At 45.1% G+C, this 60,948-nt stretch overlaps 1 protein-coding gene across 3 annotated transcripts; it reads left to right on the top strand.

Moving 5' to 3' along the window:
* The first annotated feature begins 25,569 nt into the window (after positions 1 to 25,569).
* Positions 25,570 to 44,709, top strand: LOC129857952 (protein diaphanous homolog 1). 3 transcript variants are annotated; one of them, XM_055926671.1, is made up of 11 exons: positions 25,570 to 25,744; positions 25,864 to 25,958; positions 26,140 to 26,241; positions 26,572 to 26,811; positions 27,098 to 27,227; positions 28,203 to 28,327; positions 28,578 to 28,742; positions 29,207 to 29,339; positions 32,841 to 32,930; positions 39,663 to 39,706; positions 42,612 to 42,733. In XM_055926671.1, the coding sequence occupies exons 2-11, from the start codon at positions 25,950 to 25,952 to the stop codon at positions 42,636 to 42,638; spliced, it is 1,065 nt and encodes a 354-aa protein (XP_055782646.1). In that variant the 5' UTR covers positions 25,570 to 25,744; positions 25,864 to 25,949; the 3' UTR covers positions 42,639 to 42,733. The 3 variants fall into 3 exon arrangements, with proteins under 3 accessions (XP_055782646.1, XP_055782645.1, XP_055782644.1); XM_055926670.1 differs by lacking the exon at positions 39,663 to 39,706 and adding an exon at positions 39,855 to 39,910; XM_055926669.1 differs by lacking the exon at positions 39,663 to 39,706 and having other exon boundaries at positions 25,575 to 25,744; positions 42,612 to 44,709.
* Positions 44,710 to 60,948: the final 16,239 nt, after the last annotated feature.

The following is a 60,948-nucleotide window of genomic DNA, read 5'->3' on the forward strand; positions in this document are numbered from 1 at the left end:
GATGTTGAAGTGTCCTGTAAATGCATCATAATGCAGAAACCCCACTGGCCCAACTCTCGAAATACATGGCTCTGGGAGGGAAGTAGTACAGCCGAGACGGACTTGTCAGTGTCAATTATGACTGCCGAAATCCGTCCTGTCCGTCTTCGTAACCTTAGTTCGCAGTCTTGATTTAATGACGCGTAGACGCTCTTTATTCCAAGCATTACATCTCATGTCCACCAGATGTATTAAAACTCTTTGCCTTCCGGCGGAAGTCATTCATCGTCAATTTTTATTGTGTTTATTTAACTTTTATTTTTTTATCAGGGAGTCATACTGGTCTCTTTTACAGATGAGCCTTGAATTACAGAAAATACACACGGCGATATAAATACAAAAAACAAGCCGAAAGAGCAACATGTTCCTAAACGGAGCAGTGCGGCGCGTTGTTGATGCGGCATTAGGCTGCGGTGCGTGCTGGGTAAATATTTTCAACCTGTGCGTTGCTTTACCGCGCGGTGCCACAAACGAAAGTGCTCACACGCTCGGACTAAATCAAATCAAATGTATTTATAAAAGCCCTTCTTACATCAGCTGATATCTCAAAGTGCGAATACAACAGGTTACACTGAAATGCTTACTTACGAGCCCCTAACCGACAGTGCAGTGTCAAAAATACGGATAAGAATAAGAGATAAAAGTAACAAGTAATTAATAAGCAGCAGTAAAAAGTAACAATATATACAGGGGGTTGCTGGTACAGAGTCAATGTACGAGGGCACCGGTTAGTCGAGGTAGTATGTACATGTAGGTAGGGTTAATTAAAGTGACTATGCATAGATGATGACAGAGAGTGCCAGTGGTGTGGAGGGGGTGGGGCAATGCAAATAGCCTGGGTAGCCATTTGACTAGATGTTCAGGAGTCTTATGGCTTGGGGGTAGAAGCTGTTTAGAAGCCTCTTGGACCTAGACTTGGCGCTCCGGTACCGCTTGCCCTAGTGTATGACTAGGGTGGCTGGAGTCTTTGACAATTTTCAGGGCCTTCCTCTGACACCACCTGGTATAGAGGTCCTGGATGGCAGGAATCTTGGCCCCAGTGATGTACTGTGCCGTTCGCACTAACCTCTGTAGTGCCTTGCGGTTAGAGGTCGAGCAGTTGCCATACCAGGCAGTGATGCAACCAGTCAGGATGCTCTCGATGGTGCAGCTGTAGAACCTTTTGAGGATCTGGCCCATGCCAAATCTTTTCAGTCTCCTGAGGGGGAATAAGTTTTGTCGTGCCCGCTTCACGACTGCATTGGTGTGCTTGGACCATGTTAGTTTGTTGATGTGGACAGCAAGGAACTTGAAGCTCTCAACCTGCTCCCCTGCAGCCCCGTCGATGAGAATGGGGGCGTGCTCGGTCCTCTTTTTCCTGTAGTCCACAATCATCTCCTTTGTCTTGATCACGTTGAGGGAGAGGTTGTTCTGGCACCACACGGCCAGGTCTCTGACCTCCTCCCTATAGGCTGTCTCGTTGTCGGTGATCAGGCCTACCACTGTTGTGTCATCGGCAAATTGAATGATGGTCTTGTTGTCGTGCCTGGCCGTGCAGTCATGAGTGAACAGGGAGTACAGGAGGGAGCTGAGCACGCACCCTTGAGGGGCCCCTGTATTGGGGATCTGTATTGAGGACGTGTTGTTACCTACCCTTACCACCCGGGGGCGGTCCGTCAGGAAGTCCAGGATGCAGTTGCAGAGGGGGGTGTTTAGTCCCAGGGTCCTTGGCTTATTGATGAGCTTTGAGGTCACTATGGTGTTGAACGCTGAGCTGTAGTCTATGAATAGCATTCTCACATAGGTGTTCCTTCTGTCCAGGTGTGAAAGGGCATTGTGGAGTGCAATAGAGACTACATCATCTGTGGATCTGTTGGGGCGGTATGCAAATTGGACTGTGTCTAGGGTTTCTGGGATGATGGTGTTGTGAGCCATGACCAGCCTTTCAAAGCACCTCATGGCTCCAGACGTGAGTGCTACGGGTCGGTAGTCGTTTTGAAAGGTTACCTTAGTGTTCTTGGGCACAGGCCCTATGGTGGTCTGCTTAAAATATGTTGGTATTAGACTCGGTCAGGGAGAGGTTGAACATGTCAGTGAAGACACTTGCTAGTTGGTCAGCGCATGCTCGCAGTACACATCCTGGTAATCCGTCTGGCCCTGCGACCTTGTTGACCTGTCTAAAGGTCTTACACACATCAGCTGCGGAGAGCGTGATCATACAGTCTTCAGGTACAGCTGGTGCTCTCGTGCATGTTTCAGTGTTATTTGCCTCGAAGCGAGCATAGAAGTAGTTTAGCTGGTCCGGTAGGCTCGTGTCACTGGGCAGCTCTCGGCTGTGCTTCCCTTTGTAGTCTGTAATGGTTTGCAGGCCCTGCCACATCCGACGAGCGTCAGAGCCGGTGTAGTACGACTCGATCATCCTGAACTATCATCTGACAGGGAAGTGAAGCCCGTGTTGAGATGAGCCGATCTGAACGAGCGCGAACGACCCCTTCGTTTAGTGAACTTACGGCGCTACCGAGAGGAACAATGGAGATTTTAAATAGCCTCTTCTTCCTCTGATGTTTCAGAGCGAGAGAGTGTGTCTGTGTGGGATGCGATGGTTATTCTGAGTGCGGTGGCAGGAGCGTCAGCGGGTGCGTTTGGGTTTAATTGTGGTGTGCATGGAAACGAGTGTAATTAGTAAGGGAGATCGGAATGGGATGGGCTAATGACCAGCATCCCTTCTATAGATCCTCTCTGGTGGTGTACTGCGCAGTCATACCGTACACAGCAGCACATTGTTCCACTACAACAAAGAAGGGAGCTATAAGCTCTCTGAGAAATGGCGAGAGAGGGAAGGAGCCAGTGAGAAGGGTGGAGGTAGGGAAAAGGAAGGAGAGAATTGGGAGCATTGGGAGCAAGAGCGAGAAAGGGAGGAAGCATTAGGGAGAGAGATTTTTTTTGAATTTGTACCAATGTACCTTTGCCTTAATTTCTTTTATTTTCTCTCTCCTTCCCCACTGTCTCTCGCTCCCCTTCCCTTTTCTCAGTCCATTACGGGCTGAATTGAAGTAAGGTCATAGTGTGTGTGAGTGCGCACTCGTGTTTGTGCGTGCGCTGTGTGTGAGGGTCATTAGTTGCCGGCGTGGGTGGGTAATGCGCTGTCTGCCTGCGCTGGCCGTCTGAATGTTAACAGATTATAACGGAGGAGAGAAAGTGAATTTGGTTTCTGAGGAAAATGGAACAAATTACACTTTTATAGCCCTCTGCCACCATCCCTCGCTCCTGCCATTAATCACTGTGGAGAGACCGAGGGACGGAAAGGAGGGGGGGGGGGGGTGGTGTCCTCGGCCAGGAAGGAGACGCGATGATGGCGTGATGGAGAAAGAAGGACTAGATGGAGAAGTGCAGGGGGATTCTCCGATTCAGGATGAGATGACCTGGTGACCTTTGCTGAGCTTTGACCTCCAGAGTGCTCATGGGATATGGAGAGGATACACTGATCCTAGATCTGGGCCTAATGGAAACTTAGGTGACTCCTGTTCTCTTCCTTGCAATAGCTCAATCGCTCTCTCCCGGCACTGCTCCCTACCTCTCTCTTTGGATCAAGGGCAAGGCTTTAAGGCTACAGAGAGAGAGCGGGAGACACACCCACGCCTTCACCCATCTGACCCTGAGCTTCTCTTCCACTTCTATGGGGAAATGGGGGATATATATATATTTCTTAACATTAGAGAATTGCGTTTTCCTTTCCCATCGCCTCCCACCTCCTCTCTTGCCCCCTCTGACTCGCTTTCTGTCCTCTCTTTCTCTCTGCCCGTTGACATTTGTGGTCAGCCATTCGAATTATAGTGTCCCGGCTGATTTCTGATTAGGATCCATCTCCCCCTCTCGTCCTCTCCTCCCCGAACACTCTCTCCCTTGCTCCCATCCCTCTTCTCTCCCTTCTCTCCTCCTTTAACTCTCTCACACACTTTTACTTCCCATATATCTGTCTGTCTCTGTCTGTCTCTGTCTGTCTCTGTCTGTCTCTGTCTGTCTCTGTCTGTCTCTGTCTGTCTCTGTCTGTCTCTGTCTGTCTCTGTCTGTCTGTCTGTCTTTTAAAGGTCAGTACTAACCTGCTCTTAGTAAAGTTTTCTGCTGCAATGTTCTCTTCTTTTAATTATCCTCTGTGGGCCCGGTGCACTAACCCTCTGGACGCGCACACCGTCTAGCTCTCACACGTTCTCTCTCACTCGCTTTCCCACCAACCCGCACACATTCTTACACACGCACACGTACTCACTCACAAGCGTACCTATACACTGAGTGTGCAAAACCATTAAGGACACCTTTCTAATATTGAATTGCACCCCCTTTACCCCTGAACAGACTCAGTTTGTCGGCGCGTGGACTCTACAAGCTGTCGAAAGCGTTCGATGGGGATGCCGGCCCATGGTTATGTCAAGTTGACTGGATGTCCTTTGGGTGGTGGACCATTCTTGATTCACACGGGAAACTGTTAAGCGTGAAAAGAAACGGCACCGTTGCAGTTCTTGACACTCAAACCGGTGCCACTTAAATCCTTTGTCTTGCACATTCACCCTCTGAATGGCACACGTACCACAATCCATGTCTCAATTGTCTCGAGGCTTCAAAATCCTTCATTGACCTCTATCCTCCCCTTCATCTACACTGATTTGAAGTGGCTTTATAAGGGATCATAGCTTTGACCTGGTCAGTCTGTCATGGAAAGAGCAGGTGTTCCTAATGTTTTGTACACTTCATCTACTTATTCCAAGGGATTTTGTCGGTCAATGTTAGTCGTCCATTGATGAGCTGATTGACCATACACCCTCAGTGTGTGTGTGCGTGTTGTCACCACCAGTTCAACTTATTCTGGTCTGGACAGGAGGACCAGGGAGGGGAGAGGAGAGTAGAAGACAGGGTTGTCATGGCAATTGGAATCCCTGGAGTCCTTTTTCTCTCTCTCAAGTATGTATTCTGGTCGCGTCTGTTGTTTCTCTCTTCTATTATCTCTTTCTCCCTCGCTCTCTCTCTCTCTTTCTTTCTCCCTGCCTCCCTCTTTGTCTTCCTTTCCCTCAGTCCTCTCTACTCTCCCTCTCCTTCCCGCCGGTCCCCACCCCTTGCCCAGTCACAGAGGGAGGGAGAGGCAGATAAAGGAATTCAAATTCCGTCACCGTGGCGACAGAACAGGGAAGAGAAATGTCACTCGTCTGAGGAAATGAGATGACCAGAGCTCTGTGTGTGTGTGTGTGTGTGTGTGTGTGTGTGTGTGTGTGTGTGTGTGTGTGTGTGTGTGTGTGTGTGTGTGTGTGTGTGTGTGTGTGTCAGAGGAAAGAGCAGGGTGACCGAGAGAGTGACATTCTGTTTCTCCGCTCTGCTTCGCTCCCCCACAGAGTAAATCATATATGTAGGGGTGTGTGTACGCGCATTTGGTTATTTGTTTATTTTTCATATCCAGACCAGAGCCATTTTCTCCCTGTCTATATTTTACTAGTCAATCATCTGTCTCCCTCTCCGTCTCCGCGCCTCCCTCGCTTCCGTGTCGAAAGGTAATCTCGTTCGGGGGCCACGCCAGCGAGAGAGGGGACAGAGGGAGGAGAGAAGAGGAAAAATAGTTTGAAATGAACCCGGGGAGGAGGGAGAAAAAGGCATTTGTATGTGTACCCAATTACCACTCGTCCCAGCCCAAAGTCACCTTCACCAGGAACCCTCGCTCTCTTTCTCAAAATAGCAACAACGTGTACTTCCAGCCTCTGTGTGTGTGTGTAGAGCTGGACTAGACTGAATAATATCATGGTCTCTCTTCGACCATCAGCTCTGGGCTTATTATGTTTGCGGCGCAGTGTGTGTCCGTGTGTCTGTCGCAGTGTGTGTCTGTCGCAGTGTGTCTTGTCGCAGTGTGAGTGTGTGGGTTCGGCTTTTCTGATTGCACTAGCTGATTGAGTCCTGCCCCCATAGGGTTAGGCCCTGGAGTTCTTACACTGATTGTCTGTGTTGATGTAAGAGAAAGAGGCGTGTGTGTGCGCTCGGTGGCAACTGTGTGTGTGTGTGTGTCATCTCAGTTTGTGTGTCCGAGAGGGGGTGGGGGTGTGTGTATGTGACCTCGTTAAGCTCCGGCCTCGTTATGCCCCTTAATTAAGAGACCAGCGCCTCTGAGCACCGCCCGCTTTCCCACAGTCCACTGGGGCTCAGAGGGACAGAAGGGAAGGGGGAGAGGACAGAGGGAGGGGGGGGGGGGGGGGGGGGGATATAAGGTGAGGACAGTCAGACAAGGGATGGAGAGGATGAGTGACAACTCAGCGAGGACAGCGGGAGAGAGGAGGGGTTGAGAGGCTGAAGGACATTGAGGATGAGTGACACAGGGATAGAAAGACAAAGAGAGCGAAGGGGTTAGGGAAGAAGAGAAACAGATTGAGAAGATCACAGGACAAGGAACGGGGCATGAGTGATACACAGTGACATTCCATTTGCCTCTGTGCATTTAGCTGGCTCTGACTGTGGATTCATATTCCTACCCTGTCCTGGCGTTGTGTGTGTGTGTGTGCACGTCACGTGTGCGTATCAGTGTGTAATAGGTTCCATCCTCTCTTTACTCTGTCTGCTTGTGTCTTTCGCTCCGTCGATCCCCATCTACTGCCATCACATCTGAGCCACGATAATAGGATGAGAGTGTGTGTATCCATCACTATCTTTCTGTGTGTGTGTGTGAGAGAGAGGGGGGGTGCGCCGAGCAGTTAGATGCAGGGTTAAAATTTAATGCAGCTGCCAGCTCTCAGCGGTTTCTCAGTGAGCCTCAACACAAACTGACACACTCACTGAGCCGTGCTACACGAGAGGACTAGAGCATCTCTCACCCCCCCCCCACACACGCACACACACACACACACACACACACCACCCACAGGTCTAGGACCTAGCTACATCCTGTTGCACACACCACACACACGGCCGGAGTTGATGCAGTCTATGAAGGCCTCAAATGATGTGTATCGTAAAAATATCTAGAATATCTAGTGCGTGTCTCTCTTCCTCCCTGTGTATACAGTTGAAGTCGGAAGTTTACATACTCTTAGGTTGGAGTCATTAAAAATAGTTTTTCGACTACTCCACAAATTTCTTGTTAACAAACTATCGTTTTGGCAAGTATGTTGTGTCATGCACAAAGTAGATGTCCTAAGTAATTTTTCCAACAATTGTTTACAGATTATTTCACTTACTATTCACTGTATCACAATTCCAGTGGGTTAGAAGATTACATACACTAAGTTGACTGTGCCTTTAAACAGCTTGGGAAATTTCAGAAAATAATGTCATGGCTGTAGAAGCTTCTGATAGGCTAATTGACATCATTTGAGTCAATTGGAAGTGTACCTATGGATGTATTTCAAGGCCTACCTTCAAACTCAGTGCCTCTTTGCTTGACATCATGGGAAAATCAAAAGAAATCAGCCAAGACCTCAGAAAAACATTGTAGACCTCCACAAGTCTGGTTCATCTTTGTGAGCAATTTCCACGTTCATCTATACAAACAATAGTACGCAAGTATAAACACCATGGGACCACGCAGCCGTCATACCGCTCAGGAAGGAGATGCGTTCTGTCTCCTGGAGATGAACGTACTTTGGTGCGAAAAGTGCAAATCAATCCCAGAACCACAGCAAAGGACCTTGTGAAGATGCTGGAGCAAACAGGTACAAAAGTATCTGTATCCACAGTAAAACGAGTCCTATATTGACATAACCTGAAAGGCCGCTCAGCAAGGAAGAAGCCACTGCTCCAAAACCGCCATAAAAAAGCCAGACTACGGTTTGCAACTGCACATGGGGACAAAGATCGTGCTTTTTGGAGAAATGTCCTCTGGTCTGATGAAACAAAAATAGAACTGTTTGGCCATAATGACCATCGTTATGTTTGGAGGAAAAAGGGGGAGGCTTGCAAGCCGAAGAACACAATCCCAACCGTGAAGCACGGGGGTGGCAGCATCATGTTGTGAGGGTGCTTTGCTGCAGGAGGGACTGGTGCACTTCACAAAATAAATGGCATCATGAGGTAGGAAAATGATGTGGATATATTGAAGCAACATCTCAAGACATCAGTTAGGAAGTTAAAGCTTGGTCGCAAATGGGTCTTCCAAATGGACAATGACCCAAGCATACAGTCGTGGCCAAAAGTTTTGAGAATGACACAAATATTAATTTTCACAAAGTTTGCTGCTTCAGTGTCTTTAGATATTTTTGTCAGATGTTACTATGGAATACTGAAGTATAATTACAAGCATTTCAGAAATGTCTAAGGCTTTTATTGACAATTACATGAAGTTGATGCAACGAGTCAATATTTGCAGTGTTGACCCTTCTTTTTCAAGACCTCTGCAATCTGTCCTGGCATGCTGTCAATTAACTTCTGGGCCACATCCTGACTGATGGCAGCCCATTCTTGCATAATCAATGCTTGGAATTTGTCAGAATTTGTGGGTTTTTGTTTGTCTACACGCCTCTTGAGGATTGACCACAAGTTCTCAATGGGATTAAGGTTTGGGGAGTTTCCTGGCCATGGACCCAAAATATCGATGTTTTGTTCCCCAAACCACTTAGTTATCACTTGCCCTATGGCAAGGTGCTCCATCATGCTGGAGAAGTTGCTTTCGGAGGATGTGTTGGTACTTGGTACCATTCTTTATTCATGGCTGTGTTCTTAGGCAAAATTGTGAGTGAGCGCACTCCCTTGGCTGAGAAGCAACCCCACACATGAATGGTCTCAGGATGCTTTACTGTTGGCATGACACAGGACTGATGGTAGCGCTCACCTTGTCTTCTCCGGACAAGCTTTTTTCCGGATGCCCCAAACAATCGGAAAGGGGATTCATCAGAGAAAATGACTTTACCCCAGTCCTCAGCAGTCCAATCCCTGTACCATTTGCAGAATATCAGTCTGTCCCTGATGTTTTTGCCTGGAGAGAAGTGGCTTCTTTGCTTCCCTTCTTGACACCAGGGCAATCCTCCAAAAGTCTTCGCCTCACTGTGCATGCAGATGCACTCAAACCTGCCTGCTGCCATTCCTGAGCAAGCTCTGTACTGGTGTTGCCCCGATCCCGCAGCTGAATCAACTTTAGGTGACGGTCCTGGCGCTTGTTGGACTTTCTTGGTCGCCCTGAAGCCTTCTTCACAGCAATTGAACCACTCTCTTTGAATTTCTTGATGATCCGATAAATTATTGATTTAGGTGCAATCTTACTGCCAGCAATATCCTTGCCTGTGAAACCCTTTTTGTGCAAAGCAATGATGACAGCACATGTTTCCTTGCGGGTAACCATGTTTGACAGAGGAAGAACAATGATTCCAAGCACCACCCTCTTTTTGAAGCTTCCAGTCTGTTATTCGAACTCAATCAGCATGACAGAGTGATCTCCAGCCTTGTCCTCGTCAACACTCACACCTGTGTTAACGAGAGAATCACTGACATGATGTCAGCTGGTCTTTTTGTGGCAGGGCTGAAATGCAGTGGAAATGTTTTTTGGGGGATTCAGTTCATTTGCATGGCAAAGAGGGACTTTGCAATTCATCTGATCACTCTTCATAACAACTTCCAAAGTTGTGGCAAAATGGCTTAAGGACAACAAAGTCAAGGTTATTGGAGTGGCCATCACAAAGCCCTGACGTCAATCCTATAGAAAATGTGCGGGCAAACCTGAAAAGGCGTGTGCAAGCAAGGAGGCCTACAAACCTGACTCAGTTACACCAGCTCTGTCAGGAGGAATGGGCCAAAATTCACCCAACTTATTGTGGGAACCTTGTGGAAGGCTACCCAAAGCGTTTGACCCAAGTTAAACAATTTAAGGCAATGCTACCAAATACTAATTGAGTGTATGTAAACTTCTGACCCACTGGGAATGTGATGAAAGACATAAAAGCTGAAATAAATCATTCTCTCTACTATTATTCTGACATTTCACATTCTTAAAATAAAGTGGTGATCCAAACTGAACTAAAACGGGATTTTTACTAGGATTAAATGTCAGGAATTGTGAAAAACTGAGTTTAAATGTATTTTGCTAAGGTGTATGTAAACTTCCGACTTCAACCGAACGTCTCAGTGCTGAAGCTGTCTGTGGTAACGACCGTGTGTAAGGCATATTTTTTTTCTCTCCCTGGAGCTGTTCTGACAGTCTCTGGAGTTAACTGCAGCTTTAGCTCCCGTCTGACTGGATTACACAGACTATGGTGTCTATCTGTACTAGACCGTCTTACACACACACACACACACACACACACACACACACACAAAATATTTTACAGCACACTAAACCAGTTGAGAAATGAGACAGAGGCTAACCTCTTGGGGTGTGGGTGCTTGCACGTGTGTGTGTGTGTATACAGTAAATCAGCTTACACACACGTCGTGGTCTGTTTGGGCCATTGACTGGCTCCATAGCCCTTCCATCTCGACAGGTCAGTAAGCACATGGCGGGATTAGAACTGTGTGTGTGTTGGTTTTGTGTGTCCGTGTAATTGTGACCAATTCCTTTGACGGTTTGAGAAACAGATGTTTTAGAGGATTTTTGGTTAGTGGGGGGGGGGGGGGGGGTCTCGGTATTTGTGTCTTTGTTTGTATGGGGCTGAAACGGATATTAGAAACGCTATGGGAACCATGGAGGAGGGCCTAACCTGCAATCAGATCAAACAGTTAAGAGTCCACCTTTGTAGAGAATAGGATATCTGGGTGTATCTGGCAACTTCTAAACCTCCGCAGTTACTGGGTCTAAACCTCTGCAGTTACTGGGTCTAAACCTCTGCAGTTACTGGGTCTAAACCTCTGCAGTTACTGGGTCTAAACCTCTGCAGTTACTGGGTCTAAACCTCTGCAGTTACTGGGTCTAAACCTCTGCAGTTACTGGGTCTAACCCCCTGCACTTACTGAGTCTAAACCTCTGCACTTACTGGGTCTAAACCTCTGCACTTACTGGGTCTAAACCTCTGCACTTACTGGGTCTAAACCTTTGCACTTACTGGGTCTAAACCTCTGCACTTACTGGGTCTAAACCTCTGCACTTACTGGGTCTAAACCTCTGCACTTACTGGGTCTAAACCTCTGCACTTACTGGGTCTAAACCTCTGCACTTACTGGGTCTAAACCTCTGCACTTACTGGGTCTAAACCTCTGCACTTACTGGGTCTAAACCTCTGCACTTACTGGGTCTAAACCTCCGCACTTACTGGGTCTAAACCTCCGCACTTACTGGGTCTAAACCTCCGCACTTACTGGGTCTAAACCTCCGCACTTACTGGGTCTAAACCTCTGCAGTTACTGGGTCTAAACCTCTGCAGTTACTGGGTCTAAACCTCTGCAGTTACTGGGTCTAAACCTCTGCAGTTACTGGGTCTAAACCTCTGCAGTTACTGGGTCTAACCCTCTGCAGTTACTGGGTCTAAACCTCTGCACTTACTGGGTCTAAACCTCTGCACTTACTGGGTCTAGACCTCTGCACTTACTGGGTCTAGACCTCTGCACTTACTGGGTCTAGACCTCTGCACTTACTGGGTCTAGACCTCTGCACTTACTGGGTCTAGACCTCTGCACTTACTGGGTCTAGACCTCTGCACTTACTGGGTCTAGACCTCTGCACTTACTGGGTCTAGACCTCTGCACTTACTGGGTCTAGACCTCTGCACTTACTGGGTCTAGACCTCTGCACTTACTGGGTCTAAACCTCCGCTGTTACTGGGTCTAAACCTCTGCAGTTACTGGGTCTAAACTAGAGGTCGGCCGATTAATCGGCATAACAATCGGTAATCGGCATTTTTGGATGACGAATACATTGCATTCCACGAGGAAACTGCTTGGCAGGCTGACCACCTATTACGCGAGTGCAGCAAGGAGCCAAGGTAAGTTGCTAGCTAGCATTAAACTTATCTTATGAAAAACAATTAATCTTCACAAATTCACTAGTTAACTACACATGGTTGATGATATTACTAGGTTAACTAGCTTGTCCTGCGTTGCTTATAATCAATGCGGTGGCTGTTAATTTATCATCGAATCACAGCCTACTTCGCCAAACGGGTGATTTAACAAAAGCTAATTTGTGAAAAAAGCACAATAGTTGCACGAATGTACCTAACCATAAACATCAATGCCTTTCTTAAAATACACAGAACTATATATTTTTTTAACCTGCATATTTTGTTAAAATAAATTAATGTTAGAAGGCCATATTAATTAGGGAAATTGTGTCACTTCTTGCGTTCATTGCACACAGAGTCTGGGTATATGCAACTGTTTGGGCTGCCTGGCTCATTGCGAACTAATTTGCCAGAATTTTACATAACTATGACATAACATTGAAGGTTGTGCAATGTAACAGGAATATTTAGACTTAGGGTTGCCACCCATTTGGTAAAATACGGAACGGTTCCATATTTCACTGAAAGAATAAACGTTTTGTTTTCGAAATGATAGTTTCCGGATTTGACCATATTAATGACCAAAGGCTCGTATTTCTGTGTTTATTATAATTAAGTCTATGATTTGATAGAGCAGTCTGCCTGAGTGGTGGTAGGCGGCAGCAGGCTCGTAAGCATTCATTCAAACTTTACTTCGTTGTCCCAGCAGCTCTTAGCAATGCTTGCTTCACAGCTCTGTTAATGACTTCAAGCCTATCAACTCCTGAGATTAGGCTGGAAATACTAAAGGGCCTATTAGAACATTCAATAGTCAAAGGTATATGAAATACAAATGGTATAGAGAGAAATAGTTGACGTGTCATAATTCCTATAAGAAGTTTTAGGTTGTAGTTATTAACTGGGAATATTGAAGAACTGGGAATATTGAACCACCAGCTTTCATGTGTTCTGAGCAAGGAACTTAAACGTTAGCTTTTTTTACATGGCACATATTGCACTTTTACTTTCTTCTCCAACACTGTGTTTTTGTATTATTTAAACCAAATTGAGCATGTTTCATTATTTATTTGAGACTAAATAGATTTTATTTATGTATTATATTAAGTTAAAATAACTATTCAGTATTGTTGTAATTATTACAAATGTGTATATATATTTAAAAATCGTCCGATTAATCGGTATCGGCTTTTTTGTTCCTCCAATAATCGGTATCGGCATTGAAAAATCATAATCGGTCGACCTCTAGTCTAAACCTTAGCCGTCACTGGGTCCAAACCTCAGCAGTCACTAGGTCCAAACCTCAGCACTCACTGGGTCCAAACCTCAGCAGTCACTGGGTCCAAACCTCAGCACTCACTGGGTCCAAACCTCAGCACTCACTGGGTCCAAACCTCAGCAGTCACTGGGTCCATGATCTCCTGATGGTGTGTGTGACTCACTGGGATGAGAACTAGTGGACTTTTCTCTAGAGAGTATATAGGCTGTATGGTTACACTACACACACACACATGCACAACACACACACACACACACACAGGGCTCCAGACTGTGACCATTTAGATGGATTTTGCGACCCTGTGACAATATTTTGGGGGGGGGGGGCTAAAACTATGATTTCATAAGGTATGGTATCCTCATGATTCCTGTATTGAAAGTCTCTGCCTGCTTGCCCCTATACCTGTTTTGCTCGGGACTGCTGCTGTTTTGAGCAGCCACTCTCTTTCCTTTACCGGAGGAAAAAATGCTCCAGGAGAAAGAAAAAAAATGTTGTTATTGTATAACATTTCAAATCCAATTGCAGGGGAAACACAGCTACCATGTTGTCACAGTTAAAGAGAAGGTTCTCAGCTTTCTGTAGGTATAATTTCTAATTTTTTTGCTCAATTTTATTACCAAGATATTTGATATTGATATTAATGCACATAAAGATGCAGGCAAGTTCATCTCGATTGAACAAAATGTACATAATTTCTAGAACCCAATTTTAACAGTAAAATATATTTTATTAGACTTAATAAGGGGGGGTATTTCTGTCTGTAATAAAGCCCTTATGTGGGGAAAAAATTTGTTCTGATTGGCTAGGCCTGTCTCCCCGGCGTGTGGGCCTGGCTGCCAAGTGGCTGCACCCCTGCCCAGTCATATGAAACCCATAGATTAGGGCCTAATTAATTGATTTCAATTGACCGATTTTCCTTATATGAACTGTAACTCAGTAAAATATTCGAAATTTGTTGCGTTTTTATATTTGTTTGCTCATTTATAAATCCAATTGGCAACCCAAAAATGCATGACAATCACTGGATTAAGTTGAACATTAAAAAAAGATATATGTTGAACCACAACCTGAGGAGATGAAACACCTTTGTTCTTTAACACCATCTCAGTAGACTATTGCACGTTTTAATAAAGCACTGTGAATGACTGTTCAACATGCTACTCGTTGTTTATATTGCGTGATGCCGGGAGGGGGAAAGAAACTGGTGCAACGAAATCATGGGCTGGTGCCACCGACTGGAAAAACTTAGTAGCACTAGTGCAACCAGTGGAAAATGTTAAGACTGAAACCCTGCACACACACACACGCTACACTACTGTATGTAGGTTCCCTTTATGTGGATGAAAGAGGAGAGCCAGGCACCCGTTTTAGCAGTTGGATTAAATCTTGTTCCTGATCATCTGCGGCAGACAGACGGACAGAGACGCTAGCTGGCTGCTCAGAGCTAATCCTTGTGATTGAGGCCGGGTCTCGCCGGGGCTGTCCCCGTTCTTACCCCTCTCCCTTTCCCCCCCTCTCTCGCCCCTCATCTCCTCTCCATACCCTCCTTCTCTATTCTTGCATTCTTCCTCGTCTCCCTTCCCCTATTCCTCCTCCTCTTCATCCGTGCCTATGTGAGCCCTGGCCAGACCCTGAGACTGGCAGAGAGAGCGAGAGTGACAATAACAGGAACAGAAGTCTCTATGGTGGCTAGAAGACATTTAGATCTGACATCTTTTTCTCAAGTGTGTGTGTGTTTTTTTTTCATGCCCTGCGAGCAGTGTGTGACATTTTATAGGGCAGTATCCCTCTCTCCACCCCCATGTCTTCTAAAGGCAGAGCCCAGGGGCCTATGGAACCCGCTGAAACTGTCTCTCTGCCTCCTATTCGTCGTGTGCGCGTGTTAGTCTTGTTTCCACCATGTGGTCAAACCCGCGACTGCTAATCAAGCCTGCGAGGCTAGCCCAAGGAGACCGAGAGAGCGATCTAGAGGGAGCTAGAGAGAGAGAGAGAGAGTGCTTTCCTTTGTCCTCACTGGAGCAGAGAGAGATGCCTGGGAGGATAAGCAGACGGATGGAGATGGAGACTGAGGAAGGGAACGGGGGGGGGGGGGGGTAAACAGAGAGTGAATGTCTGCCCTCCTCTGTGGCTTGACACCGTGGAGCCCTCCGTTTCTTTCCACGTTCCCCTTTTTATCTCTGCTTCCTTTTCTGCTTTCTTCCTCTCCCTCTCTCCTTTCCTGGTGTCTGTCCAGAATGAACGTGTTAATATTTCAGAGCGACAGAAGTGCTGCACCAAACCCTTCCATAGCCCTAGGCGGTTGTTACCTAGAGGGTTAGAACACAGTGTGTGTGTGTGTGTGTGTGTGTGTGTGTGTGTGTGTACGGTGTCTATATGACTACCACATGACAATCTCTGTCAGTGTCATGCGGTTGTGTTGCGATGTATCTAATCTTTTCTGAGACAGCTTGCAGTACCCCGTCAACCACCCTAGAGGGAGCCGATTGACGGCAAGGCCAATACTACATCCTCAAGGACGTCCTCTCGGCTCGCGCTCCACACCGTGTACCAACCACTAGTGGATTTGGGAGCACCACACACATACACACACACATGGAGGGTGGGCGAGCGGGCGAGCAAGTGTCAACCCCCTCCAGCGCTGGTTGGGCTTGTCTGAGTCCTCTGGAGTGTGAAGGAGGGACGGGGAGAGGATGAATCTGAGGTGTGTGTGATTTTATGTGTGTGTGTGGTTGTGTGGAACTCAAGGTCACTGGCAAAGTGAAGTGGATGAGAAGAGGAAACATTTGCGCACATAGCCCTCACCCTTTCTCTCTCCCTCCCTCTTTCTCTCTCTCTCCCTCACCCTTTCTTTCTCTCCCTCCCTCTTTCTCACTCACCCTTTTTTCTCTCCCTCCCTCTTTCTCTCTCAATCCCTCTTTCTCTCTCCCTCCCCCTTTCTCCATTTCCTTTGTTTGACTCGTTTTATGGCCCCCTCTCTCTCCCTTTAACTGTCCTCCTCTCCTCCCTCTTAATTTTGCAAACACACTCCCTATTATTCTCTCTCCCTCTCTCTCCTCTCTCCCCTCTCTCTCTCTCTCGCTCTGTTTTAATTAGCTGGTGTAATTGCAGTAGTAAATCTTAGCTCATGTCCCAGGGAGAGTGGCTGATATAGGGCTGATTTAATAACCACAGCCAGTGGTAGCGCATTACAGCTAACCTCTAACTGCCTCTTCTCGCCCTGTGTGTGTCCATGTCTATCGTCTGGGTGTTTTAAAGGGGGGGGTTTATGAGCTGTTTATGTGGTTGTGGCAGCAGTGAGAATGAGTTTAAGGTGAATCTGCGTCTGTGTGTCAGCTGTGGTGCCTTATCAGTGATGCAGGCTGAATAGCGTGTGTGTGCGTGTGCGTGCGTGCTTCATCACTGATGCAGGCTGCATGGTGTGAGTGCGTCATCACTGCAGACCTTCATGGCCAGGAGAGCAGAGAGAGGTCAGAACGGCCCTGAGAGAATAACACACACACACACACACACACACGCGCGCAACCTTTCTCTCTATAACACACACCCTCTCATAAACTCTCAGGGTCACTCTCACAGAGAGTTAGAGTAGTAACCAGTAGGACCGTGGTGTTCCTTACTGTTGGCTGATACATTACTATAGAAACAGTACTGTGGTTTAGCCAGTAGAGGTCACTCATACTCCACGCATCACCATACATACAGCAATTCACATGAGTGACTCTTTTGTTCGACAGCACATGGATCACTGGCATATACACTAAGTGTACAAAACATTAAGAACACCTTCCTAATATTGAGTTGCACCCCCCACCCACCACCACCACCCGCCCACTCTACAAGGTGTCGAAAGCGTTCCACAGGGATGCTGGCCCATGTTGACTCCAATGCTTCTCACAGTTGTGTCAAGTTGGCTGGATGTCCTTTGGGTGGTGGATCATTCTTGATACACACGGTAAACTGTTGAGTGGGGAAAACACAGCAGCATTGCCGTTCTTGACACAAACCGGTGCGCGTGGTACCTACTACCATACCCCGCTCAAAACCACCACTTGCCCATTCACCCTCTGAAGGGCACACCTACACATTCCATTTCTCAAGGCCTAAAAATGCTTCTTTAACCCGTCTCCTCTTCATCTACACTGATTGAAGTGGATGTAACAAGTGACATCAATAAGGGATCGTAGCTTTCACCTGGATTCACCTGGTCAGTTTGTCATGGGAAGAGCAGGTGTTTTTAATGTTTTTGTACACTCAGTACTCACGGCTAGTTCAATGATTAGAAAGTAAGCTTAAAATAAATATAAATATATAGGTATGTAGTTCTAGGGAGATGTTATAAGATTATGTAAATGTAAGGTTGCAATACATGAAATGTAGAGCTGCAATATGTTGAGACTTTATGAGATTTGGTCGGAAATGCATTGAAGAGGTCTAATTTGAGTTTTAGAGTAGAGGCTTTTGGTATACTTTTAAAATCGGTTTTGGGACTTGTGTGTCTTAATTCAATGATGAAGGTAATTAATTTAAATTAATATATGTTGTCTGTACGTATACGCTGGGCCTACTCTTCCAACCATATATAACTTCATTGTTTGGACTTTTTACAAATATTTTACGTTCTCTGATGGTACTTTTTGTCATGTGTCTTTACCATACTATCACCACACACAGCACACATGCAAGCTGATGACTGGTGGAAATGACAAATAAATTACCTTCTCATTTTATCATGATTTGAAATTTGATGTTGAATTTATTTTCGACTTTATACAGCCTTTATAAGATGACATGTGTGCGCTTTGGGTCAGTGGAGTAATTCTTTTAAGCAGTTCCACTGTTCAGACACCAGGGGTGCGCAAGTGAGCACAGTCCTAGCCCCTCCCCTAACCCCTCCCACCCAGCCTGGCCCTCCCACATCCTGCTTCCCTTCCCCCCCCTGCCCCACCCAGCCATCTGCTGTTGGGCTCCACATGCACTGCCAGGAATCCATTTTCTCTGCTTCCTTTCAGAAAGAAAAACAGGATGAAGGGTTCTTTCAGTCCGAGGTTATCCTGGAAACCCCCTATTCTTTCTCTCTTTAACACACACACACACGCCGTGGCACACATTTAAAGTTTAAAGGGACCAAGTCTCCGTCAGCTGTCCTTCTGTTAAGTTTAGACAAAAGACCTCATGCCTCTTTTTAGCCTCCTCCCTCCCTCCCCCTTCCCCATGCTCTCCATTTTCTCTCTGGTCTTTGTCACGTACGTTCAAACTTTTAGAGTAACTTCATCTTTCAAATTGAACGCGTGAGGCTTCCAGTCTAAGCATATTGAATTAAGGTTGTGAAGTTCAAGAGTTTGTAAACAGGAGAAAAAGTGTGTTGTATGGCAGCTAGACATGTAGAAGCATAATATCAGGAGCCTCTCAGTCCAAACGTTAAGAATGTGACTCCCGAAACCTAAAAACCCTCTCCTCCACTTCTAGCTGGGGAGAAACTCGGGGCATAGGAATGTTTTATTGGGGGGGGGGGGGGGGGGAAGTTGTATTCAAGTTATATAATGTTGAGTGCACTTCTCCCAGCTGGCCAGTAGAGGTGTGTCATGAGCTACTCTTTTCCTCCATACGCACACAATGGACTCTGCCATCTGTAAGCTTTTAGAACAAAAATAACCTTGGTCCAGTCTACTCCGCATGCAGGGAGTGGTAATGAGAGAATGAAAGAGGAGAGGGAATGAAGGAGAGGGAAATAGATGAAATAAGAGAGCGTTTCTCTCTGAGAAGGGGTTGATTTATGTTCTTTCCTGTTTCTTTTTTTTCCTCTTTTTTCACGCTCTCTCTTTTCTTCGCTCCAAGGCAGCGAGCCGTCACCTCCTCACACAGATTCTATCCTTTTAAGGAGTGAGAGAGGAAGGGAAGAGAGAGAGAGAGAAGAGGATGGGGGGATGAATAACAGTTCAGGCCTGGTGACTGATAAACAGTCTCCTTTTTGTACAGACACTCACTCACTCACTCAGACACACACAATTTTTGTACCTTTATTTAAGCTTGAACTATTTAACTACTGCATGACTCGGCTCTCCTTAACCCTCCTCTCCTTTGTTTCTCTCTCTTGATAAGCAGCAGGAGATGGATTTGTAATGTTAGCTGAACAGTAACGAAAAGACTTGAGAGCATATACACACACACACACACACACACACACTTGTCTCAGTGCCAGACAGCTGTTGGAGAGGCAGGGGGCTCTGGTGGGGGTAACCGGGGGGGGGGGGGGGGGGGGGGGGGGGTTGAGTAGGGGGTCCCCTTTGTGCGTGTGGGGAGCAATAGAACTACAGCATGTACTATAAAACAAGAATGTTTGTGTGTTTGCTAATGGACATGCCATGTGTGTGTCAGTGTTCTCCCCCTATTGTGGCTGTTTAGTGTGAGTGGTGTATTATCAGTGGCCAGTAGGGGTGCCATTGCACCATAAATGAGAGAACCTGTATGTGTGCAGCCGTTTTCCCCTCGGCCTAGGGCCCCTTTTGGCCTCGGCCTAAGACCCCTTTTGGCCTCGGCCTTGGACCCGTTTTATAAATCAGTGATGACAACGTCATAGGAAAGCTTATCAGAGGGCTGTGCTCTGATTGGCTAGAACGCATCATGCACTATAATAAGCGTAAGACCACACTCTCATCCCCTCTCTCTTCTCTCATCCTCTCTCTCATCCCCTGTTCTCTCGCTCTGTCTCGCTCTCTACGTGATCAAAAGTTTCTGGACACCTGCTCGCCGAACATCTCATTCCAAAGTCATGGGCATTAATATGGAGTTGGTCTCCACTTTGCTGCTATAACAGCCTCCACTCTTCTTTCCACTAGATGTTTGAACATTACTGTGGGGACTTCCATTCAGCCACAAGCATTATTGAGGTTGGGCACTGATGTTGGGTGATTAGGCCTGGCTCGCAGTCTGTGTTCCAATTCATCCCAAGGTGTTCGATGGAGTTGAGGTCAGGGCTCTATGCAGGCCAGTGAAGTTCTTCCACACCGATCTCAACAAACCATTTCTGTATGGACCTCGCTTTGTGCACAGGGGCATTGTCATGCTGAAACAGGAAAGGGCCTTCCCAAACTGTTGCCACAAAGTTGGAAGCACACAATTGCCTAGAATGTCATTGTATGCTGTAGCGTTACGATTTCCCTTCACTGGAACTAAGGGGCGTAGCCTGAACCAGGAAAAACAGCTTAGACCATTATTCCTCCTGCACCAAACTTTACAGTTGGCATTAAGCATTCGGGTAGGTAGCTTTCTCCTGGCATCCACCAAACCCAGATTCGTCTGTCGGACTGCCAGATGGTGAAGAGTGATTCATCAGTTCATTGAATGCATTTCCACTACCAATGTTTGTCTATGGAGATTGCATGGCAGTGTGCTCGATTTTGTACACCTGTCAGGAACTGGTTTGGCTGAATAAGCCAAATCCACTAATTTGAGTGGGTGTCCACATACTTTTGTATATAATGTATGTCCATCTCTATTTGTCTCTCTGATTGTGTGTGTCTATGTCCCTGTGTGTTTGTCTTTGTCCGTACGTGTAACGATGGATATCCTGATAGTCTTCCTGCTCTCTGTAGGTTCCAGGACAGAGTGTGAGAGACACAATGGTGTTTATGATTCCTATTGACAATACAGACACACACATCATGCACACTCAGACACGCAAACACACAAACACACACAGTACATTAGGTACATACAAAGACAACATATGCTTGTTGTCACACAAGGAAAACACATATGCTACCCACAGACAGCAGACGAGTGACAAAGATGCTTTACAGGAGGTCATGATGCCAAGTGAAACAAACAATGCTGTTCAGTGGTGGCTGTGAATGGTGGAGTGTGAGAGACAGACGGAGAGGGGCCTCAGACAAAGGCCTGCTCTTTGTTATAATACAGTGTACTGTTGTAGTGGTAGTACTGTTTTAGTGGTAGTACAGTTGTATTGGTAGTACTGTGGTAGTAGTGGTAGCACTGTAGTAGTAAGGGTAGTAGTGGTACTGTTGTAGTAGTAGTTATATTTTCAATACCAGTCAAAAGTTTGGACACCTACTCATTCCAGGGTTTTTCTTTATTTTTACTATTTTCTACTTTGTAGAATAATAGTGAAGGCATCAAAACAATGAAATAACAAATATGGAATCATGTAGTAACCAAAAAAGTGTTAAACAAATCTAAATATATTTGAGTTTTTTTTTCAAATTAGCCACCCTTTGCCTTGATGACAGCTTTGCACACTCTTGGCATTCTCTCAACCAGCTTCACCTGGAATGCTTTTCCAACAGTTTTGAAGGAGTTGTTGGCTGCTTTTCCTTAACTCTGCGGTCCAACTCATCCCAAACCATCTCAATTGAGTTGAGGTCGGGTGATTGTGGAAGAAACTTTTAAAGTTCTTGACATTTTCTGACTGACCTTTTTTTGTTACAATTTTGCAGGTTTATTAACTTAAATCACATTTGTATTACTAGTCAGACCCTTTACTCAGTACTTTGTTAACTTTTACTGCCTCTGAAACCCGGATCCGGGATCCCCCCCACCCCCCTCACACTGATTAGCATCGCTAGCATAGCGTCACATTTAAATTTTAGCATCTAAATATCATTAAATCACAAGTCCAAGACACCTAATGAAAGATACAGATCTTGTGAATCAAGTCACCATTTTAGATTTTTAAAATGTTTTACAGGGAAGACAAAATATGTAAATCTATTAGCTAACCATGTTAGCAAAAGACACCCTTTTCTTTGTCCACCATTTTTTCTCAACACCAGTAGCTATCACCAATTCGGCTAAACTAAGATATTGATAGCCACTAACCAAGAAAAAAGCTCATCAGATGACAGTCTGATAACATATTTATGGTATAGGATAGGTTTTGTTAGAAAAATGTGCATATTTCAGGTATAAATCATAGTTTGCCATTGCAGCCAGCATCACAAATCTCACCAAAGCTCCTAGAATTACTACAGACAGCAACGTGTATTACCCATTTACACATCATAAAACATTTGTTCAAAATACACAGCACATAGCAATGGAAAGACACAGATCTTGTGAATTCAGACAACATTTCAGATTTTCTAAGTGTTTTACGGCGAAAACACAATAAATCGTTATATTAGCATACCACATACGCAAACGTTACCCGAGCACTGATTCTAGCCAAAGAGAGCGATATCATATCATCGCCAAAATATATTAATTTTTTCACTAACCTTCTCAGAATCCTTCAGATGACACTCCTGTAACATCATATTACAACATACATATACAGTTTGTTCGAAAATGTGCATATTTAGCCATAAAAAAACGTGGTTATACAATGAAAATAGTAGCAAAACAAGCCTGGTAAAGTCGGTCGCCATCTTTGAGTGATCTAGTTTAATCAATAGCTAATCATATACTTGACAAAAAAATACAGGGTTGACAGGAATCGAAAGACAAATTAGTTCTTAATGCAATCGCTGATTTACATTTTCTTAAATTATCCTTACTTTTTAATACAGGTTGCGCCAAGCGAAGCTATAGCAAACAAGATGGCGACATAAACGTTTAACATTTATCGACAGAAACACGATTTATCATCATAAATTGTTCTTACTGTGAGCTGTTCTTCCATCAGAATCTTGGACAAAGAATTCTTTCTTGGGTCTAATCTTCTTTTGATCGAAAGATGTCCACTTGTCCGTCGAAATGCCCACTAACGTACGACCGGGAGCCCGAAATGTGGCCAGCGAGTCAAAGTGCACAACAAAGCAATGCCTCAAAATCGCACTAAACCGATATAAATTGCTATGAAACGGTTTAAATTAACTACCTTATGATGTTTTTAACTCCTATAACGAGTCGAAACATGTACGGAAAAATATAACTGGCTACACTAAATCTTGGAAGAAGAGCCGTTCAGTGTCCTCCGCGCGCATTACGCATCTGGGAAAAAGTTCCTACCTACACGTGTTTTTGTTTCATAGGGGCTGTGATTGGGCAATCGACACCATTCAAATCGTCATCACGTAAAGGCATCCAGGGGAAGGCGTAAGCAGTGTCCGTATCCTCATAGCAATAACAGTGGCCTTAAAACTGACTCCAGATCAGGGGCCAAAATGTGTGAAATCTGACTCCATGTCAGGGAAATTGCTGTAGAATGACCTCTGTTCCACTCAGAGACAAAATTCCAACGCCTATAGAAACTAGAGACTTTTCTATCCAATAATAGTAATAATATGCATATTGTACGATAATGAATTTAGTAGGAAGCCGTTTAATCTGTAATGCAATTATGCTAATGAGAAAACAGCACCCCCTGTAGTCGCAAGAAGTTAAAGCATCTTTGGCAGCAATTACAGCGTTGAGTCTTCTTGGGTATGACGCTACAAGCTTGGCACACCTGTATTTGGGGTCTTTCTCCCATTCTTCTCTGAAGATCCTCTCAAGCTCTGTCAGGTTGGATGGGGAGCGTCACTGCACAGCTATTTTCAGGTCTCCGGAGATGTTCGATCAGGTTCAAGTCCGAGCTCTGGCTGGGCCACTCAAGGACATTGAGACTTGTCGCGAAGCCACTCCTGCATTGTGGTGGCTGTGTGCTTAGGGTCATTGTTCTGTTGGAAGGTGAACCTTCGCCCCAGTCTGAGGTCCTGAGCACTCTGGAGCAGGTTTTCATCAAGGATCCCTCTGTACTTGGCTCCGTGTTCATCTTTCCGTCAATCCCGCCTTGTATCCCAGTCCCTGCCACCACCATGCTTCACCGTAGGGTTGGTGCCAGGTTTCCTCCAGACGCGACGCTTGGCATTCAGGCCAAAGAGTTCAATCTTGGTTTCATCACACCAGAGAATCTTGTTTGTCATGGTCTGAGAGTCTTTTGGCAAACTCCAAGCGGACTGTCATGTGCCTTTTACTGAGGAGTGGCATCCGTCTGGCCACTCTTCCATAAAGACCTGATTGGTGGAGTGCTGCAGAGATGGTCGTCCTTTTGGAAGGTTCTCCCATATCCACAGAGGAATTCTGGAGGTCTGTCAGTGACCATCGGGTTATTGGCCATCTCCCTAACCAAGGCCCTTCTCCCCCGATTGCTCAGTTTAGCCGGACGGCCATTTTAGAATAAGGCTGTTTAACGTAACAAAATGTGCTAAAAGTCAAGGTGTCCGAATACTTTCCGAATGCACTGTACGGTATGTTTCGAAATACCGACAGTATGATTTTCAATAACCATTTAAAAAATAGTCATATTTATTTAATTTTTTGGGGGGGGGGGGGGGGGGGGGGGGGACTGCATGCTATGCCACTGCTTATAACTAACTATAAGTTAAGTATAACCATAAGAAATCTAAGATGTGTCAAATAAATGATATCAAGCTCAGGGCTGAAGCTTGCTAACTTGGCAAGATCAATCTTCTTGGTTACAGCAGAGACATTCTATCGCTTCCTGGATCAAGATCCCTGTTAGCTAAATTTATTTTGTGCGTACAATTTTTGTTGTATATGTGAGTGTGTCCAACACACTGAACTCAACCCAGAAGTACACACACTCCCCACAGACAAGTTCCTGACCCGTGTCCCAACAGTTTGAGTGTGTATGGTGGTGTGTTCGCTGCTGCTTTGTGCCTGCCTCCGAGCCCTCCATGTCCATCTGCATGGGAACTATGTCCAGTAGCCTTGTGCGACGTGAAAATTCTTCCCCCGTGGTGGTGGAGTGCTGTTTCTCCCGTCTACTCCGAGGTGTAACGTTACAATGCTCCCAACACCTCCATGACGTTCTACAGCTGGAGGTGGGAGGCACACGAAAAGGGCATCTCTCCCTGCCATCCTCTATCTACATCCACCCCCCCCCTCTATTTCTATCATACTGTTTCTCTTGTCACCTCTGTTATATCACTCTTTCAGTTTTCCTTGTCATATGCTTTAAAATGGTCACCTTGGCATCCTCTCCTACTATATTCCTTTTTCTTACCCTCTTGCGCGCCATCTCTCTCCTCCCTCCAGTTGAAATGTGCCTCGGGATTGACATGAGTCCTCTTACCATTTTAGCAGACACTTTTATCTAAAGTGACTTAGTTGCCGTGCTCTACCAAGTGAGCTACTGAGGACCAAATATTAACAATATAAATTCTTCACCCCAACCTCTCTGTCTCTCTCTCTCTGTTTCTCTCTCTGTCTCTCTTTCTCTGTTTCTTTCTGTTTCTCTCTCTCTCTCTCTGCCCCTCTCTCTCTCTCTGCCCCTCTCTCTCTCTCTCTGCCCCTCTCTCTCTGCCCCTCTCTCTCTCTCTCTCTGCCTCTCTGTCTCTCTCTCTCTCTCTGCCCCTCTCTCTCTGCCCCTCTCTCTCTCTCTCTCTGCCTCTCTGTCTCTCTCTCTGCCTCTCTGTCTCTCTCTCTCTCTCTGTCTCTCTCTCTCTGTCTCTCTCTCTCTGTCTCTCTCTCTGTGTCTCTCTCTCTGTGTCTCTGTGAATAGCTAAGAAAGACCAGGAAGACGAGGAGGACAAGAAAACAACCCAGAAGAAGAAGGTGAAAGAGTTGAAGGTGTTGGACTCCAAATCATCTCAGAACCTTTGTGAGTACCGTCTCCACTATGTTCAGCTTCTCAGGGTTACAATGCAGCAAAGGATCTAGCAGTCAAGTGTTGTTGTTGTGTGTGTGTGTGTGTGAGCTCTGACTGGCTGTGTGTTTCAGCCATCTTCCTGGGCTCGTTCCGTCTGCCCTACGAGGAGATCAAGAACATCATCCTGGAGATCAACGAGAAGCTGCTCTCTGAGTCCATGGTGCAGGTACAGACCAGAGAGAGGGTGTCTTTGTCTGTCTGGCTTGCTGGCTGAACGTGAGCCGAGTCAGTGTTTCCTATGCGTGCGTTTTTCTGCATTCAAATGTTGTATTCGTCCTGTGTGTAAATTAATGTTCTCTCTATCTCGCTCTGTCTCTGTGTCTCTCTGTGTCTCTCTGTCTGTGTAGAATCTTATCAAGCAGCTGCCTGAACAGGAGACGCTGAATGTTCTGGGTGAGATGAAAGACGAGTATGAAGACCTGGCAGAGGCCGAGCAGTTTGGAGTCGTGGTGAGAACAGAACACACACGCTATTATGTGGGGGAAATGAGGCATTAATAAAGCTCTGATTGGCCTGAATAACCCATAGCGTAACACATTAGACTTGGAATACACGAACTAGCCAACCACACACACAAACCCATTGACGCTAGTCAAACACTACCAGGAATTACAATCCCTCCCGTCCCACTTTAAAGGAAACATAACTTGTAAAAGGCTGTATAGAGCATTCACAAGGGTTCATAAGCACTAAAAAGATGCTTCAGAAATCATTGATAACACACCTTTACCTCTTGTGTCTGTCGTGGTCTCCAACACGCCCTTCTCTCCCGCCTCCAGATGTCGACGGTGAAGCGGCTGAAGCCTCGGCTGACGGCCATCTTGTTCCGGCTGCAGTTTGAGGAGCAGCTGAACAACATCAAGCCGGACGTGGTGTCCGTGACGGCGGCCTGCGAGGAGCTGAGGAAGAGCGCCACCTTCTCCCAGCTGCTGCAGATCATCCTGCTGGTGGGCAACTACATGAACGCCGGTTCCCGCAACGCCAAGGCCTTCGGATTCAGCATCAGCTACCTCTGCAAGGTGTGTGTGTGTGTGTGTGTGTGTGTGAGAGAGAGAGAGACACAGGTGTACATAACCACACACGCACGTCACTCAGAGGCCTTCAGATTCAATATCCGCTACTTCTGCAAGGTGATAGAGGGAGAGAGATCTACACACATAAATGAACACGCCACATAGGCACAACCGCATATCTAAAGGGTCAGGACAAAATGGACGTGATAAGCAGACTGCATTAAGGGTTTTAAAAGGGACGTTTGTCTGATAAAACGTTTGTCTGATTTGCCCTCTGACTCTGTCCAATCAGCTGCGGGACACCAAGACAGCTGACCTGAAGCAGACGCTGCTGCACTTCCTGGCTGACGTTTGTCAGGAGCAGTATCCCGACGTCATGACCTTCCCAGACGAGCTCATCCACGTGGAGAAGGCCAGCCGAGGTAACCACGACAACCATGGACCACACTAGGGTCGGGCGACGTCAACCGTTGTCCTATCGTGATCAAGTAGGGATGACAATCGCCGGCTGGATAGAAGCAAAGTCCTCCGTCCTCGTGCTTCATAATACTTGTTTTGCTTCCTCTCTTAATATTCAGTTTGTTCTATAGCCTCGGCCTGTAGACTTGTTTCATTCTTGTTCTTTTTGAAAGCGGCAAATTTAGGACTATTAGAATATTTAGGAATTAGGCTACTGTTCATAACTTACATTTGTCTTTAAGCTTTTAAGATAGGCCTAGTAGGAGTATAGGTTATTGGCCGTTTTGTTTTTTGAGATGGATTTTTTCCCGCACAGATCATTTATTTGTTAATTGGCTTAAACTTGAAGCTTGTAATTCCCCCCCAAAATTATAATATAGCCTGCGTTCTTTTTTTTAAACAGCTAGACCCAATATAGTTAAGGAGTGTTCGTTATAAAAAAACGGAATAGCTTTGAGCTATAAGGTCTATGCATCCTATAGAGCTAGAGAGAGAAGCAGCATTCTGACTGGACATTTTGCGCCGCTTCGGTGGAATGTTCGCCTCCGTCTAGCCTGCTTTACTCTGTTGCGTTCTGTAGGCTTGCGTAACAGGCTGTTTATTGAAATAGGGCAATAGCAAATAGGACCCGGCAGATTACTCGTGTGCTGACCGACTCGGTTCCTTAGGCCTGCCCGGCGCCAGTCAAGTTTTCAATGGGCCAAACCATCACCTGTCACATCACCGTCGGCGATGGCTGTCTGTCAATAAGACGCTAGACGATGCTATCGTAAATGCTATTGCCCAACCCTAGACTACACCTAACACCTACCCTCAGAACTAAGACGGGGGGGGGGGGGTGGATGCAAATATTCGGAGACAGTTTTCCTTGTTTTCTCTCCTCATCCCCTTGCCTTTCATGACACGTGTTGCCCTTTCCCCTCTGACCCCTGTGCCAGTGTCGGCTGAGACTCTGCAGAAGAACTTGGAGCAGATGGGCCGTGCGCTGAAGAGTCTGGAGAAAGACCTGGAGACCTTCCCTCCTCCACAGAGTGACAGGGACATGTTCATAGAAAAAATGAATATATCCTTTACTACTGCAAATCACATACACTCTAAGTCCAACTTAACTCAAAGTCATTTTTACTTCTTCTGATCCAATACAAGTATGTGTAAAGTGTTGTTTCTAAGGAGCTCCACACATCCTACGAATTACGACGGAGACATCCTCTGATGTCATTTCCTGCAGGCCAGGTCTTCCGTGCGGAACGTGTGTGAGTGTGTAGGCCTCTGTGTGTTCGCTGGGCCGTGTGTTCCTTAACGCTGTTCCTCACAGCTTCGTGGGCAGTGCCAGAGAGCAGTATGAGAAGTTGGACATGATGCATAAGAACATGGAGAAGCAGTACTCCGACCTGGGGGACTACTTTGTGTTCGACCCTCGCAAGATCTCTGTGGAGGAGTTCTTTGGCGACCTCAACAACTTCAAGAACATGTTCCAGGTGAGTGTGCGCACGGGTGGATTAAATTCCACACACTGAAGTCGATAGCGCACAGCGCCGTTTCTCCTCACCTGTCTGTGCAAGTAATATTTACTGTGTTAGTAGGCAGGTGTAGTCGACTGTTATTTCTTATCAGTTCCCTCTTAGCCTAAACAAACACATTAGAGGGAGGAAGGGGAAACTGGGGGACAGGTTTATCCACCTGTTCCTAGTGTTGACAATCTCGTTCGTAACGGCTGACGTGGCGCGTCGGTCGTGTTTTAAACCGTTTAACGGCGACTGTGGTTTACTAAGAGAGCTCTGTGATTCTACAGGTGCAGGTGCTGGCTTGTTTGACCCGGTTGTCTTGGCACGCGGCCAACTCTTGAAGTGTTTCTCGGTGTTTACGCTTTTTGCGCACTCGCTCTCTCTCTCTGCATACACACGCACTCACCCACCGTCTCTTGTGTCCATGTCCCCTTCAGCAAGCGGTGAAGGAGAATACAAAGAGGAGGGAGGCGGAGGAGAAGATCAAGAGAGCAAAGCTGGCCAGAGAGAAGGCTGACAGGGAGAAGGAGGAGAAACAGAAGAGAAGCCAACAACTGGACCTCAACGAAGGTCAGAGTGTCTGTGGGAGAGGAGTGGGTCAACGTGTGGGGGTGGATGGGTGTGTGGGGAGGGGGATGTTTTGTGAACTGAACTTCTCCTTGATACCAGTTGGGGGCAGTCAGAGCCCACTGTACTGTGGGATCTGTGTTTGTGTGTGTGTGTTCTCCAGTAATCCACAGCAGACCTAAGATAATCTAATATAGAGGATCTCTGCACAGAGCGAGAGAGAAGAGCGCGTGAACAAGAGACGGAGGATAGAAATGTAGAGGAGACCATAGTCTCGTTCTTATCCCCTCGTACCGTTGTTTACGAGGGAGTAAACAAGGGAGTTACGAGGGAGTTTTGTCTCAGAAAAGAGTAAGAAGATGGAGGAACTCTAGCTCCACAAATACGTTCCTCTCTGTCTGAGATTCAAACAGGCTGGGATAGCGGCCGTCTTATCCTGAAACCCATACAAACGGACCTCAAATAAGTGACTTTTGCCTTCTACACCCTCACACACGCTGTCCCTCCCCCACTTTTCTTTCTCTGACCTACTTTTGGAACATTCCTCCTCTTGGCTCCAGTTAGTCTCCCTTGGGACTCCACAGTTCCACAGTCAACAGAATTCCTCTCTGCTACAGCGCTGTGTGTGTGTGTGTGTGTGTGTGTGTGTGTGTGTGTGTGTGTGTGTGTGTGTGTGTGTGTGTGTGTGTGTGTGTGTTTGCGTGCTCTTTCACCCACATTATTTCCCTCTCTCCTGACGATGTGTTCCAGCTGGCTCTTCTCCCTCTTTTTCTTCCATCTCTCCCTAATTCTTTCCATCATTTCTCCCCTTTCTTTTTAAAGGGACAGCAAGTGATCTACCTGCCATCTTAACCAATTTTCCATGCTGTGTGTCGAACGTGAAGGAGTGTTTTCATGGTCAACCACTACAGACATTCAAAGCACACACACACACACACACACACACACACACACACACACACACACACACACACACACACACACACACACACACACACACACACCATTCATTCATTCATAGAGCTTTGAGTGCCTATTGATCTTCATGTCGACAGTACATTTGTGTGTGACTGGGAGGGGAGAGGCCATTTACATACAGGTGATAGGACTGCCAAAGCTCCGTGGTATTCTTCACAACCTAGTTAAACACACACACACAGTATACACACTCACCTAGTCTTTGTTGTGCGTGTTGACCTGTGTTCAAGGTCTCTCTTCCTAATTACTTTGCCTCACGTTTACTTCCTGCTTCTCACACCCTCCCTCTCTCCCACACACACACTAGTTGGTTGAACTCTGTGAGTTCAGTGTGTGTTTGGAGTATATGGCCTTAACATTCCCATGTGAAGTAAACACAGAGAGACTGTGTCCTCAGTTTCTCTCATACAGACACTCGCGTCGGTAAGGTCATATTACATTATAATACCAGCATATAAATTAAGATTAAAATACAGCAATATTACTTATACTGCCAGGCTGTACTACTGCTCATATATAATCAGGATTTAGGCCTAGTTTATTTATGCTTAGTCTTCACTGTATGTATTCTAGGGTTTAGTGCCAATGGCAAAAGCCTGTTGTATTAGGGACAGCAGCCGTAGTGTAAGCTGACCTGGGACCTGTTCATATTCCTCAGTAGCAACCGTCCTGCATAGTTCCCCAGGTCTGCAGATAGGTGTCAGTGCTGCATGAAAGAGGGTGTGTGTGTGTGAGAGCGAAGACACGTGGGTGTGTGTGGCGTGTAGCCACTGGGAATGCTGTGGCTCTACCTTAGTGCCTGTGTGAGGGGGGGGGGGGGGGTTGTGGAGCAACAGATGTCTCAGGGGGATTAGACAGCGTTGGTCCTCTCCGAACAGAGGGAGGGACACGGAGAGGAGAAAGGGATAGATGGGATGACAGGAAGGGGGTGGGGATGGACAAGACCTGCAAGAGTGGTCGTCATGCTGGGTAAGCCATCTCTCGTGGCCAGAGGGGGGGCTGTTGTCTGTCTTTGTTTGTGTGTGTATTTGTCAAGTATTACCATTAGGGGTGCTCTTGTTCTGCACATGATGACACCAGGCTGTGTGGGGGGGGTCTAAGGGACATCTTTAGAGAAAAGCTGGTAATTATTTTCTCCAGCTTTATCTCTAATGCCGATTCTCTAATGCTATTACCGGATTAGCAGAGTTTATGCCGTTTTAACGCACTGCCTTGCTATATCGTTACACACTGGTCAGAGAGCGTTTGATAAAGACCTTGACCACCACTCACTCTCCTATTGATTTCCAACCATAGATTATCAATGGCTGTGTTAATTAAATCAGTATTGTGCAACAGTTTTTAGGGATCATATGTGAGTTAATTAGCTATCAACAAGTGTTTCAAATTGATTAATGCAAATAAAATAAACTTTTTTTTTGTTTTTTTTTACAGAAATGATTGGGCAGTCGATAGTGTAATTTGCCCTATTCAATCGTTAGACGGTCTTTCCTATAGCCAATGTAGCTCCATACAATAATGCATAGATGCTGTGCAGTGAGAGGGCCTTAAACTATGAAGCATGCTTTTTAAAACCGGTCCCTTTTATTGCTGCCGTTAACACCCACCCAATAGCAGTTTCCTCGAAGATGTGTTTTCACTGGATGGCTTTGGGTTTAACACAAGCGTGTGATTTCTGGAAGTGGGGGAGTGGTTTTGGGCCAGATGTATTCTCCTTTTGGTTAAAAATAAAATCACGACTGCATGTCTTCTGCCTGTGCAGTTGTGTGCCGCGGCCACTTGGGTGGGTATGCGAGCTGTGTTGTGGGCCTGCACTCTGTGTGTGTGTGTGTGTGTGTGTGTGTGTGTGTGTGTGTGTGTGTGTGTGTGTGTGTGTGTGACCTTTCTCTGACGTGACAGACAAGTCTAGGAGCCATCTGCCGCTAGGCTTACAGTGGGATTAAGCTAATAGGGGGGGTTGAAGACAACAACCTTTCACCCCATGCAGCACCCCCCCCCCCCCACCCCCCACCCCCTGTCAACATCCCTTATTTTAGTTCAAAGTGGAAATAATTCAAACCATATGCCAGTGAGTCCCCTCTCCCCTGCCCCCGTTAGACAGCCAGACTCTGTGTCTGCGCAGGGGTACAAAGACCTAAACAAACACATAGTATACTCACACACATTGGAGACATCCCTGGTCGACATTGAAGCTTATTGAGCCATAGTTTACTAGACCTGTAGATTGTGTGTTTGTACTCCTGCAGCCTCTACAGGATATGAACTGGGTCAGTGCCCAACTAGGTTACTGTATCTAATGGGCCACCATGTCCATGTGACCCCCCTGAGAGAGAGTTCTGTGTGTTTGTGAGGGTAGGGGGCATGCTTTGTCTACTGAACTCTTCTCTGTCGTATGTTTGTATGGACGATGATGAAAATGGTGTGTGTTTTATGGTAAATATGGATGTTTGTGTTTTGTATTGATTACATATGTTATAAAGTTGTGTATGTGATATTGATTTTGTGTGTGTGTGTGTGTGTATACAGAGGGTGATGAGACTGGTATCATGGACGGCCTGTTGGAGGCGCTGCAGTCTGGTGCTGCCTTCAAGAGGAAGAGAGGCCCACGACAAGCTGGTAAGAACACACTCACTCACTCTCACATACATACAGTGGCAAGAAAAGGTATATGAACCCTTTGGAATTGCCTGGATTTCTGCATAAATTGGTCATCAAATTTGATCTGATCTTCATTTAAGTCACAACAATAGACAAACGCAGTGTGCTTAAACTAATAACACACAAATTATTGTCTTTTTCTTGTCTATATTGAATACATAATTTAAACTTTCCCAGTGTAGGTTGGAAAAGTATGTTAACTTCTTCGGGGTAGGGGGCAGCATTTTCACTTTTGGATAGATTGCTGCTACTCATCCCCAGAATATAAGATATGCATATTATTAGTAGATTTGGATAGAAAACACTCTGAAGTTTCTAAAACTGTTTGAATCATGTCTGTGAGTATAACAGAACTTATGTAGCAGGCAAAACCCCAAGGACAAACCATTCAGATTTTTTTTTTTGAGATCACTGTCTTTTCGATGAGGTTTCATTGGGACACCAGATTTCTAAGGGACTTGTTTGCAGTTCCTACCGCTTCCACTGGATGTTACCAGTCTTTGGAAATTGGTTGAGGTTTTTCCTTTGTGTAATGAAGAAGTACGGCCATCTTAAATCAGTCACTTAAATTGTTTGAGAGAGGCACATTACCAGAAAAGTTGCGTCAGTTTGTTTTCTTTTTGTATTGAACACAGATCATCTCGTCTTCAATTTGATCGATTTATTAACGTTTAAAAATACCTAACGTTGTATTAAAAAAGTAGTTTGAAATGTTTTGGTAAAGTTTACATGTAACAAGTTGGAAGCTGTGTTTTTCTGGATGAAACGTGCCAAATAAATGTACATTTTGGATATATATCGACGAAATTAATCGAACAAAAGGACCATTTGTGATGTTTATGGGACATATTGGAGTGCCAACAAAAGAATAGAAATACACTATAAAAATGTGGCTTCACAATAACCTTTTAAAACAGGTAAACCCCTGTTCTGTTGACAACCGCTAGCCTGAGGCTAGCACTAGCTGTCTAGACTGGGTTCATTGTGTGAACACATGCTTCAGTCAGTCTGTCTCTAAGTGATCTGTGCGGACTTCCACTCAGACCTGTTCTACTCTACAGTTCTCCAGCCTCGCTCTCTCAGGATAGAGGAGCGCCATCCACATAATCTGGTTAAATACTCTCTCCTGCTTCACTGGCCTATTGAGTTACTCATTTCAGCTGCTGCACACACACACACTTAAGAAAGCTCACTGTCACAGAAACACACATACACGAAGTTACAGCACCAGAGTATAGGCTACTTAGAGCCCAGACATACCCCCCCCTCTTTTTTTTCTCTCCCACCCTCTCTCTCCTTCCCTTCCTCCCTTTGCCTCTTTCCTCTCTCCTACTCACCGTCTCTTTCGGGCGGCTGTGTTTGACGTTTCGGTGTGGAGATTGTAAAGTTTGGTTCAGTGATCTGTGGAAGCGTCCTTTGGGGTCCTCTAACTCTGACAAGCATTTTCCAGGGACAGCTAAAGTTCTTCATCACAGGGAGGTGAGGCCCAGTCAACCTAATCACTGCTAAACAGATTGAGACACAACCAAAGAAGGGAAAGAGGTAGAGGGAAAAGGGGGAAGAGAGAAGGGGAGAAAAGAGCCCTCTAGGGCCTCGGACACCGCTACTCGTTTTCACACTCCAAACAGGAAACACTTGCTCTCTCTTCCCTAATTCTTGTTTTCTATGTCTATGTTGGCTAGCTGTGTTTTTTTTTTCTCAGGCCAATCAGAGCTTTGTTAGTGTCAAATATTTCCACATTGGGAAAGGTGGCTTTGAAAATCAGTCTGCCACGTGGTTCTCCCCAGCTAGGCTGGCCTCTCAGTATCTAACCCACACAATAGCGAGTGTGTGCGTTAGATGACTCCGAGGTCTTATTTTAGCGGGCAAGAGGAGGAGGTACGTCCTGGTTCTCTGGGCTGGTTTCAGTTAAGATGGCTGACATTCTGACTCTCACGCACTCGGACCTACACCCGCATGCACTACATAGAAAACCCTCTAAGACCTACTTGTTACTTCATTAGTACGGCCATCACTATTACTCTCACGCACATCCCCCTGTTCTTCCTCACGATAGAGCACCCACACACACAGTTAAAGCCTCATGCTGGGTGTTGTCATGAGCTGTGTTCGAATACTCATACTATCCGTACTATTTGTGACGTGAATTGAGTATATACTATGCTTATTGGTCATGGTATGGATATAGTTAATATACCAAAAGTTTCTGGTTGTCGTACTAAATTCGCCAAAATCTGAAGTATACACGCAGAGGACATTATTTCTGTACTTTAGGGCCCATAATGCAATTCTTCAGGAAATGGGCATGGCTTCACATCGTTTCGAGATTTGAAGAAAATGGCGGAAAATATGCAGTCGAAGTACGAGAGCGGATACAAATTCATTGCTTTAACTAATTATGACGAATGTTAAGGAAATGTTGAGCAATGTAGTAAAGTGATGACTTTTCAAATAAGTAACCTTACACGTTATATTGGCTACGCTGTCCTTACGAACCACATAGCGTATCAATACAGCAGTATGTACCGGTATGTTGTTAGCTAGCTACCTAACGTTAGTTGGCTACTTATACATCAAACTTGCCAGTATATTAACTATAGGCTATCTAACTAACGTTACCCAACGTTTATTGACCTGATTATTCCCGTCATTCTTCGCTAAATGGTATAGTCGCTGTGCCTTCTCAATGGACATTCGGGTGCTTTCGTAAATTCGCTCTTACTATCCCGATTTCAGAGCACAGAATAATGAATTTACGAGCGCTCAACACTCGTTGAATATGGCCGGTGTCAGTAAACGTCGGCTAAAAAGGCGTAATTAAATTGTTGTCACCAACGCTCTGGATAACATGAAAACTGCCTAACCAGCTCAGGTAGGGCGAGTAAAATGGCCAGAGTGGTCTCATTTTGTTGTTTCTGGAAGAAGCTAGCTAGCAAGCTAGCCAACGTTAGTGTGGGTGCTTGACTACCGTTGTAAGGTCAGAGCGCTCAAATCAACCCTACTCCTCAGCCCGAGTGTCCAGTGCGCGCTCCGAGAGCCAAACGCTCTGAATTTACAAACGGACAATCGGACAACGCTCTGAATTTACAAGCGCACTCTGGCACTCCAGATGGAATTTTAAGACCACACCCGATGTCTAACTGGTAATTCTACCTAGTGGTTTGTTATGCTAACTAGCTAGCAAGAGGTTGCATAGCAACGGCATCAACTTCCGGTAGACATGCTAAGAGCTAGTTCGCTCAACTGAAAGCATACTGTTCGATGACAGTATACTAAAATGAAGTAGTAGTATATACTCATTAACTTTTTAGGGCTGCAATCCCGTTAACACGATCAATATGACAACAGCCAGTGAAAGTGCAGGGTGCCAAATTCAAACAGAAATCTCATAATTAAAATTCCTCAAACATACAACTATCTTATACCATTTTAAAGATCATCTTGTTGTTAATCCCACCAGTGTCCGATTTCAAAAAAGGCTTTACAGTAAAAGCACCACAAACGATTTTTAGGTCACCGCCAAATCACAGATAAACAGAGCCATTTTTCCAGTCAAAGACAGGAGTCACAAAAAGCAGAAATAGAGATAAAATTCATCACTTACCTTTGATGATCTTCATCAGAATGCACACCCAGGAATCCCAGTTCCACAATAAATGTTTGATTTGTTCGGTAATGTCCATCATTTATGTCCAAATAGTTACTTTTGTTAGCGCGATTGGTTAACAAATCCAAAGTCACGAAGCGTGTTCACTAAGCAGACGAAATGTCAAAAAGTTCCGTAACAGTCAGTAGAAACATGTCAAACGATGTATTGAATCAATCGTTAGGATGTTTTTAACATAAATCTTCAATAATGTTCCAACCGGAGAATTCCTTTTTCTTCAGAAGTGTGATGGAACAGAGCTCGCTCTCACATGAACGTGCATGGTTAGCGCATGTTCAGGTCATGGTAGACCTTACTCAATCCCCTCTCACCCCCCCCCCCCCCCCCCTTCACAGTAGAAGCGTCAGACAAGGTTCTAAAGACTGTTGACATCTAGTGGAAGCGTTAGGAAGTGCAAAATGACCCATATCCCACTGTGTATTCAATAGGAGATGAGTTGAAAACTTGCAAACCTCAGATTTCCCACTTCCTGGTTGGATATTTTCTCAGGTTTTTGCCTGCCATATGAGTTATGTTATACTCACAGACATCATTCAAACAGTTTTAGAAACTTCAGACTGTTTTCTATCCAATACTAATAATAATATGCATATATTAGCAACTGGGACTGAGGAGTAGGCAGTTTACTCTGGGCACCTTTTCATCCAAGCTACTCAAAACTGCCCCTGCAGCCATAAGAAGTTAAGAATGTAGTATACAGTATGTTAGTATGGGTATTCGAGCACAGCTATGGTCATTGTGTCATGGCTATCTGTTTCGATAGAGAGCTGTGATGCTGATCGAAGTGGCAGAGAGGGGGGAGGGCCTTTAACCCCTGACCTGGGACTCTGCTCTCTCTCTGGCTGTCACTGGGGGAGAGGTGCTACAGCTGTCCTCCCTCTGTCTGCACTGCTCTTTTTAAACCAGGCCCTCACACATTGCATACCAACACACATATGCTTGCATACTGATACTGATACTAACATATACACATATACACACTCACATACTCCCACACTTAGACACAGAGTAACAGACTTTATCCAAATAGACTCACACACAGCCATTCTAAGGAAATTACGAGCTACTGGCTTTTCCCTCTTTCATTTAATGGAATGATGGCACCACAATGAGGCATCCCTGATATCACTATAGGCCCATCTGCTAGGTCATAACCCCACCCTAAACCACCAATCACAATAGAGAATGAATGGCAAAACACCAATCACAATGAAGCGATACACATAAAAGGGCCAGTCACAATAGAGAGTCACGCTCGCTCCGCAGCAGGCCAGCCCTTTTAACAGAGACGACCCTAATAAAGGACTGTGGGGCTCCCTGTCTACTTTCAGAGCACTAGTCCCAGGTGACTGACTCACACTGCCTCTGAGGACTGGTTTTGGGAACGCTGTGTGTTACCCTGTCTAGCCTGAGGAGGGCGACGTGAGCTTCTAGAACCCGATCCGCTGGCTGCTGCTCCAGCTGGGAACATCCATACATACTGGCCTCATGACTATCATGTCAAAACTACATGATCATAGTCCTCTCACGCTCTACACACTGATCTAACTCTCACACACACACACACACACACACACATGCAGCTGTGAGCATCTGGGAATATTGAGAGACCATGGCTATCTAACAATAAAACGGTTCCATCTAAACACACGTTGCTTTGCCTTTCTCACTTACTCTCTGTCACTCCTTTACACACTCGCTCATGTAATCACACTCTCCAGCACATCTGCAGACACAAACAATGAAAAACACACTTACCGGCACTGTTTTTATATGGTTTATTTCCTCATCGGGCAGTAATTATGAAGTCTCCTGTGTAATGTGTAACAGATGATCTTTTCACCACCCTGTCTGTGTCCCCATTTCCCCTGTCCCACACATGCACACAGTTCTAAACAAAGGTAATCACAGGCCGCATGTTGTGAGGCATTGTGCTGGGTTCTGGTCTAGACATCTCATTTCCTGGTGGTAAGGGAACTACAGAGCCAAATTCGCCTCTCAACTCTGACTGAAGAACCAGTTACACACAATGGGGAAAAAACACAAGCCATATATTCATCAATCATTCATTCAGAAATAAGGGTTAAATGTTTCGGTCAATATCGGCACAAAATGAACATTCTTGATCAATTAGAAATGTATCTGCTGTTCTGACAGCATGTTCTGTTACTAACATAACTCAAATTGATTGACAACCCCCCCCCCCCCCCCCCCCAGTGTCCTCGCCCTGATTCTCCAACCCCCAAACCAGTGTCCTCGCCCTGATTCTCCGACCCCCAAACCAGTGTCCTCGCCCTGATTCTCCGACCCCCTAACCAGTGTCCTCGCCCTGATTCTCCGACCCCCTAACCAGTGTCCTCGCCCTGATCCTCCGACCCCCTAACCAGTGTCCTCGCCCTGATCCTCCGACCCCCAAACCAGTGTCCTCGCCCTGATCCTCCGACCCCCAAACCAGTGTCCTCGCCCTGATCCTCCGACCCCCAAACCAGTGTCCTCGCCCTGATCCTCCGGCCCCCAAACCAGTGTCCTGGCCCTGATTCTCTGATTAGTGTCAGCATTACTGGTTTAGTCTTTTTTCGGAATCCTCTATTATTTAAAGTTTGAGCCCTCTCTCGCTCGCTGTTGTTCTGAACATCAGTGGCACTTCAGCCCAACTTTTCTTTTTGTTCTTCAACTCGAGTGTGAGAAGAGGAGAGTTGACAGCCTTTTAAGTTATTCTTGTGTTGGGTTTTTGGGACGGGCTCTGCACCGTGCTCGCGCACACTATCGGGAAATTTGCATGATGTCTAATTAGTGTGTTAGATCTCTGTTCTGAACACCCTGGGGTAGATGAGAGCGAGGTGCTAATTTAAAGCCACAGCTGCCTGCGTTCGTCAGCAGGGATGAAGCTCTGTAAACCCCAGCACTGAACAAGTGAAAGGAACTGTGTTGCGTAACCTCCTAATGTATCTCTCCATATTCATCTCTCTCTCTCCTCACTCTTTCTCCTCCTCTCGCTCTCTCCTCCTCCTCTTCCTTCCCAGACTCAGTGCTGTCCCTGTCACAGCTAGTGCTGGAGACCTGCTCGGTAACCTGTGTGTGTGTGTCAACAGAACCATGTGACTGTGTGTTGTAATATGGTTAACAGACATGGTTCATTCATTTGCATTTGCGTGCGTGTGTGTGCCTGTTTGCATCTGTGACCAGAGTCGAACTAACTACCACCTTCATTCTAGGTCAACTCCAGAACCCACTACTACATCTCACTGCTCGGTCCTCATGTCACACACACGTACAGTGTACAACATGTACTGCTGTTAACAAAGTTATTTTGCCTCAGGTGTTGCTTGAGGATTAATGGCTCTTACTTCTGATACATTTGCATACACAAGTACACACAACCACAATCCCCCATTGATCTATATCATTCTAAATGGCCGCTTTAGCACCAAGTCCGCCAAACGCAGGAGAATAAAGGGGAGAGGAGGAGGGAGAAAAGGCTAGAATGATAAACGTGTCACATTGTCCACAGGGAACAATCTGTCACACTCCATCTCTCTCTCGTTCTCTCTCTCCTCTCTGTCTCTTATATAGTGGTTTCACTGCTCTCACTCTTCCGTGTGTTCCTGTCTCTTTGGTTATGTGCCACATCCTCTCTTTTGTTTCTATATACCGCTCTCCTGTCTCTCTTTATACCCCTCTCCTGTCTCTCTTTATACCCCTCTCCTGTCTCTTTATACCCCTCTCCTGTCTCTTTATACCCCTCTCCTGTCTCTCTTTATACCCCTCTCCTGTCTCTCTTTATACCCCTCTCCTGTCTCTCTTTATACCCCTCTCCTGTCTCTCTTTATACCGCCCTCCTGTCTCTCTTTATACCGCCCTCCTGTCTCTCTTTATACCGCCCTCCTGTCTCTCTTTATACCGCCCTCCTGTCTCTCTTTATACCGCCCTCCTGTCTCTCTTTATACCGCCCTCCTGTCTCTCTCTTTATACCGCCCTCCTGTCTCTCTCTTTATACCGCCCTCCTGTCTCTCTCTTTATACCGCCCTCCTGTCTCTCTCTTTATACCGCCCTCCTGTCTCTCTCTTTATACCGCCCTCCTGTCTCTCTCTTTATACCGCCCTCCTGTCTCTCTCTTTATACCGCCCTCCTGTCTCTCTCTTTATACCGCCCTCCTGTCTCTCTCTTTATACCGCCCTCCTGTCTCTCTCTTTATACCGCCCTCCTGTCTCTCTCTTTATACCGCCCTCCTGTCTCTCTCTTTATACCGCCCTCCTGTCTCTCTCTTTATACCGCCCTCCTGTCTCTCTCTTTATACCGCCCTCCTGTCTCTCTCTTTATACCGCCCTCCTGTCTCTCTCTTTATACCGCCCTCCTGTCTCTCTCTTTATACCGCCCTCCTGTCTCTCTCTTTATACCGCCCTCCTGTCTCTCTCATATTCCTAGTACATGAATCTTCTCTGCTTCCTTCCACCCCCCGTCTACATGTTCCTTCCTTCTCCTCTCTCCTCACAGCCTCCAATCAATCTCTGTTCCTTCCTGCTTCTCCCTCCCACCCCCCTCCTCCTCACAGCCACCAATCCTCCTCCGTTCCTTCCTGCCCCCCCTCCTCACAGCCTCCAATCCTCCTCTGTTCCTTCCTGCCCCCCCCTCCCCTCCTCACAGCCTCCAATCCTCCTCTGTTCCTTCCTGCCCCCCCCTCCCCTCCTCACAGCCTCCAATCCTCCTCTGTTCCTCCCTGCCCCCCCCCCCCTCCTCACAGCCTCCAATCCTCCTCTGTTCCTCCCTGCCCCCCCCCCCCCCCCCCTCCTCACAGCCTCCAATCCTCCTCTGTTCCTCCGTGCCCTCCCACCCCCTCCCTCCTCACAGCCACCAATCCTCCTCTGTTCCTTCCTGCCCCCCCCCCCCTCCTCACAGCCACCAATCCTCCTCCGTTCCTTCCTGCCCCCCCCCCCCCCCCCCCTCCTCACAGCCACCAATCCTCCTCCGTTCCTTCCTGCCCCCCCCCTCCTCACAGCCACCAATCCTCCTCCGTTCCTTCCTGCCCCCCACCCCCATCCTCACAGCGTCCAATCCTCCTCTGTTCCTTCCTGCCCCCCCCTCCTCACAGCCTCCAATCCTCCTCTGTTCCTTCCTGCCCCCCCCCCCCTCCTCACAGCCACCAATCCTCCTCTGTTCCTTCCTGCCCCCCCCCTCCTCACAGCCACCAATCCTCCTCCGTTCCTTCCTGCCCCCCCTACTCACAGCCACCAATCCTCCTCCGTTCCTTCCTGCCCCCCCCCTCCTCACAGCCACCAATCCTCCTCCGTTCCTCCCTGCCTCCCCCCCTCCTCACAGCCTCCGATCCTCCTCTGTTCCTTCCTCCACCACCTCTCCTTCCATCTCTCTGTGCCGGCAAGATCATGTGGAGTGGTAGTTATCTAACACATGTAGTGAAGGGTTCTGTACACAGACACACACACACACACACACACACACACACACACACACTAATCCTTGCTCACATTAACGCCACTGCTGTGTGTGCATGCATACGTGCATGTGTCTCGTGTGTGTGCATTTTGTTCTTTCTCCTGATCACCATTGAGAATACATGCTTGTGCATGTGTGTGTACTGTTGACCAATCAGCAGACAGCAGGTATACCTCCAGACAGCCTGCCCTGGCCTGTGATGAGTCAGTCACTTCTCTCTCAGCGTTTACATCCCAAGTGGCACCCTATTCCCTACATAGTGCACTGCTTTTGATTAGATCCCTATGACCCCTTGTCAAAAGTAGTGCACTATATCGGGGATCGGGTGCCATTTGGGACGTCGCCTGGTTGATGTTTGCAGTGAGAGGTTTGGTTTGGCCATGTTGTCTTTACCCTGTATCGAACTGCATCCTGAATGGAACTGACCCGTCTCAACTATCCCCGTCTGTCGCATGTCTGTTAATGCCAGATGACCAAGCCTGACTTGTCTGATCTCTCTCGCTCTCTCTCTCTCTTTTCAGCCAACCGGAGAGCTGGTCATGCAGTAACGAACATCCTGGCCAAAGAGTTGATGAAGGACGACACCCCGCCCTCCTTCAGCAAACCGCTCAATAAGAAGACCAAGGCAGAAAAGAAGGAGGAGCCTAGCATCGAGGGGGCGGGGTCACTAGATGATCTCTTAGAGGAAAGCCTATCACGGTCCAGTTAAAAACGGGTAGAAGTTACCCCCTTAGCCACAGATCTTGGATCAGCCTACCATATCCTAACCTTAACCATGGGGGCAGGGATACAGAAACTGATCTTAGATCAGTGTCTAGCGGCAACTTCCTCCTACTCCTTCATAGGACCACGGATTGGACAGACTGGGTCTGGAGGGGCCAATGGATGAGTGCGGGGCTCTCACCTTAACCACACCGCAGGCTGGCTTGCTATTAGTCGCTTCCACGCTGAGGGAGGACTCTTGCTCTGCCGTATAAACGTACAGTATCAATGGTCAAGCATCGGCATCTGCACACATCCACTGCACTCTGTCTGTCGCGCATTCAGTCTCTCTTTAATGAATTTCTCTCGCACACACTGTCACTATCTATCCATCTACTTTCCTCTCTCTCTGAAGTACGTCTTGAGACAATCCCACAGACACTTTATCGGGAGGGATCCTACATTTTCCCCCCCCAGGGGGATAGGATGGATTTCCCAATCCGTCTGGTTGGACTGTCCGACCTATGTGGAAGCCCTGATGTTTTATAGATCATGTTTTGCTTTTTCCCAGGTTTGGTTTCAAACCTCTTAAATGTTGCTCTGTAATTGTCAAACATGCTGTATGTTTGTCTTGCTGTATGTTTATAAAAGAAACCAGTGCCAACCAATACAACTTCAAGTTGCACATGTCAGCCCTCGTGTTGTCCAATAGGAGTTTGTGTTGGGTTAGGGTGGACCAAGGGATAAGCCGAAAGTGTGTGTGTGTGTGTGTGCGTGCGTGCGCGTGTGTTCCTCATCTCATTTCCCCGGGTTCTTGCTCTTTATGTTCTCTCTGATTCACAGGGAGGAGTCACTATGTCGGTGATAAACAGACTATAGAGCCCTATTGGCCATTCTCAAAGAACGTCGCCACAAACAGGAAATTGTGTGTGTGTGTCCAGAGCTACGTGTGTGTGGATGTTAGCGGTTGTTTGTGCGTTAATGGTGCGTGCGTGTGCGAGTTTGTGCTTGGGTACGCTCTGCCGTCTGTAATTACTGTATGGGGCTGCCTCTGCCTGCCTGTCTGCCGTCATCATAAATGCTATATTTCCTAAACAGCGCTGTGGTCTTTCTGCTGGAGTTACAGCACACTGGAGACCTGCCCAAAACAAATGCTGAGACGAGTGTATGTCCCCGAGTGTGTGTGTGTGTGTGTGCGCGCTTGCCCCCTTAGACTGCAACATCCGTTGCTGAATATCTGGCCTTTCCGGTTTTGTATTTAGTAGCCACAACGTTCGCGTAATCCAAGGAGAATGATGAGCAGTTCTGCCAGTTGACCCATGCTATACCAATCCTTATGCAAACACGACATATCCCTACTGCTGTTCTCAAGTCAGTCACAAACGGTTAGAGCATCTGCTTGAATGACTGTGGTTCCCCGTAAGCGCTGATCAGAGATTGGTTTGTACAGGTCTCTGGAATAGAGCCAAGCAACGAGCTGTTGGGCTTTTACCTGCACAACATGTTGTTATTATCAGGAGCTGACAGATCGTTTCATGATAATAATCGTTGCTTCCTGCGGTATATTTCAAAGGTATAAAAAGGACAAACGTTACCGCAACGTTGTGTGGATGAGTCATGTCAGGTGATCCTGTCTCTATTATTTAAGTGGTCTTTTAAAGGACGTTGAGGAAAGGTTGAAAAAACATCACTGGAAAATAATCACATTTTCTGGCCTGATTTTTATAATTTTCTAGAATTCTTTTTTTTTCTCCATTTTATAAGAGCTTGTTTTCTATGTGAATTTTTACTCTTGTTTTAATGGATGTTAAAAGTAGAGGTTCAAGTTGATTTCCGGAGATATCACTGTGGTAATATGTATTAAATTATGTTATTCGTTTGTGCTGTCCGCTACCATTAAAATTACTTCAATAACAATGTGTCTGAGGATTCTTTGGTACAACAGAATCTGTCCTGTGTGCGCGCGCGCGTCCGTTCACTATGATGTCAAATACAGAGCTCTGTTCCTGGGTCTCAGCCAGTGGAAATTTAATCTGAGGTACGCATCTCTGCACTCCAGGGTTTAGAGAGCGGGGGGGGGGAGTGAAGGGAAATGCTAGTCTATACTAGATCACAGAACACATAAAAAGTCCATTTGGAAGAGCTAATACAGAAGCTACACAAAGTCTGAGACTTTACAGACCTATGCTGTATCAACATACACATTCTTTCCCGCTGTGGTAAAATCCGTTGTTGTGGCTGTGTTTCTTCTGTGGGTCCAGGTCCCTGAAGTATGCTGGTGAGTTTTCCACAGACTTCTGCCAGCCAACGTTCCACAGATCCCAATGAACCCTCACTGGATGAGCACCAGACGGTGTGTGAGCGAGAGAGATATTTGCCTGTTTATTTTCTTAATACTCCTCTCCCGAATGGTTAGATAGTGGTTGAGGCATGTGGTGGTATAGAGGTCTGACTATTAAATCAGGTTAAGTCATGATTCCCAATAATCTACTCACCCCCTCAGTCAGCCACCCGGAACCAAATAAAAGAGCCATGGTTTCTCTTGACCAACAAAAGTTGACTGCAAGCACCATCGCCATTATTGCTCTAGGCCCATATTTAGGAGTGCTGATCTAGGACCAGTTGTGCCTTTTTTAATAATGAATAATTAATTACAAGGGGGACCTGATCCTAGATCAGCTCTCCTACTCTGACACTTCATGCATACGGAATTTTGCTCAACCAGCTAGGTTGAGTTTGGGGGCCTGTGTTCCGAGGGTTTAATACAACCAAAATAGTCTACCACTCTTAGGTCAATAGCCGTTGAGTGGAGAACACATTATTTCATTCAATTTCCAACTGTCCTCCAAGAGTGGCTGACTATGAGACAGCCTAATTTCCCATTCCCCAGAATACTTGGAAGACCGAGTAGGGGAGGATGTTCTCTGTGTGACACGTTGTCTTCAGTAAGGCAGGGAAGATAATATAGTGTTCTCTCCTCCACCTTTCCCCTCATTAAGACTGCTGTTGATTTAACCAAGACCTCCCTCTCTCCCTTTCATCCTTTATAGCTCTGTTGTGACCAAAGACATGTGCCGGCCATATTAAACTAGACTAGTGCTTTTGGACAAACAGTAAACGAGTCTCTGTGTGTTTGTGCTTCCTGTATATCTCTGCGCTCAGCCGTGGCATGTCATTCTTCCCCTCTCCTTTTTGAAGACAGAAATAACAGTCCAGTTATTCTCTCTGCATCTGATCTGAGTCAGACACAACCCACATGAGGTCTAACTGTCGTCTCTCTGGTCTGTCTTTATACGTTTGGTTAAGTGTGCCTGTTTTTTTTGTGTGTGTGTTTTGCTCTGGGAATGACGTGGACAATGTGGCGAAGCTAAATGTGTGTGCGCGCTGGGAGTAGTCTAGTTGTTCAGTGTGTTTGTGAGGTTGGGGGATTGGCGTGTGGGTCAGTAGGGAATGTCCAGACTACAGATTAGATTACCTTTCATCTAGATCTGTCTTGTCCCAGTCTCTGTATGGAGCCGTAGTTATTCTGAGGAGGTACCGCGGAGGTAAACCCCCCCCCCCATCTTCCTCCTCAAAGACCGACCCCATCCTCCCTCCGCTCCCACCTTGACCTCTGACCTCATATAGCAGCCCCCTGCATTCCTTTACCATCTGTCTCCCTCTCTCTCTCCAACCCTCTCACACTCACCTCATCCTCCCACTTCTGCTGAAGTCTTCGTTTTCTCTGAGTATCTCAACATGAATCGGTGTGGTTAATGTGAGGAGTGTGTTTCAGAGAGAAGACGATGGAGGGTAAAGAGAGAGAGAGAGAGAAAAAGAGCGAGAGCTGCCCATGATGAAGTGATTAGCCATCTGACAAATGAGAGATTAAAGAGATGGAGAGTGTCTGAATGTGTGTGTGTGTGTGTGTGTGTTCTCAAGTGAGTGTCTCTGAATGTGTGCTGTGTGTTCTTTTATTGGGTGTGTGTGTGTGTATACAGTATGTCTGAAGGTGAACAACTCCCGTTGGCTTTGTGACTGTATGTTGCGTCATGACCATTTGAATGTAATCCTGTATGGGTATTTGACCGTTGTACCCAGAAGAACCACCAATAGACAGCGAAGCCTCTCATTGTTTGCCATTGACGAACTCGTGTTTTTATAGGTTTTAAGTTTGTGTGTTCTGGTTCCTAAAAATGTATCTTATTGTTCCTGTCCCTGGTGCCTACCTCCACACCACATCCACATCCCACATGGAGCTGTAACTGTGCCATTCTGAGTCTCAATCTTTCAGCTATAAACTCAATTCCTCCAGACTGTCTCGTTACTAGAAGCTAGGAGTCTCCTGCAGTATCTTTATGTGGCTTTCCTGGCCTTTAGTACAAGATCTCCTTCCCTTGCTCACTAAGATGTTGTTTTGAGGAGGGTGTGTGTGTGTGTGTGTGTCTTTGTGTGGTGTAGAGGGTGGGCGGGTATTGCAGCACAGGAACAGAAGGGTAGTTGGGGACAAAGCGGAGGGGGGCGTATGATCGGTCCACCATGGCCAGACGACGCATTGCCATCCGCATTGATACTGTAATGAGCCCTAGGGAGCCCAGGACCAATCAGAACGCAGAGGCTCGGTTCTCAGGGCCTGTGATTGGCTGGCTGTGGGTTCTGTCGGTAGCAGACTGGACGAACTGGAGAATATCCACCCCCAGGAGGGAGAAGGGATGGAGGCGATGTGATCTCGCTACAGGAGGAGAATGAATGGAGGCGATGTGATCTCGCTACAGGAGGAGAATGGGATAAACCCACCTTTCTCCCTCCTCTCTACCTCTATTTCTATCCTGTTACCTCTATCCATCCCCTCTTCCTGTCCTTATTCCCTTTCCCCTATTACCTATCCCCTTCTTTACATTTTTCTCCTTCCATCTTTGTTTTTCTCGAGCTGCTAGGGAGCAGCAGATTGCAGGCAGGGCTCAGTTTGAAATCAGCACAACTCTTTCCTTTGGAGGTCCCACTCAGAACCACCTTGGCCCTCATGTGGTCTCTCGCAATTCAAGGGCTTTATTGGCATGGGAAACATGTTTGCATAGCCAAAGCAAGTGAAATGGATAATAAACTAAAGTGAAATCAATTAAATACCAGTAAACATTACACTCACAAAAGTGCTCTCTTTCTCTCGCTGAAATTCTGAGAGAAGCATAATAAAGCTTGAGTTAGTTTAGAATGGCTTGTTTGTACTTTTTCCTCTCCCTGGGAGAAAGAGGGTATGTTTTGGCATTATCTTATTCCAAATACCCACTACAGCAGGATGCCGTTCCAGAGAAAGCGAGACAAAGGGGGGTAGTGCTGACTGATGAAAAATAATATCTTGGCTGACCTGCCTGGAATGGATGGCAGTTCCGAAAGTGTGTGTTTTGTGTACAGAGACCCGTTCTGTGTCTCTCTCCCTTCCTGCCTCAGTGCATCATGTATTCTCTGATGAAATTATCCAGCTCCTTGTACAAAAGGTTCTACAAGACCTACAATTTATGCACAATTAGCACTGGCCACCAAAGGTCAACCGATTCGCTCTGCCACCACCAAACTGAGTGACATCTCCAATGTAGCCTCCTCATATCCCACCTTACATAAGCAGCAGAGAATTCAAGAAAGTAGGCTTGCATGGCAATTTATTTCCTATGTACTGCACTAATAGGGTGCCGTTGGTGACTCAGACTAGATCAACTACAATCTCTCTCGTCTCACGTGGAGCATGTTTCATGTCATAAAAATACAAAGAAAGAGGAATCCGCGGGTTGTTGTGTATATATTGAGGACATTTTTTTTTTTTTTTTTTTTAATACATTTATTTTATTCATAATACAAAAATCAACTTGCATTGCTACATCAAACTTGTCTAGCAAACCAAACACAGGTATTAACAATGCTCAAACATACAAAAAATATAAATACAAATAAAATACCCCCCAAAAAATGTAAGTGCAATTATATTCACTCTGAAAATATCTTATTATAATGATTCATGAAGATGTTATTCTTGTAACACTAGGGTTAGTGTTTTAATAAGATAATTAAATTCAATCAGAAAAATTGCTAATTTTGGAATTTTTGTTTGTGTATAAAGTATTTGGCAACAAGAATAAATAAATAAAATAACAATTTCAGTGGTTTTGTTATCATTGCAATAGTAACATATATCTTTTATGTTAAAATTATAGGCAGTGTTCATAATGTTAAATAAGTACTTTGCAAGGTTTTCCCAAAATTCTGACACAAATTTACATACTAAGAACAAGTGCTACGGCGCTGCGAGGGGAACGGCACCTCCGTACCTTCAGGCTCTGATCAGGCCCTACACCCAAACAAGGGCACTGCGTTCATCCACCTCTGGCCTGCTCACCTCTCTACCTCTGAGGAAGTACAGTTCCCGCTCACCCCTGCCAAAACTGTTCGCTGCCCTGTCACCCCAATGGTGGAACAAACTCCCTCACGACGCCAGGTCAGCGGAGTCAATCACCACCTTCCAGAGACACCTGAAACCCCACCTCTTTAAGGAATACCTAGGATAGGATAAAGTAATCCTTCTAACCCCCCCCCCCCCCCCTTAAAAGAGTTAGATGCATTATTGTAAAGTGGTTGTTCCACTGGATATCATAAGGTGATTGCACCAATTTGTAAGTCGCTCTGGATAAGAGCGTCTGCTAAATGACTTAAATGTAATGTAAATGTAAGTGAGACAGACTCTCACCTTCTTTTTCACAGAAAACGCAGATATCAATAGCCACAAATTTGAAATCATAGAATTACATGGATATATCTTATGTAACATTTTGAAGTGCACTTCCATAACTTTGTTTGGTATACAGTATTTGTAAGGCCTTAACCATGCATTTTTCCAGACAATGTCAGGAATAAGCATGTTCCAGAAAAGCTTTCCTCTCGGTGTAAGTTGGTTTTGTGAATGAAGAATTTGTCTTATATATTTATTACAACAAGATTTCTCAAGTAAACCCACGCCTTCCAATCTGAGTTCTGGATAAACTTTGATCATTCCCAAAATTAAGATGACTTTTCATAAGTGTAGTTAGACCACTGGGAACGGCTTTGATCACAGAAATAAACTCTCTGAAAGGTAATGGAAACTCTTTCAATGTTATAAATTGTACATATGTGAGAATATTACCCTTGTTGTCTAAAATATCAAGAACAAAGTCAATATTCCTCTCATGCCAGCTGGGGTAGAACAATATATTGAGGACATGTTCGTCATGCATTGACATGATGTGACGTATCCATTTCTAAAGACGCTGAGTCGAGGGGATTGATAGCGCAGCACTGCGGAGAAAAGCTGCCCAATTATATGCTAGTGCTTTCAGCCCGTGATTCTCTCCACGGGGAGCGTGCGGGAACAAAGTCAACTTGGCCTACATATTCACGTAATTCACATTCGCTTTGAATTTCAGCGAATACCATCCATGCACTCTGAAAATGACTTTTAATGTTTGTGCAGTATGTTAGATCTGAGGGCGTAGAATATAGACCAGGATGATTTCCTTTTATACAGTGGTGGGAAAAGTACCCAATTGTCATACGTGAGTAAAAGATAGCTCAATAGAAAATGACTCAAGTGGAAGTGATCCTGTAAAATACTACTTGAGTCTAAAAGTGTTTGGTTATAAATATACTTAAGTATGAAAAGTCAAAGTATAAATAATTTCAAATTGCTTATATTAAGCAAACCAAACTACTTTTTTTTCTTTTTTTATCTACAGATAGCCAGAAGCACTACATTTACAAATTAAGCATTTGTGTTTAGTGAGTCCGCCAGATCAGAGGCAGTAGGGATGACCAGGGATGTTCTCTTGATAAGTGTGTGAATTGGACCATTGTCCTGTCCTGCTAAGCATTCAAAATGTACTTTTGGGTGTCAGGGAAAATGTATGGAGTAAAAAGTAAAAGTTGTCAAAAATCTAAATAGTGAAGTAAAGTACAGATACCCCAAAACAACTACTTAAGTAGTACTTAAGTGAAAATACTTTTAATTACTTTACACCCCTGCTTTCATAAAACATGTGATCCATAGCCGTGGAAGTAGGGGTACTGAGGCTGCTGCAGCACCCCCTGAAAATCTGAAAAAATAGATAAATATTGATTAAAAAAGATATGGGGTGACAATGCATGAATCTAAAAGCTAGGAAGTTATTTTCATGAGTAGATTTGTTTGAGGATCAAATCAAATCCACATCCCACTGCTTTTGCCTGACTCCTATGCTGCTTTAGATTGGTATACCCCAACCTCACCACTCCACCATCCCTCCAACTAAATCTGTTTCACTTCTCAAATGTAGAAACACATTTAGATTTGAGTATTCATCCTAATCCTAATGCCACAGCTCATCCCACAGGATCAGTTCTGTGCACAGAGATGTCTCTCCCAAATGTCAGTATTTATTTCTGCTATTAGCAGGGGGAAGATCTCTCTCTTTCTCTACAGCTGAGCTGAGCTGAGGAAGGATGCCATTAGAATAGCAATAAGACCCAAAGGTCAAACAGGCACATTCAGCGCACACACACAATGCAGTAAATCCCACACACTCATTATAACAAGGGTCAAGGATATGGGGGATTAATAGTAGTGATGGTAGTAGAAGTAGTAGCATAAGCATTAGATGTTATAAGTGATAGAGCTATCCGTAGTACATTTACATTTACATTTAAGTCATTTAGCAGACGCTCTTATCCAGAGCGACTTACAAATTGGTGCATTCACCTTATGACATCCAGTGGAACAGCCACTTTACAATAGTGCATCTAGATCATTTTAAGGGGGGGGGGGGGGGCAGAAGGATTGCTTTATCCTAGGTATTCCTTGAAGAGGTGGGGTTTCAGGTGTCTCCGGAAGGTGGTGATTGACTCCGCTGTCCTGGCGTCGTGAGGGAGTTTGTTCCACCATTGGGGTGCCAGAGCAGCGAACAGTTTTGACTGTTAGTACTATTGATGATGTTAGTGGTGTTATAGTGGTAGTGCTACTGATGATGTTAGTGGTGTTATAGTGGTAGTGCTACTGATGATGTTAGTGGTGTTATAGTGGTAGTGCTACTGATGATGGTAGTGCTACTGATGATGTTAGTGGTGTTATAGTGGTAGTGCTACTGATGATGTTGGTGGTGTTATAGTGGTAGTGCTACTGATGATGGTAGTGCTACTGATGATGTTAGTGGTGTTATAGTGGTAGTGCTACTGATGATGTTAGTGGTGTTATAGTGGTAGTGCTACTGATGATGTTAGCAGTGTTATAGTGGTAGTGCTACTGATGATGTTAGTGGTGTTATAGTGGTAGTGCTACTGATGATGTTGGTGGTGTTATAGTGGTAGTGCTACTGATTATGTTAGTGGTGGTATAGTGGTAGTGCTACTAATGATGTTAGTGGTGTTATGGTGGTAGTGCTACTGATGATGTTAGTGGTGTTATAGTGGTAGTGCTATTGATGTTAGCGGTGTTATGGTGGTAGTGCTACTGATTATGTTAGTGGTGGTATAGTGGTAGTGCTACTGATGATGATAGCGGTCTTATAGTGGTAGTGCTATTGATGTTAGTGGTGTTATGGTGGTAGTGCTACTGATGATGTTGGTGGTGTTATAGTGGTAGTGCTACTGATGTTAGCGGTGTTATGGTGGTAGTGCTACTGATGATGTTGGCGGTGTTATAGTGGTAGTGCTACTGATGATGATAGCGGTCTTATAGTGGTAGTGCTACTGATGATGTTAGTGGTGTTATAGTGGTAGTGCTATTGATGATGTTAGTGGTAGTGCTACTGATGATGTAATTGGTGTTATAGTGGTAGTGCTATTGATGATGTTAGTGGTAGTGCTACTGATGATGATAGCGGTGTTATAGTGGTAGTGCTATTGATGATGTTAGCGGTAGTGCTACTGATGATGTTAGTGGTGTTATAGTGGTAGTGCTATTGATGATGTTAGTGTTAGTGCTACTGATGATGTTAGTGGTGTTATAGTGGTAGTGCTACTGATGATGTTAGTGGTGTTATAGTGGTAGTGCTACTGATGATGTTAGTGGTGTTATAGTGGTAGTGCTATTGATGATGTTAGTGGTAGTGCTACTGATGATGTTAGTGGTGTTATAGTTGTAGTGCTACTGATGATGTTAGTGGTGTTATAGTGGTAGTGCTACTGATGATGATAGCAGTGTTATAGTGGTAGTGCTACTGATGATGTTAGTGGTGTTATAGTTGTAGTGCTATTGATGATGTTAGTGGTGTTATAGTGGTAGTGCTACTGATGATGATAGCGGTGTTATAGTGGTAGTGCTATTGATGATGTTAGTGGTAGTGCTACTGATGATGTTAGTGGTAGTGCTACTGATGATGTTAGTGGTAGTGCTACTGATGATGTTAGTGGTAGTGCTACTGATGATGTTAGTGGTGGTATAGTGGTAGTGCTACTGATGATGATAGCGGTGTTATAGTGGTAGTGCTACTGATTATGTTAGTGGTGTTATAGTGGTAGTGCTATTGATGATGTTAGTGGTGTTATAGTGGTAGTGCTATTGATGATGTTAGTGGTGTTATAGTGGTAGTGCTACTGATGATGATAGCGGTGTTATAGTGGTAGTGCTATTGATGATGTTAGTAGTAGTGCTACTGATGATGTTAGTGGTGTTATAGTTGTAGTGCTACTGATGATGTTATAGTGGTAGTGCTACTGATGATGTTAGTGGTGTGGTAGTGCTACTGATGATGTTAGTGGTAGTGCTATTGATGATGTTAGTGGTAGTGCTACTGATGATGATAGTGGTGTTATAGTGGTAGTGCTATTGATGATGTTAGTGGTGTTATAGTGGTAGTGCTATTGATGATGTTAGTGGTATTGCTACTGATGATGTTAGTGGTGTTATAGTGGTAGTGCTACTGATGATGTTAGTGGTGTTATAGTGGTAGTGCTACTGATGTTAGCGGTGTTATATTGGTAGTAGTACTGATGATGTTAGTGGTGGTATAGTTGTAGTGCTACTGATGATGTTTGTGATGTTATAGTGGTAGTGCTACTGATGATGTTAGTGGTGTTATAGTGGTAGTGCTACTGATGATGTTACTGGTGTTATAGTGGTAGTGCTACTGATGATGTTACTGGTGTTATAGTGGTAGTGCTACTGATGATGTTACTGGTGTTATAGTTGTAGTGCTACTGATGATGTTAGTGGTAGTGCTACTGATGATGTTAGTGGTGTTATAGTGGTAGTGCTACTGATGATGTTAGTGGTGTTATAGTGCTAGTGCTACTGATGATGGTAGTGGTGTTATAGTGGTAGTGCTACTAATGATGTTAGTGGTGTTATAGTGGTAGTGCTACTGATGATGTTAGTGGTGTTATAGTGGTAGTGCTACTGATGATGTTAGTTATGTAATAGTGGTAGTGCTACTGATGATGTTAGTGGTAGTGCTACTGATGATGTTAGTGGTGTTATAGTGGTAGTGCTACTGATGATGTTAGTGGTGTTATAGTGGTAGTGCTACTGATGATGTTAGTGGTGTTATAGTGGTGGTGCTACTGATGATGTTAGTGGTGTTATAGTGGTAGTGCTACTGATGATGTTAGTGGTAGTGCTACTGATGATGTTAGTGGTGATATAGTGGTAGTGCTACTAATGATGTTAGTGGTGTTATAGTGGTAGTGATACTGATGACGTTAGTGGTGTTATAGTGGTAGTGCTACTGATGATGTAAGTGGTAGTGCTACTGATGATGTTAGTGGTAGTGCTACTGATGATGTTAGTGGTGTTATAGTGGTAGTGCTACTGATGATGTTAGTGGTGTTATAGTGGTAGTGCTACTGATGTTAGCGGTGTTATATTGGTAGTGCTACTGATGATGTTAGTGGTGTTATAGTGGTAGTGCTACTGATGATGTTCGTGGTGTTATAGTGGTAGTGTTACTGATGATGTTAGTTGTGTTATAGTGGTAGTGCTACTGATGATGTTAGTGGTAGTGCTACTGATGATGTTAGTGGTGTTATAGTGTTGGTGCTACTGATGATGTTAGTGGTGTTATAGTGGTAGTGCTACTGATGATGTTAGTGGTGTTATAGTGGTAGTGCTACTGATGATGTTAGTGGTTTTATAGTGGTAGTGTTACTGATGATGTTAGTGGTGTTATAGTGGTAGTGCTACTGATAATGTTAGCGTTGTTATAGTGGTAGCGCTAGTGATGATGTTAGTGGTAGTGCTACTGATTATGTTAGTGGTGTTATAGTGGTAGTGCTACTGATGATGGTAGTGTTACTGATGATGTTAGTGGTGTTATAGTGGTAGTGCTACTGATGATGTTAGTGGTGTTATAGTGGTAGTGCTACTGATGATGTTAGTGGTGTTATAGTGGTAGTGCTACTGATGATGTTGGCGGTGTTACAGTTGTAGTGCTACTGATGTTGGCGGGGTTATAGTGGTAGTGCTACTGATGATGTTAGTGGTGTTATAGTGGTAGTGCTACTGATGATGTTAGTGGTGTTATAGTGGTAGTACTACTGATGATGTTGGCGGTGTTGTAGTGCTACTGATGATGTTGGCGGTGTTATAGTGGTAGTGCTACTGATGTTGGCGGTGTTATAGTGGTAGTGCTACTGATGATGTTAGTGGTGTTATAGTGGTAGTGCTACTGATGATGTTAGTGGTGTTTTAGTGGTAATGCTATTGATGATGTTAGTGGTGTTATAGTGGTAGTGCTACTGATGATGTTAGTGGTGTTATAGTGGTAGTGCTATTGATGATGTTAATGGTGTTATAGTGGTAGTGCTACTGATGATGTTATAGTGGTAGTGTTCCTGATGATGTTAGTGGTGTTATAGTTGTAGTGCTATTGATGATGTTAGTGGTGTTATAGTGGTAGTGCTACTGATGTTGGCGGTGTTATAGTGGTAGTGCTATTGATGATGTTAGTGGTAGTGCTACTGATGATGTTAGTGGTGTTATAGTAGTAGTGTTACTGATGATGTTAATTGTGTTATAGTGGTAGTGCTATTGATGATGTTAGTGGTGTTATAGTGGTAGTGCTATTGATGTTGGCGGTGTTATAGTGGTAGTGCTACTGATGATGTTGGTGGTGTTATAGTGGTAGTGCTACTGATGTTAGTGGTGTTATAGTGGTAGTGCTATTGATGATGTTAGTGGTAGTGCTATTGATGATGTTAGTGGTGTTATAGTGGTAGTGCTATTGATGTTGGCGGTGTTATAGTGGTAGTGCTACTGATGATGTTGGTGGTGTTATAGTGGTAGTGCTACTGATGTTAGTGGTGTTATAGTAGTAGTGCTATTGATGATGTTAGTGGTGTTATAGTGGTAGTGCTACAGATGTTGGCTGTGTTATAGTGGTAGTGCTATTGATGTTGGCGGTGTTATAGTGGTAGTACTACTGATGATGTTGGTGGTGTTATAGTGGTAGTGCTACTGATGTTAGTGGTGTTATAGTGGTAGTGCTATTGATGATGTTAGTGGTAGTGCTATTGATGATGTTAGTGGTGTTATAGTGGTAGTGCTATTGATGTTGGCGGTGTTATAGTGGTAGTGCTACTGATGATGTTGGTGGTGTTATAGTGGTAGTGCTACTGATGTTAGTGGTGTTATAGTAGTAGTGCTATTGATGATGTTAGTGGTGTTATAGTGGTAGTGCTACTGATGATGTTGGTGGTGTTATAGTGGTAGTGCTACTGATGTTAGTGGTGTTATAGTGGTAGTGCTACTGATGTTGGCGGTGTTATGGTGGTAGTGCTACTGATGATGTTGGCGGTGTTATAGTGGTAGTGCTACTGATGATGTTAGTGGTGTTATAGTGGTAGTGCTACTGATGATGTTGGCGGTGTTATAGTGGTAGTGCTATTGATGATGTTAGTGGTGGTATAGTGGTAGTGCTACTGATGATGGTGGCGGTGTTATGGTGGTAGTGCTACTGATGTTGGCGCTGTTATGGTGGTAGTGCTATTGAGGATGTTAGTGGTGTTATAGTGGTAGTGCTACTGATGATGTTGGCGGTGTTATAGTGGTAGTGCTATTGATGATGTTAGTGGTGTTATAGTGGTAGTGCTATTGATGATGTTAGTGTTAGTGCTACTGATGATGTTAGTGTTGTTATAGTGGTAGTGCTACTGATGATGTTAGTGGTGTTATAGTGGTAGTGCTACTGATGATGATAGTGGTGTTATAGTGGTAGTGCTATTGATGATGTTAGTGGTGTTATAGTGGTAGTGCTATTGATGATGTTAGTGGTGTTATAGTGGTAGTGCTACTAATGATGTTAGTGGTGTTATAGTGGTAGTGCTACTGATGATGATAGTGGTGTTATAGTGGTAGTGCTATTGATGATGTTAGTGGTGTTATAGTGGTAGTGCTACTGATGTTGGCGGTGTTATAGTGGTAGTGCTACTGATGTTGGTGGTGTTATAGTGGTAGTGCTACTGATGTTGGTGGTTTTATAGTGGTAGTGCTACTGATGATGTTGGTGGTGTTATAGTGGTAGTGCTACTGATGTTAGTGGTGTTATAGTGGTAGTGCTACTGATGTTGGCGGTGTTATGGTGGTAGTGCTACTGATGATGTTGGCAGTGTTATAGTGGTAGTGCTACTGATGATGTTGGCGGTGTTATAGTGGTAGTGCTATTGAGGATGTTAGTGGTGTTATAGTGGTAGTGCTACTGATGATGTTAGTGGTGTTATAGTGGTAGTGCTACTGATGATGTTGGCGGTGTTATAGTGGTAGTGCTACTGATGATGTTGGCGATGTTATAGTGGTAGTGCTACTGATGATGTTGGCGGTGTTATAGTGGTAGTGCTATTGATGATGTTGGCGGTGTTATGTTGGTAGTGCTACTGATGTTGGCGGTGTTATGGTGGTAGTGCTATTGGTGATGTTAGTGGTAGTGTTACTGATGATGGTAGTGGTGTTATAGTGGTAGTGCTACTGATGATTTTGGCGGTGTTATAGTGGTGGTGCTACTGATGATGTTAGTGGTGTTATAGTGGTAGTGCTACTGATGATGTTAGTGGTAGTGCTACTGATGATGTTAGTGGTGATATAGTGGTAGTGCTACTAATGATGTTAGTGGTGTTATAGTGGTAGTGATACTGATGACGTTAGTGGTGTTATAGTGGTAGTGCTACTGATGATGTAAGTGGTAGTGCTACTGATGATGTTAGTGGTAGTGCTACTGATGATGTTAGTGGTGTTATAGTGGTAGTGCTACTGATGATGTTGGCGGTGTTATAGTGGTAGTGCTATTGATGATGTTAGTGGTGTTATAGTGGTAGTGCTATTGATGATGTTAGTGTTAGTGCTACTGATGATGTTAGTGTTGTTATAGTGGTAGTGCTACTGATGATGTTAGTGGTGTTATAGTGGTAGTGCTACTGATGATGATAGTGGTGTTATAGTGGTAGTGCTATTGATGATGTTAGTGGTGTTATAGTGGTAGTGCTATTGATGATGTTAGTGGTGTTATAGTGGTAGTGCTACTAATGATGTTAGTGGTGTTATAGTGGTAGTGCTACTGATGATGATAGTGGTGTTATAGTGGTAGTGCTATTGATGATGTTAGTGGTGTTATAGTGGTAGTGCTACTGATGTTGGCGGTGTTATAGTGGTAGTGCTACTGATGTTGGTGGTGTTATAGTGGTAGTGCTACTGATGTTGGTGGTTTTATAGTGGTAGTGCTACTGATGTTAGTGGTGTTATAGTGGTAGTGCTACTGATGTTGGCGGTGTTATGGTGGTAGTGCTACTGATGATGTTGGCAGTGTTATAGTGGTAGTGCTACTGATGATGTATGCGGTGTTATAGTGGTAGTGCTATTGAGGATGTTAGTGGTGTTATAGTGGTAGTGCTACTGATGATGTTAGTGGTGTTATAGTGGTAGTGCTACTGATGATGTTGGCGGTGTTATAGTGGTAGTGCTACTGATGATGTTGGCGATGTTATAGTGGTAGTGCTACTGATGATGTTGGCGGTGTTATAGTGGTAGTGCTATTGATGATGTTGGCGGTGTTATGTTGGTAGTGCTACTGATGTTGGCGGTGTTATGGTGGTAGTGCTATTGGTGATGTTAGTGGTAGTGTTACTGATGATGGTAGTGGTGTTATAGTGGTAGTGCTACTGATGATTTTGGCGGTGTTATAGTGGTAGTGCTATTGATGAGGTTGGCGGTGTTATGGTGGTAGTGCTACTGATGTTGGCGGTGTTATGGTGGTAGTGCTATTGATGATGTTAGTGGTGTTATAGTGGTAGTGCTACTGATGATGTTGGCGGTGTTATGGTGGTAGTGCTATTGATGATGTTAGTGGTGTTATAGTGGTAGTGCTACTGATGATGTTGGCGGTGTTATGGTGGTAGTGCTATTGATGATGTTAGTGGTAGTGCTACTGATGTTGGCGGTGTTATAGTGGTAGTGCTACCGATGTTGGCGGTGTTATAGTGGTAGTGCTACTGATGTTGGCGGTTTTATAGTGGTAGTGCTACTGATGTTGGCGGTGTTATAGTGGTAGTGCTACTGATGTTGGCGGTGTTATAGTGGTAGTGCTACTGATGTTGGTGGTTTTATAGTGGTAGTGCTACTGATGTTAGTGGTGTTATAGTGGTAGTGCTACTGATGTTGGCGGTGTTATAGTGGTAGTGCTACTGATGTTGGTGGTTTTATAGTGGTAGTGCTACTGATGATGTTGGTGGTGTTATAGTGGTAGTGCTACTGATGTTAGTGGTGTTATAGTGGTAGTGCTACTGATGTTGGCGGTGTTATGGTGGTAGTGCTACTGATGATGTTGGCGGTGTTATAGTGGTAGTGCTACTGATGTTAGTGGTGTTATAGTGGTAGTGCTATTGATGATGTTAGTGGTAGTGCTATTGATGATGTTAGTGGTGTTATAGTGGTAGTGCTATTGATGTTGGCGGTGTTATAGTGGTAGTGCTACTGATGATGTTGGTGGTGTTATAGTGGTAGTGCTACTGATGTTAGTGGTGTTATAGTAGTAGTGCTATTGATGATGTTAGTGGTGTTATAGTGGTAGTGCTACTGATGTTAGTGGTGTTATAGTGGTAGTGCTACTGATGTTGGCGGTGTTATGGTGGTAGTGCTACTGATGATGTTGGCGGTGTTATAGTGGTAGTGCTATTGATGATTTTAGTGGTGGTATAGTGGTAGTGCTACTGATGATGTTGGCGGTGTTATGGTGGTAGTGCTATTGAGGATGTTAGTGGTGTTATAGTGGTAGTGCTACTGATGTTGGCGCTGTTATGGTGGTAGTGCTATTGAGGATGTTAGTGGTGTTATAGTGGTAGTGCTACTGATGATGTTGGCGGTGTTATAGTGGTAGTGCTATTGATGATGTTAGTGGTGTTATAGTGGTAGTGCTATTGATGATGTTAGTGTTAGTGCTACTGATGATGTTAGTGTTGTTATAGTGGTAGTGCTACTGATGATGATAGTGGTGTTATAGTGGTAGTGCTATTGATGATGTTAGTGGTGTTATAGTGGTAGTGCTATTGATGATGTTAGTGGTGTTATAGTGGTAGTGCTACTAATGATGTTAGTGGTGTTATAGTGGTAGTGCTACTGATGATGATAGTGGTGTTATAGTGGTAGTGCTATTGATGATGTTAGTGGTGTTATAGTGGTAGTGCTACTGATGTTGGCGGTGTTATAGTGGTAGTGCTACTGATGTTGGTGGTGTTATAGTGGTAGTGCTACTGATGTTGGTGGTTTTATAGTGGTAGTGCTACTGATGATGTTGGTGGTGTTATAGTGGTAGTGCTACTGATGTTAGTGGTGTTATAGTGGTAGTGCTACTGATGTTGGCGGTGTTATGGTGGTAGTGCTACTGATGATGTTGGCAGTGTTATAGTGGTAGTGCTACTGATGATGTTGGCGGTGTTATAGTGGTAGTGCTATTGAGGATGTTAGTGGTGTTATAGTGGTAGTGCTACTGATGATGTTAGTGGTGTTATAGTGGTAGTGCTACTGATGATGTTGGCGGTGTTATAGTGGTAGTGCTACTGATGATGTTGGCGATGTTATAGTGGTAGTGCTACTGATGATGTTGGCGGTGTTATAGTGGTAGTGCTATTGATGATGTTGGCGGTGTTATGTTGGTAGTGCTACTGATGTTGGCGGTGTTATGGTGGTAGTGCTATTGGTGA

The sequence above is a fragment of the Salvelinus fontinalis genome, chromosome 6, assembly GCF_029448725.1.
Source record: "Salvelinus fontinalis isolate EN_2023a chromosome 6, ASM2944872v1, whole genome shotgun sequence".
In the NCBI taxonomy this organism is placed as follows: Eukaryota; Metazoa; Chordata; class Actinopteri; order Salmoniformes; family Salmonidae; genus Salvelinus; species Salvelinus fontinalis.

Bases quoted from the DNA above. Each gene is read 5' to 3' on its own strand.
- LOC129857952 (XM_055926669.1), top strand. The intron at 26,242-26,571 runs GTGAGAACAGAA...TCCCGCCTCCAG, and splicing joins CCGAGCAGTTTGGAGTCGTG to ATGTCGACGGTGAAGCGGCT. The intron at 32,931-42,611 runs GTAAGAACACAC...CTCTCTTTTCAG, and splicing joins GAGAGGCCCACGACAAGCTG to CCAACCGGAGAGCTGGTCAT.